This window comes from Prionailurus viverrinus, chromosome A1 (genome assembly GCF_022837055.1).
Source record: "Prionailurus viverrinus isolate Anna chromosome A1, UM_Priviv_1.0, whole genome shotgun sequence".
NCBI lineage: Eukaryota > Metazoa > Chordata > Mammalia > Carnivora > Felidae > Prionailurus > Prionailurus viverrinus.
The window spans coordinates 166,342,390-166,414,478 of record NC_062561.1 but is presented as its reverse complement, the minus strand read 5'-3'; the positions used below and the strand labels follow the sequence as shown (position 1 = coordinate 166,414,478).

Sequence of the window (72,089 nt, the reverse complement as noted above, 5' to 3'; positions counted from 1 at the left end):
GACAGAAAAAATATGCAGCCAAGAATCCTTTATCCAGCAAGTCTGTCATTTAGAATAGAAGGAGAGATAAAGGTCTTCCCGAACAAACAAAAACTGAAGGAATTTGTCACCACTAAACCAGCCCTACAAGAGATCCTAAGGGGGACCCTGTGAGACAAAGTCCCAGAGACATCACTACAAGCATAAAACATACAGACATCACAATGACTCTAAACCCGTATCTTTCTATAATAACACTGAATGTAAATGGATTAAATGCGCCAACCAAAAGACATAGGGTATCAGAATGGATAAAAAAACAAGACCCATCTATTTGCTGTCTACAAGAGACTCATTTTAGACCTGAGGACACCTTTAGATTGAGAGTGAGGGGATGGAGAACTATTTATCATGCTACTGGAAGCCAAAAAAAAGCTGGAGTAGCCATACTTATATCAGACAAACTAGACTTTAAATTAAAGGCTGTAACAAGAGATGAAGAAGGACATTATATAATAGTTACAGGGTCTATCCATCAGGAAGAGGTAACAATTATAAATGTCTATGCGCCAAACACCGGAGCCCCCAAATATATAAAACAATTACTCATAAACATAAGCAACCTTATTGATAAGAATGTGGTAATTGCAGGGGACTTTAACACCCCACTTACAGAAATGGATAGATCATCTAGACACACGGTCAATAAAGAAACAAGGGCCCTGAATGACACATTGGATCAGATGGACTTGACAGATATATTTAGAACTCTGCATCCCAAAGCAACAGAATATACTTTCTTCTCGAGTGCACATGGAACATTCTCCAAGATAGATCATATACTGGGTCACAAAACAGCCCTTCATAAGTTTACAAGAATTGAAATTATACCATGCTTACTTTCAGACCACAATGCTATGAAGCTTGAAATCAACCACAGAAAAAAGTCTGGAAAACCTCCAAAAGCATGGAGGTTAAAGAACACCCTACTAACGAATGAGTGGGTCAACCAGGCAATTAGAGAAGAAATTAAAAAATATATGGAAACAAACGAAAACGAAAATACAACAATCCAAACGCTTTGGGACGCAGCAAAGGCAGTCCTGAGAGGAAAATACATTGCCATCCAGTCCTATCTCAAGAAACAAGAAAAATCCCAAATACAAACTCTAACAGCACACCTAAAGGAACTAGAAGCAGAACAGCAAAGGCAGCCTAAACCTAGCAGAAGAAGAGAAATAATAAAGATCAGAGCAGAAATAAACAATATAGAATCTAAAAAAACTGTAGAGCAGATCAACGAAACCAAGAGTTGGTTTTTTGAAAAAATAAACAAAATTGACAAACCTCTAGCCAGGCTTCTCAAAAAGAAAAGGGAGATGACCCAAATAGATAAAATCATGAATGAAAATGGAATGATTACAACCAATCCCTCAGAGATACAAACAATTATCAGGGAATACTATGAAAACTTATATGCCAACAAATTGGACAACCTGGAAGAAATGGACAAATTCCTGAACACCCACACGCTTCCAAAACTCAATCAGGAGGAAATAGAAAGCTTGAACAGACCCATAACCAGCGAAGAAATTGAATCGGTTATCAAAAATCTCCCAACAAATAAGAGTCCAGGACCAGATGGCTTCCCAGGGGAGTTCTACCAGACATTTAAAGCAGAGATAATACCTATCCTTCTCAAGCTATTCCAAGAAATAGAAAGGGAAGGAAAACTTCCAGACTCGTTCTATGAAGCCAGTATTACTTTGATTCCTAAACCAGACAGAGACCCAGTAAAAAAAGAGAACTACAGGCCAATATCCCTGATGAATATGGATGCAAAAATTCTCAATAAGATACTAGCAAATCGAATTCAACGGCATATAAAAACAATTATTCACCATGATCAAGTGGGATTCATTCCTGGGATGCAGGGCTGGTTCAACATTCGCAAATCAATCAACGTGATACATCACATTAACAAAAAAAAAGAGAAGAACCATATGATCCTGTCAATCGATGCAGAAAAGGCCTTCGACAAAATCCAGCACCCTTTCTTAATAAAAACCCTTGAGAAAGTCGGGATAGAAGGAACATACTTAAAGATCATAAAAGCCATCTATGAAAAGCCCACAGCTAACATCATCCTCAACGGGGAAAAATTGAGAGCTTTTTCCCTGAGATCAGGAACACGACAAGGATGCCCACTCTCACCGCTGCTGTTTAACATAGTGCTGGAAGTTCTAGCATCAGCAATCAGACAACAAAAGGAAATCAAAGGCATCAAAATTGGCAAAGATGAAGTCAAGCTTTCGCTTTTTGCAGATGACATGATATTATACATGGAAAATCCGATAGACTCCACCAAAAGTCTGCTAGAACTGATACAGGAATTCAGCAAAGTTGCAGGATACAAAATCAATGTACAGAAATCAATTGCATTCTTATACACTAACAATGAAGCAACAGAAAGACAAATAAAGAAACTGATCCCATTCACAATTGCACCAAGAAGCATAAAATACCTAGGAATAAATCTAACCAAAGATGTAAAGGATCTGTATGCTGAAAACTATAGAAAGCTTATGAAGGAAATTGAAGAAGATTTAAAGAAATGGAAAGACATTCCCTGCTCATGGATTGGAAAAATAAATATTGTCAAAATGTCAATACTACCCAAAGCTATCTACACATTCAATGCAATCCCAATCAAAATTGCACCAGCATTCTTCTTGAAACTAGAACAAGCAATCCTAAAATTCATATGGAACCACAAAAGGCCCCGAATAGCCAAAGGAATTTTGAAGAAGAAGACCAAAGCAGGAGGCATCACAATCCCAGACTTTAGCCTCTACTACAAAGCTGTCATCATCAAGACAGCATGGTATTGGCACCAAAACAGACACATAGACCAATGGAATAGAATAGAAACCCCAGAACTAGACCCACAAATGTACGGCCAACTCATCTTTGACAAAGCAGGAAAGAACATCCAATGGAAAAAAGACAGCCTCTTTAACAAATGGTGCTGGGAGAACTGGACAGCAACATGCAGAAGGTTGAAACTAGACCACTTTCTCACACCATTCACAAAAATAAACTCAAAATGGATAAAGGACCTAAATGTGAGACAGGACACCATCAAAACCTTAGAGGAGAAAGCAGGAAAAGACCTCTCTGACCTCAGCCGTAGCAATCTCTTACTCGACACATCCCCAAAGGCAAGGGAATTAAAAGCAAAAGTGAATTACTGGGACCTTATGAAGATAAAAAGCTTCTGCACAGCAAAGGAAACAACCAACAAAACTAAAAGGCAACCAACGGAATGGGAAAAGATATTCGCAAATGACATATCGGACAAAGGGCTAGTATCCAAAATCTATAAAGAGCTCACCAAACTCCACACCCGAAAAACAAATAACCCAGTGAAGAAATGGGCAGAAAACATGAATAGACACTTCTCTAAAGAAGACATCCGGATGGCCAACAGGCACATGAAAAGATGTTCAGCGTCGCTCCTTATCAGGGAAATACAAATCAAAACCACACTCAGGTATCACCTCACGCCAGTCAGAGTGGCCAAAATGAACAAATCAGGAGACTGTAGATGCTGGAGAGGATGTGGAGAAACGGGAACCCTCTTGCACTGTTGGTGGGAATGCAAATTGGTGCAGCCGCTCTGGAAAGCAGTGTGGAGGTTCCTCAGAAAATTAAAAATAGACCTACCCTATGACCCAGCAATAGCACTGCTAGGAATTTATCCAAGGGATACAGGAGTACTGATGCATAGGGCCACTTGTACCCCAATGTTCATAGCAGCACTCTCAACAATAGCCAAATTATGGAAAGAGCCTAAATGTCCATCAACTGATGAATGGATAAAGAAACTGTGGTTTATATACACAATGGAATATTACGTGGCAATGAGAAAAAATGAAATATGGCCTTTTGTAGCAACGTGGATGGAACTGGAGAGTGTGATGCTAAGTGAAATAAGCCATACAGAGAAAGACAGATACCATATGGTTTCACTCTTATGTGGATCCTGAGAAACTTACCAGGAACCCATGGGGGAGGGGAAGGAAAAAAAAAAAAAAAAGAGGTTAGAGTGGGAGAGAGCCAAAGCATAAGAGACTGTTAAAAACCGAGAACTGAGGGTTGATGGAGGGTGGGAGGGAGGGGAGGGTGGGAGGGAGGGGAGGGTGGGTGATGGGTACTGAGGAGGGCACCTTTTGGGATGAGCACTGGGTGTTGTATGGAAACCAAGTTGTCAATAAATTTCATAAAAAAAAAAAAAAAAAAAAAAAAAAAAGAAAAAAAAAATAAACAACAGACAAAGAAGGGCATTGCATAATGATAAAGAGATAATCAAAAAAAAGGATCTTAAAGTTGTAAATACTTATGCACCCAACATAAGACCACCTAAATACAGAAAACAAATATTAACAGACATAAAGTGAGAAACTGCAATAATACAGTAACCCTAGGGGACTTCAACACCTCACTTACATCAATGAATAGATCATCCAGACAGAAAATTAATGAGAAAACAGTGGCTTTGAGTAACACAATAGACCAAATGAACTTTATACACACACACACACACACACACACACACACACACACACAGAACAATCCATCTGAAAGCAAGAAAATACACATATTTTTTCAAGTGCACATAGACCATTCTCCAGTTAGATCCCATGTTAGGTCACAAAACAAGTTCAGTAATTTAAGAATGAAATCATTCTAGGCATCTTTTCTGGCCACAATGTTATCAAACTAAAAATCAATCTCAAGAAAAAAAAAACTTGAAAAAACATAAACACATGGGGCTCAACAACATATTACCAAACAACCAGTAAGTGGATGAAGAAACTGAAGAAATCAAAAAATACCTTGAAAAATGAAAATGGAAAACAATTGTTCAAAATCTTTGGGACAGACTAAAAACAGATCAAACAGGGAAGTTTATATAACATTGGTCTATTTCAAGAAACTAGAAAAATCTCAAACAATCTAATAGCTAAAGGATTAGACAAAGAAAAAAAAAGCCCAAAGTTAGTAGATGGAAGGAAATAATAAAGATCAGGGCAGAAATAAAAGAAATAGATGCTAAAAACAAAACAAACAACCAAAAACAATAGAAAATATCGATAAAAAGAACTGGTTTTTTGAAAAGATAAAACTGAAAAACCTTTAGTGAGACTCTTCAAGAAAAAAAAAGGATGCAAATAAATAAAATCAGAAGTGAAAGAGATGTTACAACTGATACTTCAGAAATACTACTCATAAAATTTTAAGGATAAGAAACTACTACAAAAAATTATCTACCAACAAACTGGACAACCTAGAAGAAACAGACAAATTCCTAGAAATATACAATCTTTCATGACTGATTCAGGAAGAAGTAGAAAATCTGAACAGATAAGTAACTTAACAAAATTGAATCAGTAATCAATAAACTCCCAAAAAACTAAACTCCCGGACCAGACAGCTTCACACGTGAATTCTACCCAACACTTAAGAGTTAATACCTGTAATTCTCAAACTATTCCAAAAAAAGGAAAGAAAATAAAAAGAAAAGACAGTTATGCTTCCAGATTGATTCAACAGTTATCATTACCCTGATACCAACACCAGATACATATAAAAAAAGAAAATTACAGACAATATCCCTGAAAATAAGATCCAAGAATCCTCATCAGAATATTAGCAAGCTGAATATAACAATACATAAAAAGATTATTTACCATATCTAGTGGAAATTATTCTAGGGATGCAAGGATGGTTCATTAGCTATAAAACAATCAATGTGAGAATGTGATATGCCACATTAAAAATATGAAGGATAAAAACTACAATACTGTCTCGATAGAGGCAGAAAACGCATTTGACAAAATTCAACCTCTCTTCATAATAAAAACTCTCAAGAAAGTGGGCTTAGAGGGAACATACCTCAACATAATAAAGGCCATATATGACAAACCCACACTGAACATATTTAATGGAAAAAAGTTTTACTTTTCCTCTAAGATTAGGAACAAGATGTATGTCTACTCTTGCCACTTTTATTCAACATAGTACTGGATTTTCTGTCCACAGCAATAAGATAAAGAAATAAAAGTCATCCAAATTGGTAAGGAAAAAATAAAACTTCCAGTTGTAGATGACTTGATTATATATATAGACAATCCCAAAGACTACACTGAAAACTATTAGTACTAATAAATTCAGTAAAGTTGCAGGATACAAAATTCATCTACAGAAAACTGTTGCATTTCTATATACTAACAACAAAATAGGAGAAAGAGAAATTAAGAAAATCATCCTATTTACAATCATGCCACACACACACACACACACACACAACTTTAAGAAAAAAATTTAAGCAAGGAGGTGAGAGACCTGTACTCTGAAAACTTTAAGACATCAATGAAAGAAAGTGAGTGTAATACAATAAATAAAAAAAGATATGTATGTTCATGGATTGGAAAAATTAATATTGTTAAAATAACCATACCTGCCAAAGTAATGTACAGTTTCAATGCAATCCCTATTAAAATACCAATAATATTTTTCAAAGAACTAGAAAAAATAATCCTAAAATTTGTGTGAAACCACAAATACCTCAAATAGCCAAAGCAATGTTGAGAAAGAATAAAACTGGAAATATCACAAGCCCAGGCTTCAAACTATACTACAAATCTATAGTAATCAAAACAATATGGTACTGGCATAGAAATAGACACAAAGATAATAGAGCAATATAGAAAGCCCAGAAATAAACCCATGCTTACATGGTCAACTAATCTGTGACACATGAGGCAAAATTATGCTTGGGAAAAGGGATCTATTTACTAAGTGGTGCTGGAAAAAGGGATCTATTTACTAAGTGGTGCTACATACAACAGAATGTAAATGGAAAACTTTCTTGTACTATATATACAAAAAATAAATTAAAATGAGTTAAATACCTAAATAAAAGACCAGAAACTGTAAAGTTCCTAAAACAAAATCTAGGCCATAAACTCTTAGTAATATTTTTCTGAGATTGTCCCCTCAGGCAAGAGAAACAGAAGCAAAAATAAACAACTGGGACTATATCCAACTGATTTTTTTTTTTTTTTTTTTGCATAGGGAAGGAAACCATCAAAATGCAAAGAAATCCTACTGAATGTGAGAAGATATTTGCCAATTACATATATGATAAAGGGTTAATATCCAAAATATATATGAATAACTCATGCAACTCAGGACTAAAATGAAAAAAAAAATCTGCTTAAAAAATGGAGAGAGGATCTGAATAGACATTTTCCAAAGAAGACATTCAGATATCCAAGAAACACATGAAAAGATGTGCAAATCAGTAATTCTCAGAGAAATGTAAGTCAAAACCACAAGGATATCACCGTACACCTGTCAGAATGGCTGGTATCAAAAAGACAAGAAATTACAAGTGCTGGCAAGGATGTGGAGAAAAGACAACCCTCATGCATTGTTGATGGCAGTGTAAAATATTGCAGCCATGGTGGAAAACAGCAAGTAGGGTCCTCAAGAAGTTAAAAATAGAAGTGCCATACAATCAAGTAATAACACTTCTGGGTGTTTACCTGAAGAAAATGAACACACTAATTAAAAAAGATATATGCACCCTTTTGTTTACTGAGGAATTATTTACATTAGCCAAGATATGGAAGCACCCTTAGTCTCCATCAGTAGATGAATGGATAAAGAAGTCTTTTTACAGATAGATACACACACCACAGTGGAATATTTCTCAGTCATACAAAAGAATTAAATCTTGCCATTTGCAACAACAGGGGTGAACCTAAAGGATATTATGTTAAGTGAAATAAGTCACACAGAGAAAGACAAATACCATGTGATTTCACTTGTATGTGGAATATTGAAAACAAACGAACAAAACAAAATGGAAACATACTCATAAATACAGAAAACAAAGTGATAATTTCCAGAAGGGAGAGGATGAGGGGATGATCAAAATAAGTGATGGGTATTAAGAAAGACAAAACTCTAGCTATAAAAAAGTCACAGGAATGAAAAGTTTAGCATACAAAATATAGTCAATAATATTATAATAACCTTGTATGGTGACAGTTATTATGGTGAGCATTTCATAATGTATAATTGTCAAATCACTATGTTGCACACTTGAAATTAATAAAATGTATGTCAACTATAGCTCAATTTAAAAATTAATTTTCAGGGCGCCTGGGTGGCGCAGTCGGTTAAGCGTCCGACTTCAGCCAGGTCACGATCTCGCGGTCCGTGAGTTCGAGCCCCGCGTCAGGCTCTGGGCTGATGGCTCGGAGCCTGGAGCCTGTTTCCGATTCTGTGTCTCCCTCTCTCTCTGCCCCTCCCCTGTTCATGCTCTGTCTCTCTCTGTCCCAAAAATAAATAAACGTTGAAAAAAAAATTTTTTTTTTAAAAATTAATTTTCAGATAAAATTAGAAATTAAAAATATGAGGACACAATTTTGCAATTTAACTGTATTTTATAAATGAAATTTATCATTGGATACTAAGGACCAGGTAGTCTTCTGAGTATTTTATGTGTGTCTAATTTAATCTCTACAACAATGCTTATAAAATTGGCACTATGTCTATAATCATTTTCCAAGACATTGTATTAGAGGATAAAATAAACTGCCCAAATTTGAATAGCTGTTAGGTTGTGGACTTGGGTTTAAATCCCAAGATCTTGGGGGTGCCTGGGTGGCTCAGTCATTAAACACCTGACTTAGGCTCAGGTCATGATCTCACAGGTGGTGAGTTCCAGCCCCGCATCAGGATCTGTGCTTACAGCTCAGAGCCTGGAGCTTGCTTTGGATTCTATGTCTCCCTTTCTCTCTGCCCCTCCCCTGCTTGTGTGTGCTCTCTCTCAAAAGTAAATAAATAAACTTAAAAAAAATCCCAGTATCTTGGAGCCAGGATGCACACTTTAATTTTTTTCAATGTATTATATTACATTGATTTTAAGATTATATTTTTTGTTATTTTGAAATATTTCTTAACGTATTTTTACATTTACTTAATTTATCATTTAATTATATATCTTTCCTTTTTAAAATTGTATACCACATATTGAACTTCCTTATGTCATATGATCTTATAATTTATATTCAGTAAATATAGTGAAACTGTTTAAACAAGACAGGTATTTATTTCTCTCCCCAATAAACTAAGGTGCAGTGAGAAGTCCTGGGCTTGTGACAAGGTTCTTATTCAGAGACCTAGATTCCTTTCCTCTTTCTGGTCCATCATGTTAAGGCACAGAAGTCAACTCAGTGTGGAAGAGAACTACCAGAGCACCAGTTCTAAACATCCGGTAGCAAAGAGGGCACAAGGGCAAAAGGGTATAGTACTAACAGAATAATTTTTGACGTAGTTCTATCATCTGCTTGGCCACAAAACAGTCTGGGAAACTTTAGTTTTTTTTTTTTTTTTTTTTTTTATGTAAGTATGTTGCTACCCAAAATACAATAAAGGCTCTTTAAATAGGAAATAAAGGGAGAATAGATATTCAGTAGAAAATCAATTGCTGAGATACAGTCAGATACATCTGGCTAACAACACGATCCTTTAATAATTTTCCTGCTTTTCAGCTGGAGATACTCACTGTTGGGAACATGATTGATTTTCCAGTAATTGTGAAAATAATTGTGAATACCAGTCATACCAACTTAATTTTGTTGAATTATAATGCACAACCTATCTGTTAATACATAGTAAATTTTATTCCATTCCAATAGTCTTCAGGGCATTATTAGATAAATATCAAGTGACAGAGGAAAATATTTCCTCTGAAGCACTAGACTCTTTCAAATGTAATTTTAAATATTTGGAAAACTGCATTTTCTTTTCTCATTTATGACTGATCCTTAAGGAAGAAAAGCAGACTTGCCATTTCAACCAAGACACTATGAATACTTCATAACAGTTTAATCATTAATTATACCCAACTTCCCCTTGAAATACATAAAACACCTCCAGTTTTACAAATGGGATTGCTGAAGTTAAGGAAGGGCCCATTCTTCATTGGAAAATTCACTCCATTATTATTAATCCTGAAAATGTTCTTGTTAGTAGATGAACTACATAAGAGACTTTCTAATTACCCTAAGTTCCATTAAAGTATTTTAATGCTTCATTAAAGCTGATGGATGGTACACACCTTTGATTATTCAGGTGCTGATTAGTTGTAAAAAACACTCACACCACCAAAGTGTCAGCTAAATAGAATTCACATCTTATGATATGTTCAGGCTGAGCCTGCAAGGAATAGATAAAGTCGGTCTTAGGAGCTCTCTTGGGCATTATTTAAGAACTATTTTTATCATCATATTTTGTTTTACTATTTCCATTAATGTCTGGAAATTTAAACTAGAGAAACTATAAAAAGGCAGTTCTTTGAACTTGAAAAATATATGAATAAAAAAGGCGAAGAACAATGAAACTAAGAATTATAGTGTTATTTTTTTACTTGCTGTAAGCATTCTAAAACACAAAATTGGCATGTCTCCACCAAAGTCTCCATTTTACTACTGGAAAGAAATACCTCCTGTTAATTGGCAACATGATCAAAATAAAATAGAGGTAAGAAAAGAAAAAAAAACATGACTATGAAATTTAGTCTGTAAATCAAAACCTTTTCATGAGTATATTCCTCAGAGTCTAATAAGTTGGAATTCCATAGCAACTAGCAATCAATGAATGATACACAATTAAGGATCAGATTATGAAACATCTCCAGCTTCATTGTGCAGTGGGCTTCCCTGTTTTTGTCTCCTTGAGATACATGCATGGTACCTTTGCCTTTGTTACACCTTATCTGTTGGACAATTCCAATATTCAATGCTTTTCCCTAATATGTATTGCTTAACTTTAAATGCTCAAAATTATCAGTGATACTCATTTTAAATGATTCATGCATTAAAAAAGGAGTATATCCATATCACTTTGGGGAACATCCTGTGTCACAATGGCTCAAATGTGCCTCAAAGTCATCAGGGATTCTGAGAATTCTCTTTTCTTTTTGATCTTATGAAGAGCTTGTTATCTCTGCAGTGTTCGTGAAGTTTGCACCATTGAAGGGCTCCATGAAATTGCTCATTTATAGCAGCTTACTGTATGGTAGTGTATTGGGAACTAAGTTCTAATGACACAATTTTCAACAACAGTTGTAGCTCAAAAAATTATTTCATTGCTTTAGAACCCACAGAAGACGGGATGTCTCTAAGCAACATGTTTCTAAGATAGCCTGGAATTTATATACATATTTTATATATATATATATATATATATATATATATATATATACACACACACACACACACATACACACACAATTATATACATATTATATATATTATATATTATACATTATATTATATATTATATATTATTTTATATATATTATCATATAAGAATATGTTATAAAGTCATTAAGATGGAATTTGAGAGAAGAGTTTCTGTCAGTAAGAATAGTGGTTAAATTTTTTTTTTTTCAACGTTTTTTATTTATTTTTGGGACAGAGAGAAACAGAGCATGAACGGGGGAGGGGCAGAGAGAGAGGGAGACACAGCATCGGAAACAGGCTCCAGGCTCCGAGCCATCAGCCCAGAGCCCGATGCGGGGCTCGAACTCACGGACCGCGAGATCGTGACCTGGCTGAAGTCGGACGCTTAACCGACTGCGCCACCCAGGCGCCCCAAGAATAGTGGTTAAAAGCATGGGTATAACCAGGGATTCTGGATCCAGGGTGGCTGGGTTTGAAACCCAGCTCCACTACTTATTAGCTGTACAAAATTTCTTCCCCCTTCCCAGCCTTACTGATGTATAATTGAAAAATGTAAGATGTTTAAAGTGTGCAATGGGAAGATTTGATATACGTATATATTATGAAAGATCACTCCATTGAGTTAATTAACACATCCATCACCTCACCTATCTGCTCTTTTTTTTCCTTCTTGGGAAAAATATTTAGGTTCTACTCTCAGCAAATTTCCATTATGCAATACAGTATTATCAACAGTAGTCATCATGTTATGCATTAAATTCTCAAAGCATATTCATAATTGGAGTTTGAAACTTTTTACCAACCTCTTCCTATTTGTACCACCAACCATCCTGTAGCAACCACTGTTCTACTCTGTTTCCATGAGTCTGACTTTTCTTTTCACTACACATATAAATATTATGCAGTATTTGTCATTCTCCGTCTGCTGTCTTTCCCTTAGCATAATGCCCTGCAGATTCATTCATGTTGTTACAAATGACAGGGTTTCCTTCTTTTTCAAGGAAGATTATTCCATTGCCTATATGTTATACCATACCATATTATCTTGATCCATTCATCAACTGACAAATACTTACGTTGATGGCATAACTAAGTGATTGTGAATAATGCCACAGTGAACATGAGAATTCAGATGTCTCTTCAAGATAATAGTTTAGGTTCCTCTGGTTATATACTCAGAAGTGGTATGTATCTCAGAAGTGGGTGGATCCTAAAGTAGTTCTATTTTTAATTTAAGAACTTCTAAAGTGCTTTCCTGATTTCTTGAACATTCAATAGTGGACTGTCTGACAGTTACTTTCTGACCTTGCCAACAAGTTTTAAGTCTGTATTTCTTGATATGAAAAACCTTCCTCTTTGAAATGCCTGCAATGGCTTCTGTTTTCCTAAGTGAATCCTGCTTGGAATCCACAAAGTACAATGCTGTGCACTCCAACAAAATATATAGATTTAAAATACTAGAATGGGTTGGAGATATCTGAAACTGGAATGACATAAATGTAATTTAAATTCAAATAAGACTCTAAAAACCATTCTCCATTACCCACCAAAGGGATTTTTTGTTGATATTTCTAGCTACTTACTATTTTATGGTAATTAAAAAATAGATACTTAAAATGCAAGTAGAAAATACAGTTTATTGTAGCCATTGATAAATGTATTACATATTAAAAAAAACTCTTACCTGAATTAAGTTTAAAAATGTACCCAGGCTTCTCCCATAGGGCTAAATACCCAACAGGTGGCCAGGGCACTACCAAAATTTGGAGGAATCTATAAAGAGGATATTTTACTCTAATCACTGATATCATAATTCATCTAAAACTTGTGTGTGTACATACATAATATTATATATATGCACATATATCTATATGAAATATACATGTGTATATTTTATAAATGTAATATATATATTATGTAATATTGAATATGATGTAATGTAATGTAATATTGAATATTATGTAATGTAATGTAATAATGTAATATATATAAATGTTATATATATATAATGTAATATATATAATATAGATATAATGTAATATATATATATATATATATAATGTAATATTGAATATGAGTACCCTGTGTTTCCAGAGTCTGGCCATACCAACAAAATGTCTCTTTAGAGAGAGGATTCTAGAGAAGAGTAAGGAGATGAGAGAATGGGAGAAGACAGAAAGGTACCAGCTGTGTGTAGAATGAATCATCTGTGTGATCCATAAAGATTCATTTTGTTCTATCCCAGAATATTTATGTGATTGGACTCTGTCTGTGTGTGTGGGGGGGGGGGGTGAGAGAGAGAGAGTGAGAGAGAGAGAGAGAGAGAGCAAGTACAAGAGCGAACCCACTAAACCTGTGCACACGCCAAAGAATAGCAGGAGTAAATTTTGCTTTCACACTAATTCAGGCAAAAGTTAGTTGGCTTGTGAGAACACAAATGTCAGAAGCACAGAGTAGTTTGAAAACATGCCCTTAGGATTTTGCAGATACTGAGGAGAGTGCTTTGGACTTCTTTAGATCATGGAATTCAGGTCAGTTTCCCTGGACTTTTCACATGAATATTTACATGGTTACACATCTCTAAGCTAGACCTGAAGTCTGGCCAAAGTACCAGTAACAAACTTTTCCCCCCCACTCTACATCATTAGTTGGCATAAATGTTATTGCTTGTTATTCTCATAAATCATTGTAGAAATATAAGTAGTAGTATTACCCTGGTATTGATCTTTTAGTTTATAATTAACTCTATATATTTTTCCTTTAAATCACTTGATAATCCTGTAATGAAGTTTAACCTCAATTTGAAAGGATGATACAGAGTCTTTTGTTAAACTACCTGCTACAGATTAAGAAAGTAAATGGTAGAGGAATTACAGTAACCTTGCTCTTTTTACTGTAACTCAGTGTTTCATTTTTCTGTATTAAGGGGGTGAATTGAAAGATTTTTTATTCACAAAAAAGAAATATAGGGGGTGTAAATACACAATTTATATTTTCACTCTGTCAAAAAAATGACTCTTTTGATGGCAGTCATTTAAGTCACTGACAACCAAGTTGGTGTTTTTGCTTTATTATATTTCATGGTCAGTCGTTATTAAAATTGTTCACTAAAATAGGGTTTTGAATATAATTCCATGTTTTGTCTCATGCAAGAAAAATTTCATCTCACATTCTGACACAAACATATTTCTCTTCTCAAAAGACCAGAAAATTAAACCCCAAGACCTCAGACCAAATATGCAGCAATGTTTTTGAAATCTGTAAGTGGTTTTGTAAAGTGAGATTTATAAGTTTAATATTTTTATGTCCTCATTTTCATAAACTTCTAGAGTAAATATTCCATCAAGGGGATTTTTTAAAATGAATTCACAAATGCTACTTTTCTGTTTGCCCTTTCCTAGAGTGAAGGTATTTTACTCAGAAGATTGGTACTCTTGCAAATAGTACTTTTAACTGCCATATTATCAATGATAATACATATTAAGACAGTTTGTTTTGATAGTTGTTTCTAAGTTGTTTTTAAGATTTCTATTTTTAGATAATTGTTAAGTTGAAAGAAATGTTGCAAAAATTATACAGTTTTCCTATAGTATGGTTTCACCATCTTCAAATGTTAAAAACTTATAAAACCCTAGAATAACCATCAAAATCTAGAAACTTGCTTCTCTTGGTGCTAGAGTAATACATAGTTAATCTAACCTTTAAGTACACAATCTTGGAACTTTATCACAAATAATACCAGAGAAATAATAAAGTTTAAATCAAGTTGTTACTTGGTTGTGTTTTTCTTTTGATCTTTAGTTTATGACTAATTTATTTATCACACAGCACCTGATAGGACACAGGATATGGAAAATAAAAATTTCTCTTTCTGTGAAAATAAAAAATATATTCCCCTATTTATTTATTTATTTATTTATTTATTTATTTATTTTAATTTAACTTCCTGTTAAAATATTTAACATAGTCTGAACAAGCAGCTAATTTAGGTGGTCTGCTCTTTTGATCACATCTCTTGGATGAGATATTTGGAGAATTTCTCCAGATAAATTCCCCAAAGTGAGAACTATTAATGTCTTGGAAGCAATTCTGTATGAAACTGTTTTCCTCCACTGTGTGAAGTTTATCAGTTTATCACTGAATATATACACTCTAGATATTCCTGTCTAGTAATACATATTTGTGAACAATTATAATGAACACATATGTTGGATCACTACAATAAAAAGTAGACCTGTTATAATTTTATTTTTAATTTGATGAATAAGTTGCCTGAATATTATGAAGAAGTCACTGTAGAAAATATTCATTCATCTGAATAATTTTGCACTATACTAGATACCTTCCATTAACTCTTCCAGACTTCGCTCTAAATGCAGTACCTATTTTGTGAGTATATGGACAATGACCTTGGGGTCTGTTGCTCTATGGCTTCTGGGAGATAGAGGTAGCCAGTGGGAAGCACAGGGGAAAAAATTAGACATAGGAAAGTAAATTCAAAGTAATCCCTTGACTTCTGTGAAGGGTTGCTAAAACTGGCTGCTTTTGTTTAAAGGATGGCCTTGACTTAGCTCCCTCTCTCTAGGTGCAAATAACTATTGCTGTCCTCCAGCCCTGTTCAGGTTTAATATATCAAAGCTTACAATTCTTAGTAACCCTATGGCAGTGCACTGTCCATATTTTTCAGTCTGTGTGTTTGTGTGTCTATGGAGATAAAGAGAAAGAGAGACAAAGAAATACAAGAAGAAATAGAAACAGAGACAAAGGTACATGTAGAGTTTTCAGAATCAAAGCTCTAAGTTTCATGACCTCAGATAATAGAGATAAGAGCATAAACAAGATAGGCCAAGAAAGGAAGAAAATCTGATCAAAACCAGTGGCTCCTGAGCTAGTTTAAAATAGTAACAACAAAAAAAGAGGCACTGGACAGGTATAGGACCTAGAAAAAAATAGGTGAATTAGGTGATATTTCATTTTTTTATTCCTGTCTCTATTTCTTTGTTGTGGTACACATCTCCTCAAGACCAGACTGCATTCCTATAACTCTCTTCTACCTCCAGTAATCCAGGACTTGCTTCTTAATGAGGTCCCATTCCAAAGTGTAACCTCGGTAAATCACATTCTCATTATTTTCCTACTTTCCCAAATCAAGTTATTTACCCCAATGTGTGTCAGTATCGCAACTTTTTAACTTATTGCCAAATTTAAGGACATATTTCTGTAATTTGACCTATAAGTAAAATTATCTTTAAAATATGCTAGTGTTTAACATGCTATCAATAAATACAACTCCCTCCCAATTAACATGATTATATTTCAGCAATAATTTTCTAAAGACCTAAACCATGGACGATGAAAATCTCAGGCCCTGGATGTGAATTGAATAGAAGTCTGAGGGGGTAGAGTGGTATATTCAAAATGGAAATAACCTAGGAGTACAGCATCCTAGGTATGTATTCTAAATTATAAAGTATTTGATAAAAGCAAATATACCTCAGCTACCACGGTCTTGAAATCCACATTGGCAAAATGAGATGGCCTTTAGGGAAGTTCTCTTGTAAATATATAGTTAATTTCTATGCAGATTAGAATGTCCTGTCATCCTTGAAATCATCTTTCTGTTCTTAATATCTATGTCTATCTAGCCTTGATGGTCTCTGCCCTCAGATGATTTTACATCAGGAAGGAGTAATTCTCTTTCTGCAAAAATTTTTCATGCTCTTTGGCTAAATAGTTAATCTGAAGTGAAAATCTTGGAAGAACATCCTGGGGTCAGTGGTAACTGCTGAATAAAGGATGGCAAAATAGGATTTGGAAGAAGGAAAGGGACTGTTGATTAGGATACAAAAGCTTAATTCAATTTTGGATTATGCGCTATCAGTTCTACTCTGCAAGTAATTTCTACTCTGAAGAAATTCTACACATATTAGTCAAACTGGTAAGAAAAAAATTATGTGAAGGCCAAAAATTTATGGGGAAGAAAAAGCAACAGGAAAAATACCAGTGAGGTTGAAAAGCGAAATTTGAAGTTATATCATATCTAGAATAAAGATATACATAGAACATGGTAATATGGTAACTATTGATAATAGGCCCCATTAAGATCTACGATGACAGATCTCCAAGTTATGTAAGTAAGGAACAGGTATAGAATCAGGTTGAAAAATACATTTAGGTAAAAAATATTCAAAGGAAAAAATATATAAATATAGAGTGAATGCTCAGGATATGAATGCTAGACAGTCCAAGAACAATTAAAATCACTGTATACAGTAAGAACTTAATAAAAATCAGTTTAATGTGTTGAGAAATTTCATGAGTACTTCTAACAGTCAAATGATGATCCTTGTGGTCCCATTATGAGAAAACCAAGGGTAGTATATTGAGAAAGCCTATTTTCATATCTGGCTAGACTATATCATTTGGGATTATCAGTGCCAGTGGCTAGTCTATCTTTTGCATAAAGGGGAACACAATTCATCATCTATTATTCCAAGAAAATAAGTTTTGGGGTTCTTTTTTTTTTTTTTGCTTCTCTGTTGTTTATTTTGCCTATTAGAGGATGTGGTTCCAAAAGAGCTCATCTTGTTTCCAAGAGCCTGCCCTAGTTTGTGTGCCCTCTTATCTGAATTTCTTACTTTTTGATTCAGAGGAGTAGAGAAGTGTTGGTATAAAACAAAGTATCCTTACTGTATGTCTATCATGTTCTGCACTAAGCACTATCTAAATACTTATCTGTATATCTAAATACACATCCTCTTCTTTCACACATGCATGTGTGCACACACACATGTGTGCATACACACACACACACACACACACACACACTTTTCACACATAACCGTACATGATTCAAAAGTATGGTAATTTGTCTAAAGTTACCTAACAAGTAAATATGGACCTAAGATTTGAATTCAGGTTCTTCCACAGCACATTAGTAATAGGGAAATTAGGATACAAATCACATGCTTGTAATCTACTATAATATTATTTTCAGGTAAATGGGCTATTCTTTTTAATATGTCCAGCAGAGTAATTTTCATATGGTCACTTCTGTTAATACCTGTCATTCTATAAATGTGCTACTGTTACATTCCACATTAAAATTTTTTAAAAAATTCATGTGTTTATATTTGTCTATTAGAAAATGATAGTTAGGAACCAGCTCATTATAAAAATGTGGGCCTATTGGTCTAACTGGCAAGACACCGTATGTTTCTGTAGATGGTTGTTATAGCTTAAAAACACATCTTCCTAGTAATAAAAGCTTTATCAGACATTTACATTCCTCTTAAAGTTCAATATTTTTAACTTTCAATGAGTTTCAGAGATGTACTCCTTAATATAAATCAACGTTTTGACTGGAAAAATCTTCAAAATGCTTTTCTCACCACACTAAAGATTATTTCATTTATAATATAAATGACATGACATCAATAAGGAAGGCTGAGTTGGCAAAGACAGGCCTCAGTCCCAGTACAAAAACATATGTAACTGCTTTATCGCACAATTCATCAAAATGAATTGATTTTAATTTTTTTCTCCCATCACTGCCTTTTATCATGCTTCATTGAATCTCCTTTTCCTTTCCCTTAACTACATTTTGCAGTTTTCATTACTTTGTGTTCATGTTCAAATATGTAAGAAGATTAGTCATAAGTTTAAAAATCAACTCCATGTTCAATTAACATTTGCTTTCCCCCTTCCATTTGCATCTGCCAGGCTTTAGCAAGACGGACTTGAGAGGAAAGGAAGAGTGGACTCTTTTCTGAGATGACTCCTCCCCTAAGTTCTCCTTTCTTCCTTTTCCTTCTCTGTTTTCTGGGTTTCCACTCCTCAAGCATGTTTATGTGCGAAAGAGGAATAGATCTGAGAGGCAAGTACCTTTTTCATATGTGTTTGTCCACTGCCATAGACAGTGCTATTGTTTGTCCTTTTGTTAAGACAGGCTTGGTATCTGTGTTTTCTGTGAGTCAGGGAACAGGAAGTAGTTTATCAAATGGAGAACACATGTGAATATTTCAGGGGACCCTGCAGGCAAAGGACCCTCTGAACAATTTCCTGGTATAAGAAATCCAATCCGGCATGATCTCTTCAATTCCACAACTGTCTATACCACAGCCTCTTTACTCAGCAGCTGGCCTCTTGTGTGGTGGATCATAAGAGATTTCAAAGGTTACTCTTTCAATGGGGTTGAAGATGAGAATTCCTCACCTTCAGCATTCTAAGCAAGCATAATGCTGGCTATTCCATAGCTTTTCCATATCCACATTCTCCATTCCAATGATCATTTTTTTCCAAGTTCAAATAATAAGCCCAGAAGATATATCAGTCAATGGGGTGTATAAACAAACATCCAGTCAGGGAAAGACAGGCCAGTCATAGTTCTCTTTCATAATACAAGATAATTATTGCCTATTTCTCCTCAGTTATAAATTCTAGCAGTCAATTTTGACATAATAAGGAAAATCTAACTCAATATGACATGAAACATAGAATCAATATAAAATCACTTTTTTAAAGAAATAAAAGAAACTCTGTAATGCTAGAAGCCAAAGGGAAGAAAAAGACAGAAATATATATATATAATATATATATTTATAAAATTTATATTTATATTTATATTTATATTTATATTTATATACACACACATATACATGTAATTAAACCTTTGTGGCCTACAGAGATATAATTAGAAACATATACTAGGGTTTTAAATGCTATCTAGAAGGGAAGATTTAGCATTAGGTCCCACAGAAACAGGAAGCTAGAACAAAGTCCTGCTTTGCTCAAAGATTAGAAACCAGGCTATTTGATCTACACTTGAAGTCATGGGAGGAAAGTCAGTCATGAGAAACAGAAAATTAGAACCTTTATCACCCATGGATAGTAGATCTGGAATTATATTTCTACTTGGGCATAGGCATCCAACACCAATATAAAATAAAACTTCTAACATGTCCAAACTCAGTTGATATGGGGCGTCTGGGTGGCTCAGTCAGTCAAGCATCTGACTTCGGCTCAGGTAATGATCTCACGGTTTGTGAGTTTGAGCCCTGTGTCAGTCTCTGTGCTGACAGCTCAGAGCCTGGAGTCTGCTTCAGATTCTATGACTGTCTGTCTGTCTGTCTGTCTGTCTCTCTCTCCCCTACCCCTGCTTGTGCTCTGCCTCTCTCTGTCTCTCAAAAATGAAGAAACGTCAAAACAAAACAACATAAAAACTCAGTTGATAACTTAGAATAATGTAAGCCGGAGATGCAAAACTGATTCTAAAGGAATGTTTCCAGATATAAGGCCTATGAAACTCTCTACAGGAGGAAACACCAAAACAACAAAGACGCTGTCCCTCAAAAGTAAAAAGGCCACCTGATAAGGAAATAAGCTACCATAAAGGAGAGCACTTGTTATAAACAGGAGAGTTAGCACTTTCAGAAAATAAATATAACAGCAAACCTAAAGGAGATCATGAAAGAAATATTTAAACATAACCAAAAATATAAAAAGACATAAAATCATAAATACTATTTGTTTGTAGATAATATAAAAAATTTGGAGAAATAACTCAATATAACTTCTAAGATGAAAAATATATGGTAATTTTTAAAATTTAAAAGTAGCTTTAAAATTATATAGTTTTTTATACAACAGATTTGAGGTAATATACCCTATAATGCCATACTGGGATTTTAAAAGGAGGAAAATATGTATGATATATTGAAAATGCTAAGGACATAGTAAGAAAATCCAGAGGAAAAAGAGAGAAAGAAGTGTAGCAATATTGTAAGAAATAAATGACTGTTTTCTAGGTTTAGGGAGAATGCTAAATCCTTACATTGACTGTGCACCCAGTTTTCAAATGTTATAAAAATCCAGTCCTTACCCGTACACACCATAGTAAGAATGAACATTAAATTGAGAGAAAATAAAAATAATGCCGAAAGGGTGACAAGTGACTTTTCATTAATATAAATAAATACCTGAACACAAGTAACAAGAAACAATAACATGTTTGAACAGCTGAGGGAAAATCTAGCTAGCTGTCATTAGATTTCTGTGTTCATCTAGATTGTCAAATAATAAGAAAAAATAAATAAATAAAGAGGGATGTCTGGATGGCTCAGTCAGTTAAGCAGCCCACTCAGTCCAGGACATGATCTCACGGTTTGGTTTGTGAGTTTAAGCCCCTAATCCGTCTCTGTGTTGACACCTCGGAACCTGGAGCCTGCTTCAGATTCTGTGTCTCCCTCTTTCACTGCTCATCACCCACTCACACTCTCTCTCTCTCTCTCAAAAATAAACATTAAAAAGATTTTTTAAAACTAAAAAAGAGCTTCTATATTACACTCAGAATTTCATTAAAAAAACTTAAGGCAAAAATTTCAAGAAAACAAAAGGAGAAAAAAACCACACTCAAGAAAAATAACAAGTTAAGAAATTAGTAAATATATTCACTAATGTATTACCCATTTGCTGAAAAATTAATAAAGAGGAGTTAAAAATTAGGTCAGAAATAATATACCACACAAAAGATAATACTAAATACCAAAGGAGAAGATCTGAGATAAGATATTTAATGGTTCTTGCATTGTTTAAATGTAATAAGTGTATTGATCAACTAATTTTATTGCCGTCAAGTATGGACATTAGTAATTTATAAAGAACAAATAAAAACTGAAATAGCTAATTTTTTTAAAGGAAGAGAAATAAAGAGAAATAAAGAAAACTTCATGCATCCAGAGGAAGGTAAGACCTGGAAGAAATACAAACCAAAATGGTACACAAAGGAAACACAAAATAAAAAGTCTAACTGTGTAAGAAATAACAATACATTTAAGAAACTTGAACTTACCTGTTAATAAAGTCACAGATTAGATTTTTAAATATGGTGCTTATTGATATATTAGGGAGAAGTTTAAGGGCCCAGAGAATGAATGATTCTTAATGAGGTTAGTAAGTAGAGTACAATGGAAATGAAGAGTGAGAACTACATGCATAGTTGAATTTAGGTAATAAGAGGTTTGAATTTAAGATATCAGACTAGAAGGGTTGACAGTGATTAAGATATTAATATATGGCCACAGAATGTGAATAATCTGAGGATCAAGAACTCAAAAGGTTAGAATATAGGGACATTTGTCTACGTGGAGCTTTTAATTCACCCGGACTAATTCCCACTATGGGGCTAGTAGGGTGGAGTTTATCTTTAGGTGATGAAGTTGAGTCTAATAGTTTGAATGGAGGGAGGTTTTGTTTGTGGATTACCTCCAACTAAAACATTACCCTATGCTCTATCTATATATCAGAAGTAGTTCTATTTACAGACTAGATCATCAGATGATCCACATCAGCTGGTATATAATAAAAAGTAAAGACAATAGGAAAAAAAACAACAACAAGATCAGTTGATGCTTTCTTAATTTGGAGGCAATAATAAGAGTATAGATATGGACTAGAAGTATTCTACTTTAGTGGATTAAACATGTAAATCATTCTCCTTATGTATATACATTTGTGTATTTTGTCTTCACTGCAGACTTAAAAATTTATTTGTTAAATATAGCTGCTTGTTTCTGTTCATATCACAGTAGATTTATCTGAACTTTGGCATGCAGAATTCATGAGGCATATTCTAAATATTTTAAATAATTCATGATGCATGGGAGCACAGCATAGCATGTATGAGGCACACAAGTGTTTTCACTTCCAAAAATTACACTGATTTTGCAGACGTTAATAGATGACTTTTACTTTCCTTCTACATCATGAACTTCACTTTATATGTCCCTATGCTTCATAACTGCTTCATTTAATTCAATGGTGTTTACTTTTTTTTTTCAAATACATGAAAGCCTCATATTTGATCTCTCAAGGAAAAAGAAACTTATTTATATTGATATATAATAGTGACATTTTATACGAATTCTTTGGTGGTGGGATTTCAATGGTGGTACATGCAGTGGAATCAACAAAGGGCAGAAAAAAGATTCCTTTAGCAAACATGACAAGGAAATGGTAAAAATGTATATCGTAAAGTAGATCTTATCCTTGATGTCATGAACTCCTGCCATATGGAGGTGACTGACTATTGACATAATAAATCTTTGATTGAAGAGGTCAAAACACTTGAAAAAACTCCAAAATCTATTTGCCACTGATAGCAAAGACGTTCTAAGACTATGATATGTTACTCTTAGGCTGATGTGTAAAACTTTCTAACAAAAGCCAACCTTCATGAATCATCTCAAATAATGTTTAAGTTTATTTTATAACACAATCATAGACAATAAATGACAGGTAAGAATTTTGGAAATGTATTATAATGGGTTTAAAGAAAGCACCATGCAAGGGTATAATGTAGAAAACATTCACATCAACAATATGTGCTTGTGTTGAATCTACTGGCTGCTGTTTTCTTCCACCGAAAAGGAAACCAAACCCAACCAACAAACAAACAAAGAAACAAACATCAGGGTTAAGAAAATTCCCAAGGAGTATGAAGGACACAATGGGAAAGGCTGTAGAAACAACTAGTACACTTTAGTCCTAAAAATGGTAAATTATTAAGTATATCAGTTATTTGACTTATTTTCTGATATTTTTCAATAGTTACTGATATCTTTAACCAAAAGAACAAATCAGAGAATTTTGTGAAATAGTTCCATCACTTATATTTAAAAAAAAGTGGAAAAAAGGAGAGTACAAAATGAACAGACTAAAAAATAATTCAATGTAATCATGTATGGGGAAAATGGAAACATAAAGAAAGTGGCATGTAGAAAAATTTCTAAAATCAAGAAGTGATGGAATACACAGTTGGGAATCTGAGAAACACCACAATCAGGTGACTTTTTTTCATCATCTCAATCCTGTATCATGTTTCAATTCAATATCTGATTAACACTGCTTATGTAAATATACCATTTAGTAACTCATTCACCAAAAATGCTTTTTAAAAATCTCCAAGAAGGCCAATAAAAATATTTAGAAAAAAATGAAAAATTTGTTATATTTAAGAACAGTCGCCTCTTTCTACGTAAGGGTTGGCTGAAAATGGGATAAGGAAAAACGGTGTAAAGGTTTTTTTGGAAGACTGCTAAGAGGGAAGATCCCGAGCTCACCTTATCCTACACACGCACCAAGGCTGCAACTACACATAGTGCAACACACTCAGAGAACAACCTCAAAATTAGCAGAGCAGTCTTCCACAGCTAAAGATGGAAAGAAAAGGCCACACTGAGAAAGGTAGGAGGTCCTGAGATTGCAGTTGGGGAGCAAACCCTCTGTACAGGAAACCACAGCAGGAGGGATATCACAGGCACTGAGGTCCTCCTTGAGGAGTGAGAGGTTCAAGCCCTGCATTGGGCACCCCTCACCATGGGGATCTGCATGAGGAAAGTGAGTCCTCAGGATATCAGGCTTTGAAAATTAGTGGAATTAATTCCAGAAGTTTTAAAAACCAGTGGGGCTTAACTCCAGGAGCGCCAGAGGGTTGCAGTAAACAAAATCTGCTCTGAACAAGCCCATGAACAAAATCACTCACCCTGAGATCCAGTACAAAAGCAGCCATTCAAAAAGTGCCTGGGCTATATCTATTCACTGATTTTAGGCCATGTGCTGGAGGCATGGAGATCTGTAGGAAATTTTTCTGAAAATGTTAGAGCTGGTAAGCACCACTTTTGGTTGCCCTCCTTCAAACCAGCTGTCTGGACACTGAAGGAGGCCAGTTTTGATGTTCTCATCTACTTGCTAATACTGCTTACTCTGCCCAAACGTTCCCCTACAGAATTTCCCCACCACTCTGCCAACCCTAGCAGGCACCCTCACAAAGCAGCTTTTACCACCTTACACCGAGTGGGCAGCCTTTGTCAAGACACGTATTTTCACTAAATCAACTCCAGGCCCAGGGAACGGGGCAGGCCCTGACCAACAGCACACCCACAATAGTCACAGTTGCACCAGGAGCTAGCACCGCCCATGAACAAGTCAGCAGCAGCTGCAGCCAGACCTCATAGTCAGCCATGCCAAAGAGTAGCCCCTTTCACTAGTGTGCTCACCTTAGTTGTGGCTGGTGATTGCAGCCAGCCAGACTGGGGGTCACTCTTTCCCACCAGTGTACTCACAGCAGATGTGGCCCAGTCACAGTAAGAAAGCATATGCAGCCATGGAAGGAGACACCCCTGGGGTGCCTGGTTCTGGTGACCAGTAAGCACTGTTCTACTAGGCGTGACAAGACGCCTTCTATGTAAGGCCATTACTTTCAAAACAGGGGATATAACTGATCTACCTAATACAAAGAAACAGAGCCAGACAAAATTAGCAAACAGAAAAATATGTTCCAAATGAATGAACAAGACAAAATCTCAGAAAAAGAAACAAAATAGAGAGATGCAATCTACCTAAAAAAAGAGTGAAAGTAATGGCATAAATATTTCACCAGACTTAAAAAAATTTTTTTTAAGTTTATTTATTTATTTTTGAGAGAGAGTGAGAGAGAATGAGTATGAGCGGCGGGGGGGGGGGGGGGGGGGGGAGAGGGGTGCAGAGAGAGAGGGAGAGAGAGAAAATCCCAAGCAGGTTCCGCACTGTCAGCACAGAGCCCAATGCAGGGCTTGAACCCAGGAACCATGAGATCATGACCGGAGCTGAAATCAAGGTCAGATGCTTCATCAACTGAACCATTCAAGTGCCCCTTTTTATGAGAGTTTAGAGCAGAGTAGATAAGGTCAGTAAGAACTTCAAAAAAGAGAAAATATAAAAAAGAAACATTCAGAACTGAAGAATAACTTAAATGAAAAATACAAAAGGGAATTAACAGCAGATTACAGGATATAGAAGAATGGATAGAAAATTAGGAAAACTAGAGGAAATCAAGCTCAGCAACATAAATAAATAAATAAATAAATAAATAAATAAATAAATAAATAAATAAATAAAAATGAGGATATATTGAGAAACCTCTGCACCATTAGGTATAACATTCATATTATAAGGGTTTCAGAAGAAAAGAGAAAAAGGTAGAAAACTTACTTGAAGAAGATAATGGTTTGGGGCACCTGGGTGGCTCAGTCATTTAAGCATCTGACTTCAACTCAGGTCATGATCTTGCAGTTCCTGAGTTCAAGTCCCATGTCGCGCTCTGTGCTAACAGCTCAGAGCCTGGAGCCTGCTTCAGATTCTGGGTCTCCCTCTCTCTCTTCCCCTCCTCTGCTCATGCTCTCTCTGTCTCAAAAATAAATACACATTAAAAAATTTAAAAAAAAATAAAAGAAAAATAATGGCTGAAAACTCCTAACCTGGGGAAGGAAACAGGCATCCAAATCCAGGGATCCCAAAGAGCCCCAAAGGTGAACCAAAAAAGGTCTATAATAAGACACACAATAATTAAAATGTAAAAAATTATAAATAGTATCTTTAAAGTAGCAAGAGAAAAGCAACTATTTGAATATAAAGTAAAGCCCATAAGGCTATCAGATGACTATTCCATGGAAACGTTGCAGTCCAGAAGGGAGTTGTATGATATATTCAAAGTGCTGAAAGGAAAAAAAAACCTATAATCAAGAATACTTTACCTGGAAAGTTATTCAAAATTGAAGGATAGATAAAGAATTTCCCAAACAAAAGTTAAAGCAGTTCATCACCACTAAACTAGCCTTAAATATATATATATGTCAAAGGGACGTCTTTTAACTGATAAAAGAAAAGCTACAAATATAACTAAGAAAATTATGGAAAAAATATTTTTACCAGTGAAAGCACACCATGATAAAAGTGGTAAATCTATCACTGAGAAAGCTAAGATGAAGGTCAAAACATTAAGGTAGTAAAATCAATTATGCCACAAAGATTAGTTAAGGATATATAAAACTAAGAGATATACAATATGAGTTCAAATACATGAAATGTGGAGGGAGTAAAAATATATACTATATATAGTGTTGCATAGTGTGTGTGTGTGTGTGTGTGTGTGTGTGTATATAGTGTTGTATAGGAACCTTATGGTAACAACTAACCACCTAAAATAGATACACAAAAATAAAAAAGAATGGAATCCAAGCGTAACACTACAGAAGGTAATCAAATCCTAAGCAGGGGGAAAAAAACACAAGAAAGAAACAGAACTACAAAAACAACAAAATGGCAATACATACTTGTCAATAATTACTTTAAATTTAAATGGACCAAATGCTCCAATGAAAGGCTATATAATGACTGAATCAATAAAGAAAGCAGCACCCATCTACATGTTGCCTGTAAGAGATTCATTTCAGATTCAGACTTAAAAAAAAACATACAGACCTAGAATGAAGGGATGGAAAAGATAACCCATGCAAATGGAAGCAAAGGGGGAAAAAATAGGATAGCAACACTTAATTCAGACAAAATAGAGTTTAAAACAAAGACGGGGGAGTTGCGGCAAGATGGCGGCTTAGGAGGACGCTGGGCTCACCGCACGTCCTGCTGATCACTTAGATTCCATCTACACCTGCCTAAATAACCCAGAAAACCGCCAGAGGATTAGCAGAACTGAGTCCCCGGAGCCAAACGCAGACGAGAGGCCCACGGAAGAGGGTAGGAAGGGCGGCGAGGCGGTGCGCGCTCCACGGACTGGCGGGAAGGAGCCGGGCGGAGGGGCGGCTCGCCAGCCAAGCAGAGCCCCTGAGTCTGGCTTGCAAAAGCGGAGGGGCCTGACGGACTGTGTTCCCACAAGAAGTGCGACTTAGCGTCTGGGAGGTCATAAGTTAACAGCTCTGCTCGGAAAGCGGGAAGGCTGGAGGACAAAGGGAGGGAGAGCTGCTGAGCCCCCTGACAACAGAGCTCAGTTTGGTGGGGAACAAAGGCGCTCTCCAGCGCCATCTCCCCCGCCCATCCCCCAGCCAAAATCCCAAAGGGAACCGGTTCCTGCCAGGGAACTTGCTCGCTCCGCGCAAACACCCAACTCTGCGCTTCTGCAGAGCCAAACCTCCGGCAGCGGATCTGACTCCCTCCCGCTGCCACAGGGCCCCTCCTGAAGTGGATCACCTAAGGAGAAGCGAGCTAAGCCTGCCCCTCCTGCCCCCGTGCACCTTGCCTACCCACCCCAGCTAATACGCCAGATCCCCAGCATCACAAGCCTGGCAGGGTGCAAGTAGCCCAGACGAGCCACATCACCCCACAGTGAATCCCGCCCCTAGGAGAGGGGAAGAGAAGGCACACACCAGTCTGACTGTGGCCCCAGCAGTGGGCTGGGGGCAGACATCAGGTCTGACTGCGGCCCCGCCCACCAACTCCAGTTATACACCACAGCACAGGGGAAGTGCCCTGCAGGTCCTCACCACGCCAGGGACTATCCAAAATGACCAAGCGGAAGAATTCCCCTCAGAAGAATCTCCAGGAAATAACAACAGCTAATGAGCTGATCAAAAAGGACTTAAATAACATAACAGAAAGTGAATTTAGAATAATAGTCATAAAATTAATCGCTGGGCTTGAAAACAGTATAGAGGACAGCAGAGAATCTCTTGCTACAGAGATCAAGGGACTAAGGAACAGTCACGAGGAGCTGAAAAATGCTTTAAACGAAATGCATAACAAAATGGAAACCACCACAGCTCAGCTTGAAGAGGCAGAGGAGAGAATAGGTGAACTAGAAGATAAAGTTATGGAAAAAGAGGAAGCTGAGAAAAAGAGAGATAAAAAAATCCAGGAGTATGAGGGGAAAATTAGAGAACTAAGTGATACACTAAAAAGAAATAATATACGCATAATTGGTATCCCAGAGGAGGAAAAGAGAGGGAAAGGTGCTGAAGGGGTACTTGAAGAAATCATAGCTGAGAACTTCCCTGAACTGGGGAAGGAAAAAGGCATTGAAATCCAAGAGGCACAGAGAACTCCCTTCAGACGTAACTTGAATCGATCTTCTGCACGACATATCATAGTGAAACTGGCAAAATACAAGGATAAAGAGAAAATTCTGAAAGCAGCGAGGGGTAAACGTGCCCTCACATATAAAGGGAGACCTATAAGACTCATGACTGATCTCTCTTTTGAAACTTGGCAGGCCAGAAAGAATTGGCATGAGATTTTCAGGGTGCTAGACAGAAAAAATATGCAGCCAAGAATCCTCTATCCAGCAAGTCTGTCATTTAGAATAGAAGGAGAGATAAAGGTCTTCCCAAACAAACAAAAACTGAAGGAATTTGTCACCACTAAACCAGCCCTACAAGAGATCCTAAGGGGGACCCTGTGAGACAAAGTCCCAGAGACATCACTACAAGCATAAAACATAGAGACATCACAATGACTCTAAACCCGTATCTTTCTATAATAACACTGAATGTAAATGGATTAAATGCACCAACCAAAAGACATAGGGTATCAGAATGGATAAAAAAACAAGACCCATCTATTTGCTGTCTACAAGAGACTCATTTTAGACCTGAGGACACCTTTAGATTGAGAGTGAGGGGATGGAGAACTATTTATCATGCGACTGGAAGCCAAAAGAAAGCTGGAGTAGCCATACTTCTATCAGACAAACTAGACTTTAAATTAAAGGCTATAACAAGAGATGAAGAAGGACATTATATAATAGTTACAGGGTCTATCCATCAGGAAGAGCTAACAATTATAAATGTCTATGCACCGAATACCGGAGCCCCCAAATATATAAAACAATTACTCATAAACATAAGCAACCTTATTGATAAGAATGTGGTAATTGCAGGGGACTTTAATACACCACTTACAGAAATGGATAGATCATCTAGACACACGGTCAATAAAGAAACAAGGGCCCTGAATGAGACATTGGATCAGATGGACTTGATAGATATATTTAGAACTCTGCATCCCAAAGCAACAGAATATACTTTCTTCTCGAGTGCACATGGAACATTCTCCAAGATAGATCATATACTGGGTCACAAAACAGCCCTTCATAAGTTATAAGAATTGAAATTATACCTTGCTTACTTTCAGACCACAATGCTATGAAGCTTGAAATCAACCACAGAAAAAAGTCTGGGAAACCTCCAAAAGCATGGAGGTTAAAGAACACCCTACTAACGAATGAGTGGGTCAACCAGACAATTAGAGAGGAAATTTAAAAATATATGGAAACAAACGAAAATGAAAATACAACAATCCAAACGCTTTGGGACGCAGCAAAGGCAGTCCTGAGAGGAAAATACATTGCAATCCAGGCCTATCTCAAGAAACAAGAAAAATCCCAAATACAAAATCTAACAGCACACCTAAAGGAACTAGAAGCAGAACAGCAAAGGCAGCCTAAGCCCAGCAGAAGAAGAGAAATAATAAAGATCAGAGCAGAAATAAACAATATAGAAACTAAAAAAACTGTAGAGCAGATCAATGAAACCAAGAGTTGGTTTTTTGAAAAAATAAACAAAATTGACAAACCTCTAGCCAGGCTTCTCAAAAAGAAAAGGGAGATGACCCAAATAGATAAAATCATGAATGAAAATGGAATTATTACAACCAATCCCTCAGAGATACAAACAATTATCAGGGAATACTATGAAAAATTATATGCCAACAAATTGGACAACCTGGAAGAAATGGACAAATTCCTCAACACCCACACTCTTCCAAAACTCAATCAGGAGGAAATAGAAAGCTTGAACAGACCCATAACCAGCGAAGAAATTGAATCGGTTATCAAAAATCTCCCAACAAATAAGAGTCCAGGACCAGATGGCTTCCCAGGGGAGTTCTACCAGACGTTTCAAGCAGAGATAATACCTATCCTTCTCAAGCTATTCCAAGAAATAGAAAGGGAAGGAAAACTTCCAGACTCATTCTATGAAGCCAGTATTACTTTGATTCCTAAACCAGACAGAGACCCAGTAAAAAAAGAGAACTACAGGCCAATATCCCTGATGCATATGGATGCAAAAATTCTCAATAAGATACTAGCAAATCGAATTCAACGGCATATAAAAAGAATTATTCACCATGATCAAGTGGGATTCATTCCTGGGATGCAGGGCTGGTTCAACATTCGCAAATCAATCAACGTGATACATCACATTAACAAAAAAAAAGAGAAGAACCATATGATCCTGTCAATCGATGCAGAAAAGGCCTTCGACAAAATCCAGCACCCTTTCTTAATAAAAACCCTTGAGAAAGTCGGGATAGAAGGAACATACTTAAACATCATAAAAGCCATTTATGAAAAGCCCACAGCCAACATCATCCTCAACGGGGAAAAACTGAGAGCTTTTTCCCTGAGATCAGGAACACGACAGGGATGCCCACTCTCACCGCTGCTGTTTAACATAGTGCTGGAAGTTCTAGCATCAGCAATCAGACAACAAAAGAAAATCAAAGGCATCAAAATTGGCAAAGATGAAGTCAAGCTTTCACTTTTTGCAGATGACATGATATTATATATGGAAAATCCAATAGACTCCAGCAAAAGTCTGCTAGAACTGATACAGGAATTCAGCAAAGTTGCAGGATACAAAATCAATGTACAGAAATCAGTTGCATTCTTATACACTAACAATGAAGCAACAGAAAGACAAATAAAGAAACTGATCCCATTCACAATTGCACCAAGAAGCATGAAATACCTAGGAATAAATCTAACCAAAGATGCAAAGGATCTGTATGCTGAAAACTATAGAAAGCTTATGAAGGAAATTGAAGAAGATTTAAAGAAATGGAAAGACATTCCCTGCTCATGGATTGGAAAAATAAATATTGTCAAAATGTCAATACTACCCAAAGCTATCTACACATTCAATGCAATCCCAATCAAAATTGCACCAGCATTCTTCTCGAAACTAGAACAAGCAATCCTAAAATTCCTATGGAACCACAAAAGGCCCCGAATAGCCAAAGGAATTTTGAAGAAAAAGACCAAAGCAGGAGGCATCACAATCCCAGACTTTAGCCTCTACTACAAAGCTGTCATCATCAAGACAGCATGGTATTGGCACCAAAACAGACACATAGACCAATGGAATAGAATAGAAACCCCAGAACTAGACCCACAAACGTATGGCCAACTCATCTTTGACAAAGCAGCAAAGAACATCCAATGGAAAAAAGACAGCCTCTTTAACAAATGGTGCTGGGAGAACTGGACAGCAACATGCAGAAGGTTGAAACTAGACCACTTTCTCACACCATTCACAAAAATAAACTCAAAATGGATAAAGGACCTAAATGTGAGACAGGACACCATCAAAACCTTAGAGGAGAAAGCAGGAAAAGACCTCTCTGACCTCAGCCGTAGCAATCTCTTACTCGACACATCCCCAAAGGCAAGGGAATTAAAAGCAAAAGTGAATTACTGGGACCTTATGAAGATAAAAAGCTTCTGCACAGCAAAGGAAACAACCAACAAAACTAAAAGGCAACCAACGGAATGGGAAAAGATATTCGCAAATGACATATCGGACAAAGGGCTAGTATCCAAAATCTATAAAGAGCTCACCAAACTCCACACCCGAAAAACAAATAACCCAGTGAAGAAATGGGCAGAAAACATGAATAGACACTTCTCTAAAGAAGACATCCGGATGGCCAACAGGCACATGAAAAGATGTTCAGCGTCGCTCCTTATCAGGGAAATACAAATCAAAACCACACTCAGGTATCACCTCACGCCAGTCAGAGTGGCCAAAATGAACAAATCAGGAGACTATAGATGCTGGAGAGGATGTGGAGAAACGGGAACCCTCTTGCACTGTTGGTGGGAATGCAAATTGGTGCAGCCGCTCTGGAAAGCAGTGTGGAGGTTCCTCAGAAAATTAAAAATAGACCTACCCTATGACCCAGCAATAGCACTGCTAGGAATTTATCCAAGGGATACAGGAGCACTGATGCATAGGGCCACTTGTACCCCAATGTTCATAGCAGCACTCTCAACAATAGCCAAATTATGGAAAGAGCCTAAATGTCCATCAACTGATGAATGGATAAAGAAATTGTGGTTTATATACACAATGGAATATTACGTGGCAATGAGAAAAAATGAAATATGGCCTTTTGTAGCAACGTGGATGGAACTGGAGAGTGTGATGCTAAGTGAAATAAGCCATACAGAGAAAGACAGATACCATATGGTTTCACTCTTATGTGGATCCTGAGAAACTGAACAGGAACCCATGGGGGAGGGGAAGGAAAAAAAAAAAAGAGGTTAGAATGGGAGAGAGCCAAAGCATAAGAGACTGTTAAAAACTGAGAACAAACTGAGGGTTGATGGGGGGTGGGAGGGAGTAGAGGGTGGGTGATGGGTATTGAGGAGGGCACCTTTTGGGATGAGCACTGGGTGTTGTATGGAAACCAATTTGTCAATAAATTTCATTAAAAAAAAAAGAAAAGAAAAAGAAAAAAAATAAAAATAAAACAAAGACGGTAGGGGAGTCTGGGTGGCTCAGGTCTGATCTCACTGTTTGTGAGTTTAGGCCACACATCGGGCTCTATGCTGACAGCTCAGAACCTGGAGCCTACTTCAGATGCTGTATATCCCTCTCTCTCTGACCCTCACCCACTTGCAATCTGTGTCTTTCTCTCTCAAAAATAAATAAACATCAAAAAAATTTAAAAACAAAAACAAAGACTGTAAAAAGAGACAAAGAAAGGCATTACATAATGAAAAAGGGATCGATCAAAAGAAGATACAACAATTGTAAAAACTCATGCACTCAATATAGAAGCACCTAAATATATAAAGCAAATATCAACTTATATAAGACTTCAGCAGTACCACAATAACAGTAGGGTACCTGAACACCTCATTCACATCAATGTATACATCACCCAGATATAAAATCAGTAAGGAAACAGTGGCTTTGATTCATTAGATATGATGGACTTTACAGGTATATAAAAAACAGTACATCTAAACACAGCAGAATATACATTCTTTACAAGTACACATGGAACATTCTCCAGGATAGACCACATGTTAGGCCACAAAGTTCAGTAATTTAAGAAAAATGATATTATGCATCTTTTTAGACCAAAATGGTACAAAATTAGAAACCAATCACACACACACACACACACACACACCCCTAAAAAATAACCTCATAAACACATGAAGGTTAAATAATGTACTACTACTGAACAAGCAATGGGTCAACTAAGAAATAAAAAAGAAAATCAAAAGACTACCGTAAGACAAATGAAAATGAAAACACAATAGTTCAAATAGGTGGGATGTAGTTAAAGCAGTTCAAACGGGGAAGTTTATTGCCATCCAGTATTCAACTAACCTCAGGAAACAAGAAAAATCTCAAATAAGCAACCTAACCTTACACTTAGAGGAACTTCAAAAGGATTAAAACAAAGCCCAAAGTTAATAACTAGAAGGAAATAATAAAGATCAGAGGAGAAATAAATGAAACAGAGACTAAAACAACAACAATAAAAACAAAACAATAGAAAATGTGGACGAAACTAAGTTTGTTCTTTGAAAAGATAAACAAAACCAAAAAAACTGTTGCCAGACTCATCAAGAAAAAGGAGACAGGATTCAAATAAATAAAATTAGAAATAAAAGAGCCGAAGTTATACCAACACCATACATATACAGAGTATAATTCTGCTCTACCAACAAAATTATACTCCAACAAATAGGACAACTTAGGAAAAAATGGATAAATCTTCCAAGACTGAATCAGGAAGAAATAGAAAATTTTAACAGACTGATTACAATTAATTAAATTGAATCAATTGTCAAAAACTTCCAACAAATAAAACTTCAGAATCATATGACTTCACAGGTGAATTCTACCAAACATTTAAATGGGAGATAATACCTATGATTCTCAAACTATTCCAAAAAGTTGTAGAATAAGGAATACTTCCCAATGTATTATATCAGGACAGCATTACCCTGACACCAACACCAACGACAATATAAAAAAAGAAAATGACATATCAATATTTCTGATGAACAGAGATGTAAAAATCCTCAACAAAATACCAGCAAAATGAAATCAACAATCCATTACAAGAATAACTCAGCACAAAAATAGTGTGATCTATTTCAGGGATTCAAGGATGGTTTAATATATGAAGTTAGGTTGATATGATACACCACATTAAGAAACTGAAGGATAAAAATGATGAATATCTCAATAGATGCATAAACAATGTTAGACAAAATTTAGCATTCATTCATGGAAAAACTTGAAACAAAGGGGATATAGAGGGAACATACTTTAATATGGTCCACAAATGACATAATTAACATCCTACTTAATGATAAAAACATGCACGTTTTTTTTTCTAACATCAGGAACAAGACAAGGATGTCTACTCTTGCCTCTTATTCAACATAGTACTGAAAATTCTAGCCACAGCAGAAAAGAATAAAAACCATCAAATTATTAAAGAATTAGTAAAATGTCCCTGTTTGCAGATGACATGATATTACATTTAGAAAACCCTAAATACCCCACCAAAAAACTCTTCGAATAAGTGAATTGAGTAAAGTTGCAGGATATAAAATTAATGAACAGAAATGTTTTGTTTTTCTGTACACTAATAACAAGCTATCAGAAAGAAGTTAGAAAACAATTCCACTACAATTATATCAAAAAGAATAAATACCTAGGAATAAATTAACCAGGGATATGAAGGATCTATACTCTGAAAAATATGACACTGATAAAAAATAATTGAATACAATACAAATTAATGTAAAGATATCCATGCTCATGGGTTGGAGAATTAATGCTCTTAAAAATATCCACACTACCTGAAGCAATCTATATTTTCAATTCATTCTTTTTTTAAATTTTTGTAACATTTATTTATTTTTGAGAGAGCAAGAGGGACAGAGCACAAGTGGGGAGGGGCAGAAAGAGAGGGAGACACAGATTCCAAAGCAGGCTCCAAGTCTGAGCTGTCAGCACGGAGCCCGATGTGGGTGTTGAACTCATAAACTGCAAGATCATGACCTGAGCTGATGTTGGATGCTTAACTGACTGAGCCACCCAGGCACCCCATCAATTCATTCTTTATCAAGATACTAATATTTTTTAAACAACTACAACAAATAATCCTAAAATTTGCATGCAACCACAAAAAACTCTGAATAGCTAAAACAATCCTGAGAAAGAAAACAAATCTGGAGGTTTCGCAATCCCAGATTTCAAACTATACTACAAAGCTATGGTAATCAAAACAATATGATCCTAAAACAAAAACATGTACATAAGTTACTAGAACAGAATAGAGAGCCCAGAAATAAACAAATGCTTATATGGTCCATTAATCCACTACTACAAGAATATACAATGGGCAAAAGATAATTTCTTCAGTAATGGTGCTGAGAAAATTGGACAGCTACATCCAAAAGAATAAAAGTGGACCACTTTCTTTACACCATATATACAAATAAATGCAAAATGTATTAAAGATCTAAATGTAAGACCTAAAACCATAAAACTCCTAGACATAGGCAGTAAACTCTTGGTTATCAGGCTTAGCAATATTTGTTGGATTTGTCTCCTCAGACAAGGGATACAAAAGCAAAAATTAAATGACAGTAAATTTCATATATTAAAAAAATAATAATAAAATCATTCACACAAAGAAAAACAAACAAAAGCAAAAATTAAAGAAAAGTGGGACTACATAAAACTAAACCCCTCTTGCAAAGTGAAGGAAACCATCAACAACAACAACAAAAAAAAAACCTCTGAAGGGAGAATACACTTGCAAATGATATATTTGATAAAGGGTTGAAATGTAAAATATATGAAGAACTCATATGTGCCAGTAACAAAAACAAATTCTAAAATCTGAAAGGATGTGAATAGACATTTTTCCCAAGAAAGTAAACAGATAGCCAACAGATGCATAAAAAGATGCTCTCAATATCACTAACCATCAGGGAAATGAACATCAAAACCACAATGAGATATCACCTCACACCTGTCAGAATGGCTAGATTCAAAAAGACACACAAAAAAAGAAATCATATGGTGAGAATGTGGAGAAAAGGGAGCCCTCAAAAAATTAAATATTGAAATACCATACAGTCCAGTAATTCTACTAAATTTACTGAAGAAAATGAAAACCCTAATTCAAAAAGATATATGTACCTGTCTGTTTATTGCAGCATTACTTATAAGAAGCCAAGATATAGAAGCAGCATAACTGTCTTCAAGAGATGAATGGAAAAAGAAGATGTAGTGTATATACACAGTGAAATATTACTTAGCCATACAAAAGAATCTTTCCATTTGCAACAACATGGATGGACCTAGAGGATATTATACTAAATGAAGTAAGTCAGAGTAAGACAAATGCCATACAATTTCAATTGTATACAGAATCTTGAAAACAAAATGAATGAACAACAAAACAAGTGAAACAGATTCATAAGTGCAGAGAACAAACTGGTGGTTGCTAGTGGGAGTGAGGGGATGAACAAAATAGGTGAAGGGGATTAAGAGGTACAAACTTTAAATTATAAAATAAATCACAGAGATAAAGTACAGTAATCACTAATATTATAATAACTTTGCATGGTGACAGATGGTAGCTACAGTTGTGAGCATTTTCTAATATATGTATATATGTTTTACACATAATATATATTATATATAATATATAACAATATAAATAATATATGTATATAAACTTATTGTATGTCAACTATGCTTCAATTTACAAAAACAAAAGAAAGAAATGGGCTGTGTTACTATTCTCCCTTAATGGAGTGAGATGCATTGCTGTAACTTTTTTGTGAGCAAACTGAAATAACATGACATGGCAGAATTGTTGTATCCAGAATATATGTTTTTTGATTATTTTTTGTCACACACTGCACTATGTTAAACGTATGTGTATGTATATATATATACACGTATGTACATATATATACATATATAAGCATATTCATACATGCAGATGCACATAAGTTGTGTATGTACATGTATACTGCATGTATGCATACACTGTATGTATAAATATAGCATACAAGTTATGTCTACAAATTGTATACATATTTATACATGCAGATGCACACAAGTTGTGTATATACATACATACTACATGTATGAATATATACTGCATGTATGACTATAATGGATTATATACATATGTATACATATATATTCATATATGCAGATGCACACAAGTTAATGTCAACAAGTTGCCTTTTCTTTGGCAAATTATATATATGTATGTATGCATATATGAAAAATATGAAATACATAGCAACCTTTTCCCACATCTATTTAATTAATCAGAGATTGTTTTTCTTTACTTTGTTTTTGCTATTGGTGGTACAGGGAGTTAAACAATGACTCTAATTACCTGCCTAACATTTTAAAGCAGATGAATTCATATGGCTTCTGTACCAAAAGTTTATTTGAAACAAATAGTGTATTTGGAGTCAAAATGTTTAAAGGTTTTACTACAGTTGTCTCACAATCATTGAGTTTTTTAATAGGAGAATTGCCTGGTAGAGTAAATTAAAATTGGAAATTGAAGCTGCAAATATTCACAAAAGGAATCGGCATATGACTTTAAATTGCCAATAGTCTAGTTTAACATTTTTGTACTCTGTCATCACAGCAACTTCAGATTCATCAACAGTGCTGCCCAGCAGGAGCATTATAAGGAGTCTGGAGAAGAGGGGCTGGTCAATATTTTATAGTTTCATCTACAACTTGTTTACCAGATAAATACTATCTTGTATTTTCGTCAGTTTTGCTAATAATAAAAATGGGATGTTTCAAAATACTTTGGCTTTCCTCATCACAGGTTTTAATAAGGTGATAAAAGCCATAATAATTTTATAACCTCAACGTAGAACAATTATTAGAAAGGGATATGCCTTATTAAGAAAATATGAATGTTCTTTGATGAAGTTAGAGGTTAAATTTAGAGGAGTGTAGCTATTTAATCAACACTAACATTTTAATGCATTTAGTTCACTAGTGTGAATATTGAAGCATAGGGTATAAAAAGTTTACTAGGTCATATGTTTTTCTGTTTAAAAAATACTTTTAATAGAAATGAATAGCCCTAGTGTGACATTGGGGGTAATTATTTGTGTCCTCCTCTACATTATGTAAAGATTAAGGGTATTGGCTCCAGAACTAGTCTTTGCTCTTGAATCCCACTGGTCACAATTACTGCCATTACTGCCCACAAAGCCACTGACAGTATGTATAACCTCTATGTGCTTCAGATTCCTCATCCACAAAATGAGAATAAAAATACATCTTATAAGGATTAAATAAGTTACCTCACACAACTAGAACAACGTATGTTACCATTATTCTCTATTATTATTATTATTATTATTATTATTTCTTATTCAAGAAAATAAAAGGAAACTATGATTATAAAATATTTGCCATTGCAGATTGTTTTAGAGTAGCTTTTAAACCTCTTAAAGAGTACTTAAAGAGTAAATTGTTCATTGCCACAATTCCCTTTCTTCAAAGTGAAGAAAAAATAAAAAAAAACACATAAAATTGAGTATTTTATTTAAATAGTGATATTCAGTTTACAGAAGGTTTTCTCTCTTCTAATACACTATTTCCAAGACAGCACATGTAAGTACCTCTTCATTTTCAATGATGGAGTTCAATAAGCACTGATGGCTAAATAAGAGCCATACTTAGAAAAAAAATATTTTCCACATAATCTGATGCTTATAAAACCTTTTCAAGATTTCCATACCTAACATAAACTAGTTGTAGAAGCTGATGACATGAATATTGCAAGAATAAACTGAAGCCAAAACAGCACTGTAACTATGAAATTCTTCCCTAAATTTTGCAGTAACATCACTTCCCTTATTCTTGATTCTGTATACTCTCCAGTAAACTCTACTTGCTTCCTACTGATAAAGTTGAAAGTTCTGGAGCCCCACTAAGTAATTTTGGCATCTCCTGTACTCTCAGAAGCAGGAGAATAAAATCACAGAGGAGGTGACACAAGGTCACATTCTTTCAAGACCAAAAAGACTGAGTTTCATTTAGTATGTGTTGTCTTTTCTATTTTTATTTATTTTTGAGAAAGAGAGACAGAGAGCTTGAGTGGGTAAGGTGAAGAGAGAGAGAGGGAGACACAGAATCCGAAGCAGGCTCCAGGCTCTGAGCTGTCAGCACAGATCCCAATGTGGGGCTGGAAGCCACAAACTCAAGACCATGACCTGAGCCAAAAGTTGGAGACTTAACCGACTGAGCCATCCAGGAGTCTGTAGTATGCATTTTCTACAGTTTGAGAGCTGTGCAGTTGACTGAATTAAGCAAAAAGATGCATTTCTGCAGTTGTCTTATATAGCAAAATTATTTCTAAGCCATTTCTATATTGGTTCTCTCCATAATTCTTCAAATATTTTCCCTTATTTTTAAAGAATATTTTTCTCAATTTATTATAAATTCTTTTATTAGTGATACATTATATTTCATGATTGGAAATTGTTTACATAACCATAAACCTACTTGCTTGACTGACCAATTATACTATTATTTGAATCCCTCAATAGTGAATAATATTGGAAAATTTTCCTAAGATAGAAAGTTATTCTATATAAAACCAAATTTATGTTTAGATATCTAACTCGATAAAATCATGTTCCATCATCTGAAGGGAAAAATTCATACATCCATCCATCTATACTCTGATATTTCTTTTTTACCTCGAGAAAAAAAATATATTTCCTTAAAATGGTACAAATTTGTTCAGGAACTCTAGATAGTAATTGCAACCAATTTCTAACAGATCCTTTTGTTTTTATTACCACACAACAGATATATTTGTTTCAGTGGATCTAAAACACTTTGCCTCCTCAGTGAAATCATCTTTATGGCTCATGCAGTAATGACAGATTCTAGAAATTCTACTTTCATTATTTCATAAAAATGTGTGTGGTTTTGCATATTTGTGTTTTATGGCAAGGGACAGTTTTTCTACATAAATGGTTTTAGAAAGCAAAATTTCACCTTTTACCACTTCCCAACCCTGACTGATGTTTTATTTTCTTGGATATAATTTGAAAAGTATTTGTCCCAAAGGAAAAAAAACCCATGCTAATTATAAGAAGATCAATTAAATTTAGGAAAGTTTTTCAATATCCTTTATTAAGCTAAAGTTTTACACTGCTTTACTCATTTTTATATTTTTTCTAATGCTATAATACAGAGATGGAATTAAAACAGATGCAGATTTCACTTAGTATTTAGAAAGCTTCAAATAACATTGCTCTTGTGCTAAACAATGAAAATAGCCAGGTATTCCAAAAAATGTTTTAAGTTGGAGGGGCCTGGGTGGCTCATTCTAGTTAAGCATCTGACTCTTGGTTTCAGCTCAGGTCATGACATCATGATTTGTGAGTCTGAGCCCCATGTCGGGCTCTGCACTGACAGTGCGGAGCCTGCTTGGGATTCTCTCTTTCCCTCTCTTTTTGCACCACCCCCCCATCAAAAATGAATAAATAATCATTAAAAAATTCTTTTAGTTGAGTAAGATGACAATATTTTATATCTCCAATATCTTGTGGTTACACAACTATCCACCATTGTCAAAATTCATTGATCTGCACATCTAAAAAGGGCAAATTTTATTGTAAATTACCATTACAATATTACTGAATTAAGTAAATGAAAGAAAATAATAAAAATGTTATGACATATTTAGCATTTCTAATGCCCCTATTCTAGAACTTGTGAAATTAATAAATTCATTATTGATATCTCATAAGCAAATCATTGTGTCATTAAAGTCTATATGTATATCAGGGCACCTGGGTGGCTCAGTTGGTGAAGCATCTCTCGATTACAGCTCAGGTCATGATCTCATGGTTCATGACATGAGTCCTCCATCCCATGCAATGACTGCACGGAGTCAACTTCTGAATCTCTCCCTTCCCCTTCTTTCTGCCCCTCCCCCATTTGTGTGCACATGTGCACATACACACTCTGTCTCTCAAAATAAACATTAAAAAATAAATCTATATGTATAATTTATCTATTGCTGCATAACAAATTACTACAAATTTATCATTTTAAAATGACACATATTTGTTATTTCACATTTCCTATGGTCCAATTTCTAAGCTGGCACAGCTCACCTGGGTCTTCTGCTCCAGCGTGTCTCACAAGAATGCAGTTAAGGATTCCCCAGGTGAAGGCCTGACTACAACATGATCTACTTCCAAGTGTGTACTGTCAAGATTCAATTTCTCATGGACTGTTAGATGGAAGATTTTAGGTCCATGCTGGCTATTGTCTGGAGGCAGCCCTGTGTTCCTCGCCATGTGAGCACCTACACTATGGTGACTTGCTTATGAAAAGTAATCACAGAATGATATTCTGTTACCTTTGTGGTATTTATTGTATACCTAGTATCAAGTCACAGGTGCTACACTCCAAGGGTGTTAGTAACAGCAGGTAGATGCCAGTGGGAGCCTAAGTTAGAAACTACCCACTGCACCAAATTAATAGAAATGCAATTAATTTGTGTGTAAACATAATATTTAGAAATTCAGGGCCTAAGTACATGAAGATAAGTGGCATATTAGATAAAAATTTAATCAAAACTATTTCATATATTACATATTTTTGTTACATATTATAGTCACAAATAAATACTAGAAAATCAAATGTTTACTATGCATTCCATTATAGTCATTATGATACTAATTTTCTTTCCACAAATGTATTCCTATTTATGTTTCAGAATATTTAACATAGTTCTGTCCTGACTCAGGCATACCATATGTTCAATTGGTCTTAATTTCCTTTATTATTATGTTTTATAGTATCTAAATTTTGTATCTTAGAATTTTTATCTTTGAAGACAATAGTATCTGTCATTATATTTATATGCTGGTTTGTGGTTAGTGATTTAGCATCTGATTTTAATTAGTATCTAGTTAATCAGTTGTCAAGAATTTCACTAAATTCATTAGCTAATACCAATATGTGTGAAAACAACTTAAGCCCACTCTAAAACACTAATTCAAATTCAGTCAAAAAGTGTTACACCATATACTCAAAGGACTTAAGGTAACTTTTTAAAAATTAATATTTAGTAGTTTTTGATATTTTATTTTGATTTATTTTTTTAAAGAGATACATTATAAAAATGTAATAATTTCTTTAAAATGCTTATTTAAGAGAATATATTTAATTTCTACTTTAAAACTTGTGTTATAGGGGAACCTGGGTAGCTCAGTTGATTAAGTGTCCAACTTCAGTCCAGGTCATGATCTCATGGCTCATGATTTGAAGCCCCAAGTCAGGCTTTGTGCTGACACCTCAGAAACTGGAGCCTGCTTAGGATTCTTGGTCTCCCTGTCACTCTGCACCTCCCCTACTCTCTCTCTCTCTCTCTCTCTCTCTCTCTCTCAAAAATAAATGAACATTAAAAAAATTTTTTTAAGACTGAAAAAAACATTGGGGATGTCATTGCTGGCAATTGTTTCCTGTATGAAAGGGAAGCTCATAGCAAAGGTTGCTGGGAGAAGAGTAACATGTTAAGATCCTGGAAATATCATGAACAAGCTGTGTATATTCATTTCTTATTTGGTGCCATAAAAAGGTAGCACACACCTAGTGGCTTAAAACAACACACATTTGTTATCTCACATTTATGGAGATCAGAAGTACATCAATCTCATTGGCTAAAAGCAAGGTGTCTCCTGGGCTTGTTCCCTCCAGAATATTTTAGGGTAGAATCCATTTTCTTGCCTTTTCAGCTTCTACAGATCATGTGCATTCTTGGACTGAAGACTCCTTTCTTGCATCACTGCAATTTTTGCTTCTGTTCTTGAAAACATTTCCTGTTTCTAACTCTGATCCTCCTTCCCTTATGATTACATAGGGCTCACTCAGATAATCCAGGATAATCTCCCCATTTTAAGATCCTTAAATTTTTATGTTTATTAATTTTTTGAGAGAGAGACCGACCGACCAAGTTGGGGCATGGCCACGAGAGTTGGTGTTTCTGGTGATGTTCTCTGGTCCTTTCTAGTCTTTATTGCTTTTGGTCTTTTTTGTTTTGTCTTTTTTCCACTCAAAGGGTCCCCCTTAAATTTATTGCTGGGCTGGTTTAGTGGTCATGAACTCCTTTGGTTTTTATTTTTCTGGGAAACTCTTTATACCTCCTTCTATTTTGAATGACAGCCTTGCTAGATAAAGACTTGTTGGCTGCACAGTTTTTCCAATTCAGCATGTTGAATACAACCTGCTAATCCTTTCTGGCCTGCCAAGTTTCTGTGGATGGTATGAAGCAAACCTGATCTGTCTTCCCTTACAAATACTTTTTCCTTTACTGCTTTCATAATTCTTTCCTTGTCTGTTTATTCTGTGAATTTGACTATGATATGCCTTGGTGATCATCAGTTGTTGTTGAATCTAATGGGAGTTTTCTGTGTTTCTTGGATTTTGATGTCTGTATACTTCCTCAGATTAGAAAAGTTTTCTGCTATCATTTGCTCACAGGAGCCTTCTGACCCTTTTTCTTTCTCTTCACATTCTGGGACTCCTATACTTTGGATGTGATTCCTTTTATTTTTATTAATGTTTATTTGAGAGAGAGAGAGAGAAAGAAAGAGAGGGGGAGAGAGAGAGAGAGAGAGGGAGGGAGAGAGAGGAAAACCAAAAAAAAAAAAAAAAAAAAAAAACATGAGCAAGGGAGAAAGAGAGGCAGAGGGAGACACAGAATCTGAAGCTGGCTCCAGGTTCCGGGCTGTCAGCACAGAGCCTGAGGTGGGGCTTGAACTCATGAACCATGAGATCATGACCTGAGCTTAAGTTGGACGCTTAACTGATTTAACCACCCAGGCAACCCAGATGTTATTCCTTTTTACTAAGTCACTTAGTTCTTTAAGTTTCGTACTATGATCTTTTGCCTTTGTTTCCCTCCTTTTTTCTGCCTCAATATTCTCCTTAATTTTATCTTCTCTATCACTGATTAGCTGCTCTGCTTCCTCCATCCTTGCCATCGTGGCACCCTTAGAGATAGCATCTTGGTTATAGCATTTTTAATTTCATCCTGATTAGATTTTATTTCTTTTTTCTCCACAGAAAAGGATTCTATGTTTTTTTCAACCCCAGGTTATTGTAATTCTAAATTCTAGTTCAGACATTATGCTTATATCTATGTTGATTAAGCCCCTGGCTATCATTTCTTCCTATTCTTTATTTAGAGTGAATTTCCTTGTTTTGCTATTTTGGAAGAAGAAAAAAATTAATAAAATTAAAAAAAAATAAAATTAGAAAGTAAAAACAAAACAAAAAAATCAAATAAAGGAAGATATATCCTAAGTGTGTTTTGGTCTGCTTATTGAAAAAAGCTTGATAGAACAGAGATAAAAGGGGGGGGATAATATAAAAATTAAAAATAAAAAATTATATGATAAAATAGAATAAAATGAAATAGAATGAATATTAAAAAAATAAAAAAGAAAAAAAGAAAAATAAATTTTTCTCTTTCTGTATGCATAAAGAACGAATGGAAAAAAGAACAATTTAAGTGAAAACAGAAGTAAAGAAAACAAATAAATGAACCAGCAAAGTGAATGAAACCCAAATGAAGTTACATCTAGTTTCCCCTAGAACTGAAACTATGAAGCCCTCTATAGACTATACTCTGAGCAGATGGAGTGACTTGTGCTGTTCTTCTAGGGGATGTGCTTGGAGGGTGCAGTTGGGCAGGGTTTGGTGTAATGGTTCCATTTTCCACTAGGTAGCATTACTCAGTTTAGCATACTGGAGTGAATCAGTGTGGTGTGCATGAACATGAGTGCACATGCGCATGTGTAGGAGAGGTGGAAATGGCTTCATCCATGGGAACTTTTCATTCTCACCAACCCATTATCAAGCACCCCTTCATTGTTTCAGGACTCTGTCCACTCCCTGCCTCTACCCTGTGTCCAAGCTGCCTGCCTGCCAGGTGGCACCTCCCTTCAGAGTTTTATCTCCAATGGGGTTGTGTTTCAAAACCACACACTTCAGAGACCCCTGTGGCTTGGACCTGCCAATTCTCTTGGGGAGGGTCTCACTGAGCAGTAGCTTGTCCCAGAAAACATTCAGGCAATCATCAGCTGCAGAAGTTCAGAGATTATGGCAAATCACAACACAGCCAGTGTCAGGTTTCACTGTACTCTTACATCTTTGTCCCAATACCAGACATGTGGATGCTCTCCAGGGGGTCCACCAGCACCTTTGACTGTGGGGAGGCCATATGGCCTTTATCAAATTCACTCCAAGCAGGGGAACCGCTTCTCTCCATGTGGCACATGAGTACGTCAGACCCTGCTGCCTGTTCCTAGGGATTTGCCCTACTTCCTCACCAGAGCACTGCCAGGCACTGAGCTCTAAAACTTCAGACTCTGAGCTCCACTGTTTACAGACTCCTGGTGGTATTGAAGCCCTCTCATTTCTTCCCATCAATGGTTTGGGTAACAGATTTCTTGTTCAGTCCCCTGCAAGTGTTTTCACTCTTTCTCTCCAGCTAATTTCAGGGAGTGCTTTTCTTTCGTGACCCCAATGTGCCACACTCTCCCCCCTTCTCTTTCTCTGTCCTCTCTTTGCAAAAACAACTCTCTACTCTCCATGCTTTGCTCTCCCCCAGTTCACTTCTCCACACCATGTACCTGATGAGTCTGTGGCTCAAGTTATGCCGATTGTTGTGTTAACCCCAGATCAGTTTCCTAGGTGTTCAAAATAGTTTGGTGCTGATCTAGCTGCATTTCAGGGACAAGACCAGCTCAGGGTCTCCATGCCACTCTGCCATCTTAACTCGTCTCTCTACATTTAATGTTAACATCAGTCTTTCTGTGTCAGATATTTATTTTAACTTACTCAGCTTTTACATATAGATACTTCTAAGTCTTTAATGATTCTTGACTATTGCTCCTTAATTGAGGATCTATTCAGTAGAAAGACTGTGGATTATAACACACTTTCCTCCAATTAAAAATTGCTTAATGTTTCAAAGCATTTTATTTTTTCACTATTAAACATTTTATCTTGTAAAATTGTATTTTTATAATTTCAAAGATATATGTTGCTTTAACCACACAGCCCACTTCAGGAAAGCTGAGAAAAAGTATCTACTCCATTGTATTATTTATAAGCAAGGGTTTACTTTAATATGATCAATTTACTTCCTGTTAACCTTTTTGTCAACATATCAGAAAAAAAGAAGTTGCAGCATTAAAAAAGACCAGTGCGTTGTCTGATGCACACTGAATTATTTATTTGACTTTTTGGACTATAAGATACTTATTCTTTTTTAACTAGATACAATTCAAATTACGTGTTAGGTATTTTTTTTCTCATTTTGGAAAAGTGTTTCAGGATAAAACAGAATGAGGCTGTTAGTTTTCATATATATATGTGTATGTATATTGATTCATTTCATTGGAAGATGTTTACTGATTTATGTAATCATTTATTAACAGGATATTTACTGAATGTGTACTACTTGCCAGATACTGAGGATAAAACAAATTAAGTAAAGCCTTGCTGTTATGGAGCTTACAATCTACTGTCTAAGAAGTATATAAATACAAATCTGTCAAATAATTATAAAATACCACAAAGATAGAGCAAATGCACAGAAAGTAGAGATCTGAGAGAAGGAGTAACAATGTTTACAAGTGCTTTCAATAGCTTTTAAAATCATTACTGAATTTTAGGTTATATAAGAGAATTAAGAGATCATTAAATAAAAGTTCTTTATTTTACAGATGAAGATATTGCTGCCCAAAGTTGGGAGTGGAATAGATCAGCCAAGATCTTATTAGATCTATATATTGTCTAATTTAACTTAGAAGCCAAATCATGTATTTTCAAATGCAGTGCCTACTTACATTACTAACTTGTTACAGAATGTTCCAACTTTGCTCCTGAATATTATACCTGAAGTAAGGGCCAGAACCTTTTATCCTTTACTCCTCTATCACCATATTAAAAGGAGTATTGCCCATTCTTTAAGTTTTTTTAATAGTATTTTTTCAGATATTTCTTACACTTTCTATCACATTATTTCTTACTCTACATTTATTCATTTGGACTTTCATGACTATTTAACACTGGAGAATAAAGGATGTATTAATGTGTGTGTGCATATGTGTGTGTTTGTGCTTATGTGTGTGGCCACTACATCAAGTAGTTTAGTATAGAATAAAGAGTTGACACCTAAAACACATTTGATGCATTTAATGAGGCACTTTCTCAGCCAAGACTACTGTAAGAAATGTTCCAAAAATAAAATAATTTACATATATATTTTGACTCTGTGTCTCCTGCAGTGCATTCATTTGAGCCCCAGAAAGCACACATTTAAAAATCGGGGAAGAACTCTGGGAAAGATGAGGAGAGTTGAACTGGCTCATTTCTTCATGATCTTAAAATATGAAAATGAGTCTTCAGCTGTAAATGAGGATTGAAATCTCCACTGACTTCAAGGGTACATCTGGGCTATAAGGACGTCATATGGGCTAAAATTTATCCAGAGTATAAATTGGAGTTCCTAGCTGTGAGAAAAAAAAATTGGGGTAACTTAAAAATATAATCAGTCAACTGGAAGCTTATTATTGTGTAGTCAGTAACCATCTGTAGTCAATAAAAAACTACCAGTTGGCCTAAAAATGTAGAAGCACACTGGTCACTTGTGTTTCATCTTAGATTTGGTCCTATGCCCATGTGCACCTGTTTATCCATGCCCAAACAGTGTCATGTAGATTGCAAGAGGTAATAAGTGCAATGCTAATGAGATACTCAATACACCTGCAAGCAAGCATGTTCAGATTTTTATCCACATTTGCTTTAGAATGAAGGTTCTACTACTCAGTGAAGGAATGCCAGGAAGTTTATATCCGCAAGCCCAACTTTAGTCACAAAAATGAAAAATAGAAACATACAGATGAATATGGTCTACATGTACCTTTATTTCATGAAAATTTAAGTTTAAATCAGGGTTGCAAAACTTTATAAATTGTTTCAGGAATTACAGTGATTCAGTATAAATGAAATCACAGCTGGCATTCATATAAGACTGCTGTGAAGAATAGCTTTGCTTAAAGGTGCCGCTATCACTTGGTCAAGGGTTGTTTAAAAGTAGGAGAAAGGTCTATGGAATAAAAATAATAAATAGTGGAAATAAATAAAAGGGAAAACTATTGATATAGCATGAAAAATATAAAATCCATTAAAGTAATAACTGTTCAATCTACAAAAATTTCTCAAGGTATCTTGTAAAATAGCTCTGCATGATTTCTCTTATTTTCAGGCATGATGCTCTATATAAATGGGTTCAGGTTCTGTTACTGGTATGGTAAAGTGAAAAGCTTTAACCACCATCAGAAAACCTGCAGTTGTCAGATAACAGGAGTTGTCACTTATGTTTGAATTTGAGAAATTTCTTTACCTCTGTGATCAGCAGTTTCTTAATTAATAAAAAGAAATCACAGAATAATAACTCAAATACCTTTACTTTAGAAGTGAAAAGACTCATCTCAGAGATAAAGTAATTTGCTTTATGTTGTCAACTGAAAAATTACAGCTGAGGCTAAAGTTTACATTTCCAGACGTTGAGTTTAATGGGTTTTCAGGACTTTGCTATTCAAAGTATGGTCCCTGAAGGAACAATATCAGTGTGACTGGTGAGCTTGTTAGACATGCAGAAAAGCTGTCTAGATCCCAGAACTAGTGACTCAGAATCTGCATTTTAAACAGATCTTCTGAGTTGGAAAAGCAATACCTTGCAATTTACTGCCTTCTCACTCCGTGGTTGATGTGGGGGAACAAATGAGTTGATAAATGTAAAACAAACTATGCTCAATACAGTTATAATGCAATATAACTGTACTTAATGGTACCTCTAAAAGTGCTTTTAATTCAAAATTTGGAATTGAGTAAGAATTCCATTGTATAATTTTACCAACATCCTCACATTTATCAAAACCCCATATTCCAATGAATTAAAATGTTTTTCCAAGTCAAACTGACAATAACTATTTTAATTAAATATTCACGGAGTATGATGCAGTATTTAATCTACAAAAGATTTCATCCATGAATGCTAGAAGAGTTACAGAATTTATATTTTCTCTCCGTCTCTCAAAATTTGTTTTATGATTAGATGCAAGCAAAGTTATAATCTGAGAAGCATGAGGAAACTGTGCAAGAAGGTAGCAGTGGAAGTAAATTTTCACACACCCATTTCTGATATATTCAAAGGAATTTGTTGTCCTTAAAGTGATAAGAATAGTGGTACCAATTTTAAATTCTCACTTTTTAGATAAAGAAACTTAAATATGGCAGTTGCATATTCTTTGAAATAAGCATCTTGCTTTCTGCTGTGGGCTCAAGTGGCTGGTGTCGAGATGGGCTGGTGTCAGGAAGGTGGTGCCAGTCTGGACCAGACGCTATTCTGGACACAAAGTGGCCATTGTGAAGAACATTGATGATGGCACCTCAGACCATCCCTACAGCCATGCCCTGGTGGCTGGAATTGACTATCCCTGCAAAGTGACCGCTGCCATGTGCAAGAAGAAAATCACCAAAAGGTCAAAGATCAAGTCTTTTGTGAAAGTTTATAACTACAGTCACTTCATGCCCATAAGGCACTCTGTGGATATCCTCTGGTACAAGACTGTGGTCAAGAAGGATGTCTTCAGAGTCCTTGCTCTTAAATGCAAGGCCCAACAAGAGGCCAAGATCAAGTTCAAGGAGAGGTATAAGATCAGCAAGAACAAATGGTCCTTCCAAAAGCTGTGGTTTTAGATATGTTCTGTTTCAGTCATTAAAAATAACAACAACAACAACAACAACAAGAAATGCATTTTAAGTGCCAAACACAGTACTTGAATAAGTACCAAAAAATTCTTTTTTAAAAAAAACTGGGGGGTAGGGTGGCATGAGGCAAACACTTTTTTCTTTCTCGTCACCTAATAGAAGAATGAAGTAAATGGGATTGGAACACTGTTATCACCAAAGAAAAAACATGACTTCTCAACAAAACTGAAACTTAAGATTCCTTTGTCTTAATCCAATTTTGAGAGGAAGAGACATTCATTTGAGAAACACTGTACCACTATGACTAAAAAGAGGTTTCTGCTCTTCAAAATACTGGACAGAATAAAGTAAAATGCAACATAATCTTTGTTGCCAAAGATGCAGTCAAAAATAAAAAGAAACAATAAAAACAAAAAATACAGAACAAGTTGATGCAAGCTGGGCTCTATTTAATAGTCTTAAGTGCAAATGTATGAATATGTAATAAATAAACTATTTTAAGTGATTTTGTTTCTGGAGTGTGATAAACAGAATAATGTCTGCACAAAGATTTCTACTCCCAAATCCCTGGAATCTATGAATATGTTGTATAATATTGCAAAGTGAACTTTGCTGATATAATTTAAGTTATGGATTTTAAAATAAGGACATTATCCTGGATTATATAATTTATCTTATATTAAAAAAGCAGATTTTATGTGGATGCCAGATTGCTATAAGAATGACATACCTATAGACTTTAATATGATTTGAGAAAAAGCAAAATCATTACATGATAACATAAAGCAAAATGGAAGTAAAATATCTAAAGCTGGAAAATGTAATGCCAGCAAAAGATAGTTTGGTAATATTAAAAAGAGGTTTGGCTTAAAAATGTCAAGCTAACAGGAGAAACAGCTTCTGCCAACCAAGAGGCAGTAGATGAGTTCCATTAAGACAAGACACCATTAAGATAATGACTGAAGAGAAAGGATATTGTCCTGAACAGGTTTTTAATGCAGATGAAAGCATCGTATTCTGGGGGAAAAATTCCACAAAGGACACTTACTAGTAAGGAAGAGAAGCAAACACAAGGTTTATGGTGGGGATGGGCTAACTCTACTGTTTTGAGCAAATTCAGTCTGGGTTATGATCAGGACTGCCTTTATGTAAAGCTACTAACCCTTCAGACTTGAAGGAAAAGATAAACATCATCTACTAGTCTTTTGGTTGTACAAGACGACCTGGACAATGAGAACCATTTTTCTGGATCAGTTTCAGTGATGTTTTGTCTCTCAAGACAGGAAGTACCTTTCCATTAAGGGAACACTTTTTAAAGTTCTTTTGATATTGGACAATGCCCCTGGCCACCCAGAACCCCACAAGTTCAACTCCATGGGCACCAAAGTAGTCTGCATGCCCCCAAACACAACATCTCTAAGTATCGAGGCGTTACACCAATGAAGATGCCATAGTATTTAGAGAAAAATCCATGAAAGCTAGAAAGACTGAAATACATTTTTTTTCCCAGAAAAAAGTGTGTCCAGATGTTGTGTATGAATTCACATGAATTACAACAGAGCCAATCGAGGCAATCATTAGGGATTGTCAATATGGCAAATATGATTGGGAGTGATGGGTTTCAAGATATGATCTTTGAGAAATACAAGAGCTAATAGACACCACACCAGCATAATTAACAGAAGAGTGACTTGATGGAGAAGAGTACTTTTGGACCAGTGCCAGATGAGGAGAAAAAAAAAAAAACACAGAAGCAGTGACCAGAAGCAAATTGACATTAGACAATACGGAAGAAGGGTTCTTTCTGTCCAGACTACTTTGACTTCTTTAACAACATGGACCCATCTATGTTACAAGTGCTGAAACTAAAGCAAAAGGTGGAAAAAAGCTTGGTTCTGTACAGAAACATTTTTAGAGAAATTAAAAAGCAAAAAGCCACATAGAAATTATAGTGTACATCTGTAAAGTTATACCAAGTGTGCCTGCATTTCCTGCCTTCCCTTCTATTTACTCCCCCCCCTCTTTGTTTTTTGCTTCTGCCACCCCTGAGACAGCAAGACCAACCACCTCTCTTCCTCCTCAGCTACTCAGGGTGACAATGACATGGATGAAGACCATTAACATGTTCCACTGCCACTTAATGAATAGTAAGTAAGCATCATGCCTTACAGTTAATAAACATCTCTTGTGTATGGGATTGTCTTCATGTGAAAATCAAGTAACTGTACAGCAAGAACTGGAAGAGACATTTTTGAGTCGTCATCATCATCATAATTATCATGTATTCAGTGTGTAGGACCTTATGTTCAAGGCTTGTATAAAAATGGATAGCCTATCTTTACATAGGTGTGAGGTGAAAAATATTCAATATAATGTGTTAGTTTTCTTAATGTTTTGTAATTTTGCTTTTAGAGAATTAAATTACCATCCAGGAGTCTCTCTCTCTCATAATTCAAGAAACTGTATATCAGTCTGTCGTCACAGGTAAGTGTTTTTTAAAAAAAATGTAACATTTTCAATATTGTATCATCAATGTGACTGTAATACAGTATCCATAAAAGTTTATATCAATGTATTTATTAGTATATAGGCTAGACTACCATGAAGCAATTGTATTGATTATATTAGGCTACCATAACACATTCATATTGCTACTTTATCATTAATGAATGAGATATTATACTTGTAAATAAGTATAATTTTCTTTTTATGATTATCTTCTATTTTTGAGTTATATTGTTAGCATTATATATAAAATCTACAGTGTTTTTAATCATATAGGATAATATAGATATAGGTAATGGCAATGTATCCTGTAAATACATGGCAAAATCACAGTATGAAACTCACAGTATCAATTAACACAGTACAGTAAGGTAAATATATGGCAAATCTTCCTTATGATTTTCTCACATATTCTTTTCTGTAGCCTACTTTTCATAATACAGTATATAACACATATAATATACAAAACAATATGAATTACTAATGTCCCCATTTGTCAACTAAGAAGTTAGAGATGCTTATTAAAATGTTGAATAATTTTTCAGATATACTAATTTCTACAAATACCAACTTATAATTTAATAAGGTATCTTGATAAAACTGATAACAATGCTTGGACTCCCAAGTGTTTATTTTTTGAGTACTATTTGCTCAACACTGCACTACATTCTTTACAAAATGTATCTTAAACAATCCTCAAAACCTTAAAAATTAGGTATTTTTTTCTATTTAATAGACATTGAAAGAAGAGCGAAATATGCAATTACTTACCAGAAGCACCACAGATCCATCCAATTCTGACTCTAAAATCTAAGCTCTGATTACTAGTACAATGTTTCCCCGCAGAGTACACTGCTTCAATTTATATAAAAAGTATTTCACGGGATTTATTTATGTCAGAATACTGCCAAGGTCTGTTATCTATGAGAAACCCTAATTAAATTAGGGATTTGGGGCCATTTAATGAATGATTACTAGTTTTTTTTTTAATTGAGGGCATTAAAAATGAATAAATAAATTGAGGGCATTAAATGTAAATATAAGCGAATGACATCTGAGTTATGATGACAGATTATTCCAAGTCCTCTAAGATATATACAGGAATATCCTAAGTAAGAAATATTTTGTTAGTGTAATGCTCTTCCCCATTATACTTGATGACCAAATAGCATTTAAATCTCTAAATGATTAGAAGTAGGTTTATTTTCCTTGAGGATAAAAATGTAATAATAGTCAAAATTAATTATCCTAAAAGGCACAATTCTGTATTCTCTCCTCAGAACCACATGTCACAGCTATGAATAGACACTTCTCAGGTAGCCTGTTGCAGAGAGAATGGACTCCCAGCTCCAGCTGCCACCCATCAGAACCTCCAACGACATCTGTGCTGACGCCACATCTCCACCTGCAAATTTCTATGTATTGTGGGGCTATTTCTACTCTTCTTGGAGCCTTTGGTTTGATGACTTTCCATCAACCTGGTTGATGGCTGCCTGTGCCACCCACCTCTCCTTCTGGTCTTTTCTCACAGGTGTCAGACCTTTTGGCAGTCAATGGGCTCTCCTTGCCTATCCCTGCTCCCCTGCCCTTTACTCTTCAAGGAGATCTATTGTCCTATTCCATTCTGGTGAACAGATTGCAGAGTACCTGAACTAACACATTAAGTCAATAAATCCTTTCCTAGGAATAGGACTGGAAATGAGTCAAAAGTGAACTATTGAAGTTTATTTTGAACATCATTTCTAAGACCATTTGTTGAAGGTAGGCACTTGGAAGTAACTTGAAAAAGAATCTGTTAAACTGGCTGATGAATAAAGTGTTCACCTCCAACCTTGAGAAAAATATGTGATTCTTACAGGTCAATCCTCTTACGGGAAAAAAAAAAGCCAGGCTTTCCAAGTTCGTAGTGACTCAGGTTAGGGGTGGCAGTGAGGGTTAAGGGGAGGGTGAAATGATTGAAAATGCCCTTCACATGATATACTGCACTGTTCACAGGAAAGAGATACTGCTCAAAAATTGATTTCACATATAAACCTTGTGAATTAAACTCCTTTTGCTAAGAAAAAGAAAAATATCAACTGGGCTTTGGCTCAAGATCTAACTTAAAAAGTATAGTACTTTTTATGTGCTTCAAAATTAAGTTGGTTATAAGTAGACAATTTGGAACTTTTTATAATCAAATTAACTTATCTATGCATCCAGTTATTTATTCACTCAACAATTAGTGAACTAGTTGGGGAACACAATCTGCAAGGGATTTGAAATACAGATGAAATAAAACACACTTCTTGTCACAGTCCAATTAAAGTGTCAGACACCTCAGTGAGCAATTTAAATAGTGAGAAAGTATTTGTGGTAAGTAAAACATGAATGGAGCAAATTATATTTTTAAAAACTGTCTTCTCATTGATTTTCCAACTGATTTCTAACAATTACATTGTGAGATAGGCAATGTATTCTTTTCTTCATTTTATTTTTCAATATTTGGGAGGGTGAACTTGTACACTGGTATTTATCAAATTTAGTACATTTCCAGTATTTCATATAGCAATGTGCACAAATATAGCATAAAAGAAGTAATAGTAATAACAAATTTTGAATTCAATACCCAAATTAAGGCAGGTATGTTGTAATAGTTTCATAAAGTTATTTTTAGCTATAGTGAGACACTAGCACTTCCGAAAAATATGGTATGTCACACATTTATATTTTAATTTGGAACGTTTGTTTTGAGATGAAGCTGAAAACCATGCCCCTTCCCACATGTGTGACTAAAACTAGCAATACAATCAATAAACAGCCATGAAAGAATTTTATCTTGAGGTTACCCTTCTTAATCAAAACAAGTCTTTGAATGGATTCCGTACTACGCAAAGATGGTTAAAAAAACTGGTATGCAATATGATGATGATGATTATGCATTTTGCCTAGTAGGTTAAATATAGTACAGAATCTTGTTCAGGCAACTAAATAGGCAATACAACTTCATAAATAATTAAACGTTCTAATAAGTCTGCTCAAGGTAAATCTAAAAGTGTGATAATTCAATGAAATTATCCTGAAGACTTTAAATTATCAATTTGACTCCCAAAACTTCCTCAGTTATACAAAAATTCACTCAGTTTTCTGAAATTATTATTTTTTTTTAAATTTTTTTTTCAACGTTTTTTATTTATTTTTGGGACAGAGAGAGACAGAGCATGAACGGGGGAGGGGCAGAGAGAGAGGGAGACACAGAATCAGAAACAGGCTCCAGGCTCCGAGCCATCAGCCCAGAGCCCGACGCGGGGCTCGAACCCACGGACCGCGAGATCGTGACCTGGCTGAAGTCGGACGCTTAACCGACTGCGCCACCCAGGCGCCCCTGAAACTATTTTTAATTTTGACGTATTTCTAGATTAAAATGCAAATATAAGAAATAATACAGAGGGGCGCCTGGGTGGCGCAGTCGGTTAAGCGTCCGACTTCAGCCAGGTCGCCATCTTGAGGTCCGTGAGTTCCAGCCCCGCGTCAGGCTCTGGGCTGATGGCTCAGAGCCTGGAGCCTGTTTCCGATTCTGTGTCTCCCTCTCTCTCTGCCCCTCCCCCGTTCATGCTCTGTCTCTCTCTGTCCCAAAAATAAATAAACGTTGAAAAAAAAAATTAAAAAGAAAAAAGAAATAATACAGAGAGATAAGTATGCTTCCCCATTTTTTTTTTCTTTGCCCAGTAGTAACACCTTGCAAAACTATAGTACAATATTGTGATCAAGATACAGCTGTAGACAGTGAAGATAAAGATTTCCATCCCCACAAGGTCAATTAGTTTGCACTTTTATAACCACAACCACTTCATTCTAACTCCCATGCCTCATTAACCCCAAGCAACCACTAATCTACAACCTATTTCCATAATGCGGTCATTTCAAAAATGTTGTATAAATGGAATCATACAGTATATAAACTATTGGGATTTCACTCAGTATAATTTTCTAAAAATGTATGCAAGTTACGGCATGTGCCAATAGTTTGTTCCTTTATATTGCTGAATGATATTCCAGGATAGGGATGTACCACAGTTCCTTTCACTATTCACCTATTGAAGGGTATCTGAGTTGTTTCCTGTTTTTAACTATTATGAATAAAGTAGCTGTAAATTTTATGTGTGTTATGTGAACATATATTTTCATTTCTCTGGGTGAAATTTCTGGTTGTACCTTAGTTACAGAAACTTCCAAAGTGCTTTCTAAGTGGCTCACCATCTTACATTCATTCCTAAGTACCAGTTCCTACAAATGTTCATCAGAATTTGGTGTTATTACTACATCTTAGATAGCTTTTCTGATGTGTATCTCGTTGTGGTTTTAATTTCTATTTACTAATGGCTAAAGATTTCAAAATCTTTCATGTGCTTATTACCCATCTGTGTCTCCCCTTCAGTGCAATGTTTATTCATGTCTTCTGCCTGTTTCTAACTGGATTCCATGTTTTTTTTTAATGTTTTCTGGTTGTTTTTTTTTTCACATCTTCAAGATAGTGGTCTTCTGTTGGATATATAGTTTGCATGTATCTTCTCCAAGTCTGTAAACTATATTTTCATCTACTTAATATGTTCTTTAACAGAAAAAAAGTTCTTAATTTTGATGCAGTCCAATTATTAATTTTTTTTCTTTCTATGGATTGTGCTTCTCATGTGAATTTTAAGTACTCTTTGCTTAGGTCTAGATCCCCCAAAGTTTTTTTTCCTAAAAATTTAGAGTTCAATATTTTATATTGAAGTACACAATTATTTTGATTTGACTGTTGTATAACATGTGAGACTTAGATTGAGGCTTTTTTTTTTTTGCCTATGGATGTCCAATTACTCCCACCTCATTTACTGAAAAGTCTCTCGTCTCCACTAAATTGCCTTTTAAATTTTGTCAAAAAATCAGTTGAAAGTATTTGTGTGGATATTTGTGTATTCTGTACCCCTGATTAATGTTTCTATCACTCCACCAACACTATATATTCTTGATTAACATGGCTTTATAAAAATCCTTTACACTGGGTAGACTGATTCCTCCAACTCGATTCGTTTTCAAAACTTACTCAAGTGTTCAAGTTTGACTTTCCATATACATTTTAGAATAATTTTGTCCATGGGTCAAAAAAGTTTGCTAAAGTATTGATGGGAATTCTGTTAAATATATACAAGAATTTGGGTACAGATGACATCATTACTATGTTGAGTATTCTCACCTATAGACAGTATCTCTCTCCCTTTATTTAGATCTATTTTGACTTATTTTGTCATTATGTGTTTTCAGTATAACAAGTCCTATACGTTGTATTTTTTGTGTACACTGTCATTATGAGTTTTCAGTATACAAGTCCTGTATAAGTATTGGTATGTATGCATCTAATTATTTCACTTTTTAGGATTGTAAATGATAGTTAATTTCTCATTCCTGTGCCCACTTGTTTATCAATAATAAAATTGGACTTATTAGTTACAACTCAGAATAGTTGTCATTAGTAATAGTTTGTTTTTATAAATTCTGTGAGATATTTCTGATTGGACTAATCTACCATCCTCAAGTAAGGACACTATTATTTCTTTCTCTACAATCTGTGTTTTATTTCTGATTCTTGCTTTATTGCACTTGCTAGAATTTCTATCACTATATTGAATGACAGTGATAATAATAGCTACTCGTGGGACTGACCTTAGCAGGAAAGGATTTTATCTTTTAAGGTAAGCTGTAGATATTTTATAGTTGCCATCTACCACATTGAGATGCCCCATGTTCCTATTTTTCTGAATGGTTTTACCAAAGTGGTGAATTTTATTTTTTCTCATTCTTTTGTCTGCATTGATAGTTTTCTTTATCCTCTTAATATGGTGGGATACATTAATTCATTTTTGAAGAAGTACCCAGCCTTGCATCACTGAAACAAATCCCACTCAATCATGATGTATAATTGTTGGCTGCTATTTGTTCTTAAAGATCTTTGCATAAGAGATATTGATCTATATTCATGAACAATAAAACAGTGGTTCTCTTTATTTTTTTTTATGTCTGTTTTGGCATTAAGGTAAGGCTTTCTTAACAAAATGAATTGTGTAGTGTTCTTCTTATTGAGTTTTCTGAAGAGATAATTTAGAATTCGAATTATTATTCTTTTATTCTTTTTAAAATATGAATCATGAATCATTTATTAATGAAGAGAACATTCAATGCTGGCAAATGAGATTGGCACTCTCATACATTGGTCTTACTGTTTTTGCAATCTTTCTGGAAAGCCATTGGCAATATGCATCACAATCTTTAAATGTTAGAATTTTTAGCTCTAAACTATGTATTCATACAGTCTCAATGTATGTTCAAAAAGCATATACATATAAAAAGATGAAAAGAAAAAATATTTAAGATGGTTATTTCATCTCTGGGTAATGGGATTCAATTTTTTCTTCCATGTGTTTTGAAAATATTCTATTAAATATATGCATAGCAGTTAAGATTTCTAGATTATACAGAAATTGAAATACAAGTTACACTCATTACTGGGAGTATGGTTTTGGGCACGTTTCTTAAATGTTTCCTCACATATCAAATAGATAGGATATTTACATGTATTTGGTTATACATGCATATATAGTAATGCTGTATTTGGTAATACATGTAAAGTGCTTGACTATTATATTCTGAAAAAGGTAATTTGAAAAAAAAATCTTTAACTGGTGGACTGTAAGGTGTTACATCCCAGAAAGAGGTTTTTAAAATACAACTTCATGTAGCAGTTGATGAATACCTTTTACTTCATTTTAATGTCTATTTTCAGCAGCAATCCCAGAAGAAAATGCTATTTTAAGAGTTTGTTTAGATGAAAAAGCTCATTTTTCATTTACATTTAGGCAATCATTCTCTTGACACAAGGTAAGCAAACTAATGTTGCATGATAAAGCCCCCATCAAGTATCTCATACTGAAGCACAGATTCCAAACCATAATTTGTAGTTTTTGATGCTTTCATCCAAAAAGTATTTTATATCCTCTGTGACACATGAAATCTCTTGCATGTTCCTATCAGGGTAATGGAAAAGGAAACAACAGGACAGAGATTAGACTATGAAATATTAAAGAGTTTGGAGCCCCAGATATTCTGTATGAAAACCACTAGGCTCATGTTTGCTGCTCATTAATAAGACCTTGGCCCAAAGACTCATTTTTTTCCCCAGAGATTATAATTTTTCAGTTCCAGAATTGGGTCAAGAGATGGAAGCCGTGTGGTCCATCCACCTGAAAGGTGATGGCTGTGGATTAGGACCACTTCTTGGTGACACTGAGATGGTCAGGGATGTGGTACTGTCCACATCTCTCAGGAGAACCCAGTCCTGCCCCACCCCAGTAGACAGGATGCCCTTCTTTAATTTTTTATCATTGAATAATGTCCTTCTCTAATTCAATTATTTATTCTGAAGCTTACTTTATCTGATAAAGTCACTTCTGATTTAATATTTTCATGATCTATTTTTTCATCCTGTTTATATTATTACATTTGAGGTGATTTTCCTATAGACAGCATATATTTGGGAGATTTTTAAAAATTTATTCTGCCTTTATCAGTCTTTTAATTGGTATATTGAGACCACGTACATTTAATGTAACAGGGATAGGTTTGAGTTTAAGTCTGTTTTATTTTTGTTTTGTTTTTTCTATGTTTCTTTCTGCTTTATTTTTGCTGCCTTCCTACGGGTTAAATGATTTTTTTGGACTTCCATTTGGGTTCATCCAGAGTGGGTTATTTTTTAATTGAAGTACAGTTGACACACATTACATTAGTTTCAAGTGTACAACATACTGATTTGACATGTTGATACATTATGCTATGCTCACAAGTGTAGCCACCATCTGTCACCACACAAGCTATTGCAGTACCAACGACTACATTTCCTATGCTGTGACTTTTATCTCCATAGTGTTTTCTGAGTGTGTAACTGAGTAGTTGTTTTAGGTATCAGATACATAATTTATTCACAATCTACTGGTATCATTATAGCAGTTTAGGTGTACACATATTACACCCTTTGTGTCCCTTCACCCTCCCCCACTTAAATGATCTTAGATATATGTCTGCTATATAAATTGAGAACCCCTTCACAAAGTGTTTTATAATTTTTACTTTAACTGTCACATATATATTAGGAGCATCGAGAGGAGAAAGACAACCAATTTTATTACCCATATTTTTGCTTATTGCATTATTTTTCCTTCATCATGTTCCATGGTTACTTTGTTACTGTTTTCTTTGTTCTTTACAACACTCTCCTCAGCATTTCTTTTAGAAGAGGTCTGCTGGCAACAAATAATCTTAGTTTTCTCTCATCTGAGAATGTCTCAATTTTTCCTTAATTCCCAAAGATATTTTTACTATATATAGGCTGACATTTCCTTTCTTCCACCCCTTAAAAAATGCCATGATTGTTTCTTCTGGCCTGCAGGATTTCTGATAAAAATCTGTTATTTTTTGTTTTTTCACCTGTAGGTAATACACCTTCTTCTCCCTTACTACTGTCAAGATTTTTCTTTATTTTTAGAAGTTTATGACATATGCCTTGATAAGTATTTGAGTTTTCCTATTTGGGTTTGCTCAGGTTCTTGAATTTATAGGTTTGCATCTTCTGCAAAATTTGGTAAGTTTCCAGCCATTATTTATTTCAGTAGTTTTTTTAGCCCCGTCCTGTTCTTCCTATAACTCCAGTGACACAATTATTATTTTAGCTTTATTTGCACATATTCCTGTAGAAATGGGTCTGGGTTTTTTTATTTTTGACTATTTTATCTGTTGCTCCATTGTTGTATTTTCAAATTCACCAATTCTTTCTTCAGTCCTCTCCACTTTCATGTTGAGACCATCTATTATTTTTGTTTGTTTGTTTTGGTTATTATATTTTATTTACAAAATTTATGTTTGGCTATTGTTTACAATTTTTTTCTGACATTTCTCTGCTCAGGCTATTTTTCATTTTTAATGCTTGTTTATAACCACATATTAAGTTTATTTTTATGATGGCTGCTTTAAAACATTTGTCAGATAATTTTAACCTCTGTCATTTCCATGTTCGCGTCTATTTATGGTCTTTACACTCCATTTGACATCTCCCTGGTTCTGAGTTGGAGAGTGATTTTTAACTGAAATACGGACAGATTTAGTATTATGCTGCAATACCCTGGCAGGAAGTCTGAGTGCCTTGTTGTACGTTTCATGAAAGTCTGTGGCTTCCCACTCAGTCTTTGCTGTCATGGATGGGAACGGAACCGCAGTATTTTCTGTGGTTTTTGGTTAGAGTAGTTATTGCCTAAATATTTTGTCCTGCTAGGCTGCTCCTTTCATGGTTTTTGTTTGGAAAGAATATGTTTTTGTTGAGGCATTTTTTTTTTGTCTGCACACTTTGACAATTCTAGGTTGTAGGCTTCTCCAGCACTCTGTCTGGGATATGTAAGGCAAAAAAACCCAGGAAATTTACCACCATCTTGTTGCTTAAGTCTATATTTGCAATCTAACAAATTAGCCTGCTATAATTTTATGTGTTCAGTCAGTGTCCATGAGACTTGCGAATCAAAGTCACACCATTTTCATAGTTACCAGCATAATTCCATCAGTTCTTCTTGCATCCCAAGAGTAGAGGGGCGATGATGGATGGGCCCAGATGGATGCCTCCTCTTGCAATGGTGAGCAGCCATACAGGAAAGCATCCATGAGCTGATTAGGGAATCAGACTCCACATTCTTTCCCTTTGCTCTATATATACTGTCTATATCTTTCAAGGTTGTTAATTATAGACTTCCTAGAAAAGGTTATGTGGAGCAAAGGGCAGTCAGTGATAATACATGCTACTCTGTGGTGGCAGATTTTGTTATCATTCCATTTTTGTTGTTTTTCTCCTTCTCCTACCAAGTTTCTATGAATATAATACTGGGTCCAAAAGCCAAATGCAGAATTAGTTTTTTCTTTTGTTTCTTTTTATTTCCATGTAAAAAGATTTTTTTGGTTCTTAGTAGATGACAGGAGTTTCTTATACAAGATGATATTTAGTATATTGGAAATTCAGTCATCAGCTTTGGTTACTCCTACTGTAAATCTTCTCTGTTGATTTCCAACTACCTTAGGTATTGAAGTTTATAAATGGGTGCACTTTTTCTGGTGTTTTTTTTCCTCCAGGTATTCTCTAGCTCTTAGTTACAGTGACTGACATATACTATGGTCATCTATCATTTGGGTCAACTTAAGTCTTCTTTAGCCTATAGGAGTCAAACTCCCTAAGGCCTAAGTCTTCTTAGATCTTGGAACCCAAAAGTTCCTTTGTTTCAGTCCCAGATGGTCTCTGTGTTCCTGCTCATCCCATCTTTATTTTGTTTATCATTGTGGTTATGCATTTTTAATTATTATAAAATGTGCTTCTCTCATATTTTATCTGTGCAGTTGCGGTGGAAGCAGAATTTAAGACCAGTGCTGACAGTGCCATTTTACCCTAGAATTTTGTTTTACTGTTCTCATCAGAAACAAAACATAGATTTTTACTTTTGGGGGAAAAATCCAAAATCATCATCTCATTAGACATGATGATATAATTATTGCAAATTGGACATAAAACTATACATAAATAAATATGCTAAGTAATTTCCCATAGTAATGTACTATTGAATGTCCTATTTAATGGAATCCTTTCAAATGTTAAATATCATCCTTGGATTTCTTTTTATATAACTTGTGATTTTCCTTTGTGTATTTCTGTTTAAAACAGAAACTCTGCTGATTTAGAATTATCTATTCAAATGTTAATCCATAATCAGATATATATTGATTAATTTTCACATGTCTAGCAGCTTACCAAATGTTGTGAGCAATTAATACATATACATATAAGCGAATTCCTGTCCTCAAGAAACTTATGAATTGTTTATCTTAAAATGTAAATTTTCTGATTATGTAACAGGCAAATCAGGAGGATCATAATTGTGAACTTTGACAGGTATCAATATTCTCTTTGTTAAAATGTCTACAATGGCTATAAGACTTAGAAATATTTTAGCCTTATTTTATACCTCTGGACAGTATGACAGCCAAGTATAGATAGGGCCATACAATTTCTGTATCATTTTGCTAAACAAAAATAACATACTGCAGCATTCTCCCCTTTGAAACTTTGGTCTCTAAATGCCTTGCTATTTCCTTTTCCTCTTAAACCTATTAAATGTACTCCATGTTAACAATCTCCTATAATCCTGCCATGAAAATAATATACAATCATTGAAACAAGTGGCTTTTCAATGAACATAAATTTTATTTCAAATCTTCTCCCCTAAGGACTTGTTTTCTATAATACTGTATGGGAGTATTTAATATGTATAATAGGAAAATAAATTACATGTCTCTTCTATTGAAACTTGCATGGATATACCTATAGCATGTTTTGATGTTCATTGTATCTGATGTAGGGCTATTATCAATGCAGAAAATCAGAGAAAACATGCCAAATATTATTTCTCAAGGTTTTAGCTTGCTTTCCTTTGTTAATATATGTTCACAAACGATCTCAGGCAACAGAAGACACTATGTTTCAGAGATAATAAATGATAATTCAACAGATTAGTTGAACTTCCATAGATGTAGATACATCTTGCAACATTCTCCAATCATGTTAGACACAACTGTCTGTTTGCAAACATTATACTTAAAATCCTATAATAGTCCTCCATTTATGTATGATTTTCTAAGTCAAGCAAAAGTGAGGTCTGTTAGAGGTAAAAAAACAAAAAAAAAAAAAGCCAAGAGAAAAAAAGGTTTAGATGACACTGGCCTCACTTTTACCTAGAATGATTAGATTACATATTCTCACTTATTCTGACAGGTTTTATCTAGAGGTACATCAGCATCCTTTGACAGTATAAAATCATGAGACAATATAAAGTACAGGCCTATTATTTATATGCAGCACAGACATATACAGATCTTGTTGGTATAGTACTTTAAGAATCTAATCACAAAGATATTGTGCTGTTACCCTATTTCCTTGTAAATAAGAATTATATATGAAATCAAATTAAGTGAAATATCATTATCTATACAGTCCATGCATAATTTTATAGTTCTTTGTGAGGCCAGTTCTACTTGAATTGCTTTTTTGTCAGTGTCTTACACAACTAAATACTACAATTTCTTGTTGGCATACCAATCAGTAAATGGTATATAGTATTACCTGGAAAAAATGAGGTCTCTCTTATTGCTTGTGTGCTATTATATACTTCAATTTAGTAAACAATTGACTGAAAAAAAAAACCCTAAATTACATAATTTCTTATAGATGCAAAATATATCAATGTAAAATTGAATAAAAAGAGAACAAAGCAGAATTGGTCAGAATTGTGTGGTCAGTTCACCTAATAATTCATATGGACCACAACCAAATTACCTAAGTCAAAATTTCATAAAGATCATAAAAATATGAAGTGATAAAAATTACTTAATGATTTCTCTGTGCTGGGTTTGATACAGCCTGGGCTGGAATAAAATGAAATGAAAGCAGACACTATTAACTAATCAAGTTGGGACAAGTTCAGATGATTTCCATGATGTGCTGTTTATGACTATGGCTCTGCTCATGTATTGGAAGCTAATTCTAATAGCTCTCTATATAGGCTTGTAATAATTAAGGAAGTTCAAAGACATCAATTCAATATACATCTAAAGCTAAAGGTCAAATAAATTCTAAGTATTATCAAGTAAGTATTACAAACTAAAAAAAAGTTTAATAGTGATTATTAGTTTTGTATGTTAATATGGCTCTGCCATGTTGCACAAATATTTCTTCAAAGATCATTATAGAGGTCTATAAAGGTGTTTTTTTTTGAGGAGATTAACATTTAAATGGGTAAGGCAGATTACCCTTCATGACATGAATGTGGGTGCCTCATACAATTGAAGGCCTTAATAAAACAAAGACTGACCTTCTGTGGAAATAAAAGAAAGCCTGCCATCAGTCTTTGGGCTCAAATTCCAACTCTTCCCTAGTCCCCAGCTTGCCAGCCTATCCTACAGATTTTAGATTTACTTAACCTACACATTTTCATGACCTAAGTCAAATAAACCTCAATGTCTCTCCCTCCATATATAAATGTGTATATATACATATGCATATATATACACATACATACACAAACTTATGTTTATATGTGTGGGTATATAAACATATGTTTATACACATGTACATAACCTGTTGGTTCTATTTATCTGGAAAACCTTAATACAGATTTTCATACCAGGAACATGGGTGCTGCTGAAACAAATACCAAAATATGTGAAGAGGCTTTGGAACTGGGTAATGGGTAGATGATGGGAGAGTTTTAAGGTACACTTCAGAAAAAAACCTAGATTGTTTGCAAAGACTGTTAGTAGAGAACATTGTTGTGAAAGGTGCTTCTGCAGAGGTCTCAGATGGAAAGAAGGATTATGTTTCTGGACATTGGATGAAAGGTGATCTCTGTTAAAAAGTGGCAAAGAACTGAATTGTGTTCCAGTGTTTCACTGAAAGTAGAATTTGTAAAAGATACAGTTGGATGTTTAGCTAAGAATGTAGAATGTGTTGAAGCCTGGTTTCTCTTCACTGCCTGTAGTAAAAACTGAGAAGAGACTTATGAAGTTAAGGAATTGTTAAGCAAAAAGAAACTAAACTTCAAGATTTGGAAAATTCTCAGCTAATGCATAGTGCAAAAAATAAGGGAGCATGTCCTGAAGAGAACATCAAGGTTGTGCTTATACACTCAGTTGATAGAGAATTCATGATTTAATCAGCCATCTTATCAGAAAACAGAAATAGAGTTTTAGCAGCACCAGTAGAAACCGTGCTAGTTTGGGTTAATGGAGACAGAGATGACACCAAATGAAAGAAGGCTGTTGGACTTTCTCCTCTTTAGTTCTGCCTCCTTTCTTTCAGAAGACTAGGCTACTGCCCTGTGGGTTTGGAAGTGGTGGCTTCTGGTGGCTCAGAGGACAGCCTTCGGACAAAAAAGATTATTCTTCATCCTTCACATCTATGATTTCACCCCACTAGGTGTTGGATTTGCTTGGTTCCTGTGACCCTTTATTTCTTTACAATTTTATTTTCCTTTTGGAATGGAAATGTCTATCTTATGCCAGCACTACCACTGTATTCTGAAAGCAAATAACTTATCTGGTTTTCCCAGGTTCACAGTTGGAGAGGAATGATGAGGAATCATACCTTCTGTGTCTCAACTATATTTTAATGTAGATGAAGTTTAGGCCTTAAAATCCATGCTGGAATTGGTCAAGACTTTTGTCTTGTTGGAATGGAATCAAATTTGCATGGGAGAAGGACATGAATTTGGGGGGTTCAGAGGGTCAAGTGTTATTCACTCAATTTTATCCATATCTCTCAAATTCAGTTAAAGCCCTCACCACCAGTACCTCAGAATATAACTGCTTGGGAGAGACGGCCTTTAAGGAAGTGATTTTGTTTAAAAATGAAGCTTTTAAGATGGGCTCTCATCTAATCTGACTGCTGTCCTAAGAGGAAATTTTGGCACACACAGAGACAGCAGGGATGCACATATAGAAAAGACCATGTGAGAACACTACATGGAGACAGCATCTGCAATCCAAAAGGAAAACTTCATAAGAAACCCAATCTGCCAACACCTTGATCTTGGCTTTCCAACCACCAGAACTGTCAACAAATTAACTTCTGTTAACTCATCCAATCTGTGGTATTTTGTTATGACAGCCCTAGGAAACTACTACAATCATTGTAAAATTGGACAATGGTCAACATTAACTTAGAAACTTCCAAGAATTCCTTGGTTTCAGGACCTACACTCCATCAGAGAGAGACTTCAATTTAAATGTAGACTTGATCATATTAAAATTCTTCCAACCAAAGCTTTTGAACATGAGTACCTACTTAAATCAGGAAGTTCTAAGGTTAGCTACCCTTTCTCTCTAGGAACTTGAAGTAATGAAGTAAAGTATCAATTTATGCAATTGACCAAAATATAAATAAAGCCATTGCCTTAAGTACTAGCATTCATTGTGGAGGATTATAAATGATTACTATGGGAAGATTGGCATATTTTCTGTACATCCCTAATCTCTGAGACAGGCACTGCTGAGGACAATGATGGTGTCCAATAAAACATCACTTTACAAATTTTACAAAAGAAGAAGAATGTGTTAACCATCGACTTACACAGCACCAAATTTCTGAGATTATTTAGCTTAACTTTTTCTTTAGCTTCCTCTTCCCTCACCCTATGAGTCACCATAATTGGGCAAGCTCTATACATAATTCTTCTAGTGAATACTCAAAATTATCTTCCTGTGGAATTTGCCACAGGGATTTTACATATCTCATCAAACTTTAAAATTATTTTGGCAGCTGATAGGGAGTGTGTAAATGAGAAATCAGATACAAAGTTGAATATGTCAGAAGATCCGGTCACTCTAGTCAAAATTAAAGGAAAAAAAATTATAGATATTTAACTTCCTTTGAAGTACTAGGAGAATTTCAGTTAAATAATTTTACTAATTCAGTCTTCTTAGTGCTATTTAAATTAATTTCTTTTTTCTTGTATTGTCATCCACCTAGCTAGCCCTTGTTCCTATCTCATTATTTTACTATTTTCCTTGCCTTATCAATTTTCTAGTATTTACAGCCATGTATTTAAAGGCATCATAGTACTTGCCCTATCAATTTCACACTTATTATCAGTAATGTATTAAGAATTCCATATAGTAATTTGAAAGAAGTTTTATCTTTTTCAAGTTGTTTACTCACATCATAAGACATGGAAACAAAAGTAGCAGGTGCGAGGTAAAACTCCTACTTGTCAAATAACATTAATACCTGAAAGGAGTGCAGTGTCATTTTACTGATGGAATTTATTTTAGGTGACTAAAACATATTGGGGCTCAAGAACTGAAGATAAATCTGACTTCATGGATGATTAAAACAATCACTGACTTGTCTTAGAAGGGAAAAAAATGTTCTTTTTGTAGACTACCTGTGTGAATGAAAATACATATTTGTGGGTTTTTCCTGTAGATAGTTGAAATGGAACTCAGGAGGCCTGGTGGTATAAAAGGAGAATCATTCACTTTAGTGTAATAAATGAAACAGATTCAGTAAAAAAAAAAAAAACAAAAACAACAAAAAAAACACAAACAAACAAAAAAAAAAAACAACAAAAAAAAAATCCAGAACAGATCATCTGGATTTATGGGTACATGTGCATTAGTTAGTAAGAAGGAAGAGTGAAAGCACAGCCTGCACCTACTGTGGAAACACAAAAAAGTAAAGGTCATTTAAGTTGTAGAACAGGCTTATGTCCAAGAGCCACAATAGGATAAACTATGGAGAACTGTACGATTGGTAGTATAAAGTCCTGTGAAGTGATCTCTAACTAGGGGTATGAGGGGATCCCATAGACCTTAAAATGAAAATGAAAATGAAAATGGACAAGTTCACGAAAATCGAAAATCTGTTTCCTGACAAGTTACTTGTTTTAGGAAAGAATGGGGAACACATGTTTTTACTGCATGTAGACTCCTCAGTGTTAACTTGCCAACAAGTTCATAGAAGATGATAAAAAAAAAAAAGTACTCAAAGTTGTCTGCATTTCTTGGGATATGGACTAAATCCTTGGGGTCTAGAAAAGGATATCTGATTAGTTACAAAAAGCAATGTCTTATCTACAATTCTAAGGTTGTGGAAAATCAACAGGCATTTAATATTTCATTTTTATTACTACCTTTTTCTAGAATTTTCTTCACAAGCAGGTACATTTTCAGCCCCTTTTTGTTTATAAAGCAACATATCCCCTTAGGGCAACTGGGTGGCTCGTTAGGTTTAGTGTCCCACTCTTCTTGATTTTGGCTCAGGTCATGATCCTGGGGTCATAAGATCGAGCTCTGTGTCAGGCTCTGCATGGAGCCTGCTTAAGATTCTCTCTCTCTACCCTTCTCTAGCCCTCTTGCCCTGCTCACTCTCTCTCATGCTCTCTCTCACTCTCTTGAGAGAGGGAAAAAAAACCACAACATATCTTTAATTTTTTTATAAAATAAAAAAATGGAAAAAACACAATATAATTTCCTATGATTCATTAAGAATGTCCATTTAAAATAATTAGCATCAGTGTAAATTAATGTGTACCTTTTAGTGATTTTTGTGGCAGGACTAATAATTTGCATACTCTCTCAGTTTATGCAAATAAACAGGGTCCTTGTTAAATGACTAGATAGAAAAGATGTAAACTATTAAACTTAATGAGGGATTTTATTAGTTTTAATTTAGAAATAGGTGAATGTAAAAAAATTTAAAACATAGAATGATATACATGGTAATTTTGTTATTTTAAAATTAATTTATATCAATAATTCTAAAACATAATTATTTTGGCTACTACTTTTGGTCAATAAATATAACATCTTTAATAATTTATGAACCATTTGTTTTAAAAATTTCCGTAATATTTTTAGATTATTAAACATTTGTTTCCTTTTTTTTTTTGTTGCCAACTCCTGAAAATATTAATGAATCTTCTTGGTCATATTCAGATGAAATAACCTTGTGCTGACAGCATAATACCGAAAAAAAGCTTTTAAAATAATATCAATTTTCCATAATACATCATGCATGGTGTAGGATAATAAGTCACTCCACAAAACAATTTTTGATGTGATCTCTTTTCTTTCATACCTTTTTAAAGTTGATGCATCATCAAAACATTTCGTTTTCTTATGTGTTTCAAAAAAAGAAGGTAAAAAAATCTTCTGACCTTCTCTGCAATTGGCTGAAACTTTCATGCCTTTCATTCAGGTTTCCATTAGTCGAAAGTGGTTTTAGCTAGCTGTACTCAAGCATTTCAGTCAATTACCAGCTTTTATCTTGTTGTTATCATAAAGGGCCATTTCTTTCCTAAAATGGTCAATTAAGTTCATGGAAATAAATGGTGAGGAATATACAATTTGTTAGCCGTACTGTCAGTAGTACACTGGTCGTAGGGAAAAACATTTCAGGGGATTTCTTAATGAATAGAAATAGCTTTCATCAGACTAGATGTTTGTTCACATTTCTTTTTTCTCTCCCCACAATTCACAGTTAACAACGCAGTAATTGAGTATTTGAAAGCTCTTAAAATATCTACCGTATACTTAAAGAAAGGTCCCATATTTTTGCTTAACTACTCCATTTGTTTCCATTTGTATAAAGTGCATTTTAGAATCAATTGAGGTAGTAGGTTTTTTTTTTTCAAAAGCATCAGGAAAAAGGTTATTTTTTTTTTAATCTGGGAAAAATGGAATAGAAGGACAAGCATTTGGAGAAAATTAATCAGAGGACATACTCTATACAGAAATATTACAGCAATGAACGCAAAACCTGAAAATGTGAGAACAAAAGTGATAGAGAGCAGCCCCTAATTTGCATAGTGATGCAACATTGTAGATGTTCTAATACAAGAATGCAGGCTTCAATGATGCTTCATCTATTTGCTTATGCTTTACT

General features: G+C 34.9%; 1 protein-coding gene across 1 annotated transcript; it reads left to right on the top strand.

Annotated features, from left to right (window-relative positions):
* Positions 1-25,277: 25,277 nt before the first annotated feature.
* LOC125164548 (60S ribosomal protein L27-like) lies at positions 25,278-51,034 on the top strand. The gene is made up of 3 exons (XM_047857339.1): positions 25,278-25,444; positions 50,391-50,451; positions 50,594-51,034. The coding sequence occupies exons 1-3, from the start codon at positions 25,278-25,280 to the stop codon at positions 51,032-51,034; spliced, it is 669 nt and encodes a 222-aa protein (XP_047713295.1).
* The last annotated feature ends 21,055 nt before the right edge of the window (positions 51,035-72,089 follow it).

Bases quoted from the DNA above. Each gene is read 5' to 3' on its own strand.
- LOC125164548 (XM_047857339.1), top strand. From the start codon at position 25,278: ATGAACAAGTCAGCAGCAGCTGCAGCCAGACCTCATAGTCAGCCATGC. The intron at 25,445-50,390 runs GTAAGAAAGCAT...TTTTATGATTAG, and splicing joins GCAGATGTGGCCCAGTCACA to ATGCAAGCAAAGTTATAATC. The intron at 50,452-50,593 runs GTAAATTTTCAC...CTTTGAAATAAG, and splicing joins GCAAGAAGGTAGCAGTGGAA to CATCTTGCTTTCTGCTGTGG.